This window comes from Cyprinus carpio, chromosome A13 (assembly GCF_018340385.1).
Source record: "Cyprinus carpio isolate SPL01 chromosome A13, ASM1834038v1, whole genome shotgun sequence".
Taxonomy (NCBI): Eukaryota; Metazoa; Chordata; class Actinopteri; order Cypriniformes; family Cyprinidae; genus Cyprinus; species Cyprinus carpio.
Window position 1 is genome coordinate 2,258,587 of NC_056584.1, and position 67,031 is coordinate 2,325,617.

The 67,031-nt window shown below is 38.2% G+C and overlaps 2 protein-coding genes across 8 annotated transcripts; both read right to left on the minus strand.

The window, feature by feature from the left end:
* Positions 1-6,353: 6,353 nt before the first annotated feature.
* LOC122147142 lies at positions 6,354-9,722 on the minus strand. Its single transcript, XM_042768292.1, has 6 exons — positions 9,506-9,722; positions 8,712-8,825; positions 7,371-7,430; positions 7,086-7,244; positions 6,789-6,954; positions 6,354-6,358 (listed from the first exon to the last, which is right to left on the minus strand). The coding sequence occupies exons 1-6, from the start codon at positions 9,614-9,616 to the stop codon at positions 6,354-6,356; spliced, it is 615 nt and encodes a 204-aa protein (XP_042624226.1). The 5' UTR covers positions 9,617-9,722.
* A 7,296-nt stretch (positions 9,723-17,018) lies between these two features.
* LOC109054249 (vitrin-like) lies at positions 17,019-40,246 on the minus strand. Of its 7 annotated transcripts, none has more exons than XM_042768381.1 (21): positions 40,145-40,246; positions 34,844-34,940; positions 34,107-34,166; positions 33,859-34,015; positions 32,805-32,938; positions 32,574-32,651; positions 31,786-31,950; positions 31,532-31,564; positions 31,018-31,056; positions 30,883-30,936; positions 26,216-26,281; positions 26,038-26,100; positions 23,214-23,288; positions 22,937-23,002; positions 22,346-22,396; positions 21,972-22,022; positions 20,541-20,688; positions 19,964-20,067; positions 18,480-18,706; positions 17,853-18,366; positions 17,019-17,539 (listed from the first exon to the last, which is right to left on the minus strand). In XM_042768381.1, exons 2-21 carry the CDS (start codon positions 34,875-34,877, stop codon positions 17,361-17,363), a joined length of 2,298 nt encoding a protein of 765 aa, XP_042624315.1. In that variant the 5' UTR covers positions 34,878-34,940; positions 40,145-40,246; the 3' UTR covers positions 17,019-17,360. The 7 variants fall into 7 exon arrangements, with proteins under 7 accessions (XP_042624315.1, XP_042624317.1, XP_042624320.1 ...); XM_042768383.1 differs by having other exon boundaries at positions 26,216-26,278; positions 40,145-40,219; XM_042768386.1 differs by having other exon boundaries at positions 31,786-31,920; positions 40,145-40,218.
* Positions 40,247-67,031: the final 26,785 nt, after the last annotated feature.

Below are 67,031 nucleotides of genomic sequence, written 5' to 3' on the forward strand. Positions count from 1 at the left end.
GTCAGATAGTATTTAGTGATTTTTTCTGCCAGTATGGTGTTACTATAGCAGAAAGCTAGCTGTTTTGTAATATATATATATATATATATATATATATATATATATATATATATATATATATATATATATATATATATACACACACACAATACAAAACAATACAATTTTACAACATTTCCCCTGAAGATTCTGACTTTCTGTCATCTTTTAAAGCTGTTGTCAAATTCTCCCAGGAACCCTGAAAGTAGATAGTATCAACAATACAAAGTAATCCCTTAATAATAACTAAACATAGAATAAGTAAACTTAATTTTCTACTTCATAATTTTTAGATAATTATCTTCTGATCAGGAAACAATAATTTGCATTCAAGTTGTTGAGTCTCTGGCTTCACCAGATGAATTGTGATTGCAGTGTCACTGTCAGGTACCTCCTGCAGGTGAGAGTGGAAAAACATTTGATCTGCTACTCCAGTGCCTGTCAATGTCTCATTTCCCATTTCAGCTTCAGTGACTCAAGACGACCCTTCTGTAAGTCCTGATTTTGATATTAGTGGTCAGATTGCTTTAGTACCACTTCTTTGGGAAAGTGAAGTTGAACTTATTTTCCTGTTTTCGAGCGAATTGATTTAATGTTGCATAGTTGGTCAAGGTAAAGTTTGGCCATTGGATGCTAAAGTTCAACTCATTAAGGCCTTTCCAGAGCCTAAAACAAAATGCGAACTCTGGCGTTTTCTTGGGATGGCTGGCTATTATAGGAGCTTCTGCAAAAACTTCTCTGATGTTGCAAAACTGTTGACATATCTCCTTCAGAGCAATGTTCCTTTTTCTTGGGGTCCTAAATGTTAATTTGCATTTGAAGCTCTTAAGAGTTTGTTGTGCAGTTCCCCTGTTTTGGCAGCCCCAGACTTCAACAAACCATTCAAACTGTAAGTAAACACAAGCAGCACTGAAGTCAGTGCTGTTTTGCTGCAAGAGGATAACTGTGGAATCGACCACCCACTTTGCTTCTGTTCTTAGTTCAAGTTCAGTCGTCACCAGGTTAACTACAGCACCATAGAAAAGGAGGATCTTGCTCTTTTACTAGCTTTGCAACATTTTAAAGTATATCTTGGTCCTAGCTCACAACCCATCCTTGTTTTTACTGATCATAATCCACTTGTTTACCTTCTCCGTATGTATAACACAAATCATTGTCTTATGCGTTGGTCACTTATTTGTAAAACAAAACAGAACAATATATATCAATATAGTTTTGTGACTGTGTATAATCTTATGGGTGGGGGTGTTACAATGTACAACATTTTTCCTTTTCTTTTTGCTGTTTATATAGGTGTTTTCTTGTTGCAGAGGTGGCCACTCCAGATTGGCTGTTGTCATTATTGGAGACTGCCTCCTATTGGTGCTGCCAACAGTAGGAGTGTTTAAAAGGCTTCTATTCACTTTCTTCCGGGGGCTCTTTGAACGCTCAGTCTTAGACAGTTGGCTTAGTTGCCCTTTTGTTGTGTTTTTTTTTTTTTTTTTTCATTTCAGTTCAGTTTTGTGTCAAATGTTTGTAGTATTTGTTGTTATTTTGTAAATTCTTGTAAATATTGATTCATTGGGTTGAAGGGTTCCGAAGCCATTTATTTCATTTTTTTTCTTTGTTTGAAGATTTAGCTAGTTAGGGAAGCTATTTTGTATTTTCTTTGTCTTTTCTTTTGATGAGGTTAGTTGTTTGGTTATTTAGCCATTTATTTCGTAAAAAAAAAATAATTCTAAGATTACAAGAATTTAAAGTCAAAATGTTTTGACAATTTTAAAGTCGAAATGTTTTGAGAATTTAAATCATAGAAATGAAAGTTATAATATTTTGAGGGTATAGCCTTTATTGTGCATGCAAATGGGATTGAGAGCACCGGGGGAAGTTGCTAGGCCACCGGAATTGATTTGAATATTGATATTGAATATATCAACTGGGATGAGGAAGAGTCAATTTTAAGGACTCGGGGAAGCAGCTTAATATCAAGAATATGATATTTATTAACAGACTGGACAGGAACAACTTTTTATCTAAACATCAGCTCACACACCCAATCGACATTCCTGTGGGGGGGCGCTGTAGCTCTCTTATTTAACCCTTTTTTAATACACTACAAAAATATGTGGGATTATTAGCAGAAATCATACCATGTATCATACTCACGGGGACAGTATGCTTGGAAATAATATTTTATGTCTTCGCTCGGAAATAATATTATATTATACATTTCATGTCTGTCACGATATGATTTGTGCTTTTGGTAGGCCTACTTTTAGTATAAGTCTCAGGTTTCAAAATCAGTTTTATAGTGAAACACAAATTATGTGTCCTACAATGTGTTTTTCAAGCTCTTTAATGATCAGGGCCCGTATTCACAAAACATTTTAACTTAGCACTAAGAGTTCTCCTAAATGGCAGTAAAAGGTTTTAGCTAAGAGTTTTCTTTTAAAACCTATTCAGAAAAGCTGCTGAGACAAACTTTTACTCCGGAATAGACAGAAGTATTAAGCTAAGAGTAAGCGTGGAGTTGACCTTGTTGCTATGGATGATGTCAGCATACTTACTAACTATGCACACAGTGATTGGCTGATAGTCTCTATCAGAGATTTATTCATAGAAATATTGTAGAGCGCAACATTATGTTGCCATATTCAAATAAAGATTTTAATTGTTGCTAAATATAATAATTATGAATGTGTTAGGGAAAAACAGCAAGTACACTGCATTAACATTTTAATAATTTATTGTTACACTAGTGCTTTCTGTTTTCATTTTAAGAGATGAAGTCGGCGACTCTGACTCGTCATCTCCGCACCGCAGTATGCGCCTGTATGCATGTTTCATATGGATTACATAATCTGCGAATATTTGTTTTCTGTTTGAATTGGTTTATTTAAAAGTTTCACTCTCCATAGTTATTTTTCATGTCTGTAATAAGGCAAGCATACACAGAGTTTCGAATCAATGCGCTCAAGTTCACAGAGTCCGAGATGGCAGAAAGCGCATCCTGTTTGCTTTCATTATTTTACAAAAGCGCAACATTTTGTTATCCACCACAAAATCACCTCTATGTACTTTGAATTTGTTCTGAATGAATTCAGTTGTACTTTGAATTGAATTGAATTTATTCAGAACAATCGATACAAATCATTGCAAAGCAACTTTACAGAAAATTAAGTTTCTACAATATTTAGTAGTAGCTTATCAGTGGTGACTGTCAGTTTATGTGCATATGGCATAAATGTCTGGAAAAATCAACAAAAGACATAAACAAACAGACGATTAACACTATTAACAGCAATTATGCAATCAAACTTATAGCAAAATGTGGTAGTTCTGTATGTTGTCTCTGGGTTAGCATCATCTGAGGTCCTCTGAGGGGTTGGCATCATCTCTTCTCAGGTGTTCTGGATCCAGACTGGAGCTTGTGTAAATCCTAGTTACCACGGGATGTAAATCCCGTGGCAAAACAGAAATGCAAATAGAGACATAATTAGCGTAGCTGCTTTTCCAGACAAGTAAAATTAATTAGTTTAACCCAAGCTAAAGAATAATAATGCGCATTTGATCAGATATAACTGCAGTCCAAAATTATGAGATGCATTATTTGAATGCTTGGCCAAAGAGATGTGTTTTTAATATAGATTTAAACAGAGAAAGTGTGTCTGAACCCTGAACATTATCAGGAAGGCTATTCCAGAGTTTGGGCGCCAAATGCGAAAAAGCTCTACCTCCTTTAGTGGACTTTGCTATCCTAGGTACTATCAAAAGGTCCTATCACAGCGTTTTGTGACCTTAGGGAGCGTGATGGATTGTAGCGTGGTAGAAGACTAGTTAGGTACGCAGGAGCTAAACCATTAAGGACCTTATAAGTAAGTAATAATATTTTGTAACTGATACAGAACTTAATAGGTAGCCAGTGCAGAGACTGTAAAATTGGGGTAATATGATCATATTTTCTTGACCTGTAAGGACTCTAGCCGCTGCATTTTGGACTACCTGTAGCTTGTTTATTGAAGATGCAGGACAACCACCTAGCAGTGTATTACAATAGTCCAGTCTAGAGGTCATGAATGCATGAACTAGCTTTTCTGCATCAGAAAAAGGTAACATGTTCTGTAGCTTGGCAATATTTCTAAGATGGAAGAATGCTGTTTTTGTAACATGGGAAATATTATTTTCAAAAGACAAGTTACTGTCTAATATAACACCCAGATTTTTGACAGTAGAGGAAGTAACAGTACATCCATCTAAATGCAAATTGTAATCTATGAGATTCTGTGTAATGTTTTTTTGGTCCAATAAGTAATATCTCTGTCTTATCTGAATTTAATAGGAGAAAATTATTGGTCATTCAATCTTTTACATTTTTAACACACTCTGTTAGCTTAGATAATTTTGAGGTTTCATCTGGTCTTGTTGAGATATATAGTTGAGTATCATCAGCATAAGAGTGGAAACTAATCCCGTATTCTCTAATGATATTACAACATGTATATTGAAAATAGCAGAGGACCTAGGACAGATCCTTGTGGCACTCCATATTTTACTGGTGATAAATGAGATGACTCCCCATTTAAATAAACAAAGTGGTAGCAATCAGACAGGTAGGATCTAAACCATCTTAAAGCCTCCCCTTTGATTACCTGTATAGTTTTGTAATCTATCTATGAGTGTGTCGTGATCTATGGTGTCGAACGCAGCACTAAGATCAAGTAAAACTAGCAAAAATACAGATTTAAAACCATAACCAGACATAGTTTAATAGCTATGATACTGTTTTTGAAATCAAATCTTTGCAGAGCTATAACAGAAAACACATGCATTTAACAGTTGATCTGTTAAAAAGCATATGCATAAACCCAAATAAGACATAAAACAGTTATCAAATAAATGTGTCCTGTTCTGTGACTTAAACTCCTGAAACATCGGTGTCTCATATTTTAGAGCAGTCAAAGCAATTTGGGAAAGAAATCAATTAAAACTGTGTGCGTGTGTGTGCGTGTTCATATTTTAGAGCAGTCAGTGCAATTTGGGAAAGAAATCAATTAAATATGTTTGCGTGTGTGTGCGTGTGATCCAAATGCAGTATGTTTTATTAGGGCAATCCAAAATCATAAACAGTCCAGGCAGGGGTCAAAACCAAACATAAACAGTCCAAAACATGAAACACGAACATCCACCAGGGAACCAGGAAACCGCAGGGTGACATTCAACAAGGACTCCGTAACAATGACAGAAACAACCAGGGTATTTATACACAGGTGCAAACAATGTAAGTGGTGACAGCTGAATACAATGAACAGTGATGAACAGATAAGGCCAGTGGGAAATGTAGTTCTGAAGGGGGTGACAATACGGGAAGTGAGACCTCTAGTGGACACCCAGGGATACACAGACCAGACACTGTGACATTACCCCCCCTCTAAGGAGCAGCTTCCAGATGCTCCTCTGGTACACAAAACAAAAAAAACAAACCAAAAAGACCAGGAGGGAGGTGGACTGGTGGAGGTAGAACAGGGGGAGGGATGGCGGGCCAGGCCCGTGTAGGAGAACGGGGACCGGCAGTAATGGCTCCACCGGCAGCCAAGGTGGATCAGACAGTTCAGGGGGCCAGGGTTGACCCAAAAGTTCAGGGGACCACGAGGGACCAGGCAGTTCAGGTGGCCAGGGTGGACCCGAAAGTTCAGGGGACCACGAGGGACCAGACAGTTCAGGTGGCCAGGGTGGACCCGAAAGTTCAGGGGACCACGAGGGACCAGGCAGTTCAGGTGGCCAGGGTGGACCCGAAAGTTCAGGGGACCACGAGGGACCAGACAGTTCAGGTGGCCAGGGTGGACCCGAAAGTTCAGGGGACCACGAGGGACCAGGCAGTTCAGGTGGCCAGGGTGGATCAGTCCATCTCAGTTGTGCAGACAGCCAGGGAGGAACTCGCCACTTGAGCGACCAGAGCGGAACCTGCCCTTCCGGGGTCCCTGTGGAGACGTGAAGGTGCTCTGGACGTCCTGTGGAGACGTGAAGGTGCTCTGGACGTCCTGTGGAGACGTGAAGGTGCTCTGGACGTCCTGTGGAGACGTGAAGTGCCTCGACCTCGGGAACCATCTCGGGCACTGCATCGGACAGCGCCTCGGGCACCGCATCGGGAATGGCCTCGGGTCCCACAACGGCATCGGGAACCGCTTTCGGCCTCGGGAACCATCTCGGGCACCGCATCGAACACCGCCTCGGGAATGGCCTCGGACCCTGCCTCGGGCACCGCATCGGGAACGGCCTCCGCATCGGGGACCGCCTCGGCCATTGCAACGGGCACCGCCTCGGCATCGGGCACCGCCTCATTCTCGGGCATTACTTCGGGAACCGTCTCTGGCACCGTCTCTGGCACCGCATCGGGCACCGCCTCGGCATCGGGCACCGCCTCGGCCTCGGGCATTACATCGGGAACCGTCTCTGGTACGGCATCGGGCACCGCCTCGGCATCGGGCACCGCCTCGGCATCGGCCATTGCATCGGGCACCGCCTCGGCCTCGGGCACCGCCTCAGCCTCGGTCATTACATCGGGAACCGTCTCTGGCACCGTCTCTGGCACCGCATCGGGCACTGCCTCGGCATCGGGCACCGCCTCGGCATCGGGCGTTGCATCGGGGACCGCCTCACACCGCCTCGGCATCGGGGACCGCCTCGGCATCGGGCACCGCCTCGGGCACCGCCTCGGCATCGGGGGGGACCGCCTCGGGCACCGCCTCGGCATCGAGGACCGCCTCGGGCACCGCCTCGGCAACCAAGAGCCTTTGGTGGTTTCACTGGAGCAAGGCTGTGTGACGTGAGATTACCTGAGTCCTTCTGGATCGCAGCATGGCCCTGGTGAAGAACATCAGGGTTACAAGCAGAAGGCCTCCCTTCAAGCTGTGACAGCAGAACACCAGCTCCATGTCTCTGATGGACATCTGCTTATGTATAATCTCTCATTGGTTGAAAATGCTTCTATTCTTCTATCACCCTCATATCTTAATTTATATCCCTCATAAGCATGTTTTTCATTTAATAATTATAATAAAAACCCTCACATAATGTTGTCTGGCATAAAGTTCCTCCTCCTCGGTCTGATTCTCATTCATTTGATCCCTATATATGTGATAGATTCCAACAATTGCTCTGGAGAATTCCACCAAAGCAGACAGCACTCCAGTGATTGAGATGATACTCAGAGCGAGGCTGGCTGTGATCTGTCAGCAATCAAACCAGAATATTTTGTAGTTTGAGAAGTTTGATCTGGAGACACGGATATAAAAGCAAAATAATTCTCAGAATTATGCATGAGTATCTCACAAACAGTGAGTGGCTAAACAGACACTTATCTTTTTAGAGAGGTTGCGTTCAGACAGTATATAAAGAAGGCCACAGATAAAGAACTGCAAAAGAGGCAAGACATTTAGTATTCAACTACTGCTAAATACTTATTATAACACACATATACACACACTTTATGGGGACATTTCACAGATGTAATGGTTTTAAAATTGTACAAACTGTATTTTCTATCCCCTTACCTTAACCTTATCCCTAAACCTTCCCTTCACACAAAAATACAGGCATTTTTAGAAAGATAATTCAGTAACACTTTAGTATAGGGAACAGTTCTCACTATAAACTAGTTGCTTATTAGCATGCCTATTATTAACATATTGGCTGTTTATTTAGTATTTATAAAGCACATGTTCTGCATGACCATAGTCTACATACTTGATCCTACCCAATACCTACACTTAACAACTACCTTATTAACTATTAAGTCATAGTTAATGGTTTGTTAATAGCAAGGATTGGACCTTAAAATAAAGTGTGACTTATTATTAGTTATTGTTTTGTTAATAGGGTGATCAAAAGGTCCCTTATGGAGACATTTGGTCCCCATAACATAGGGAATACCAGGACCACACACACACACACACACACACACACACACACACTCCTTTCCATAGATGTAATGGTTTTTCAACTGTACAGTATATTTTCTATACCCTTAATAATAATAATTGCAGTAACCATCAGATGAGGCATGTTACAGGATCATTCTACGTATTGTCTTTTACTGTCACTGTCAGGGACTATTTGTTGGTTTATGTTTTTTATGGTTTAATTTGTTTTGAGTTAAATATATTTTTTGTTTGGTTATTTGTTTTTATTGTGGTAATTGGCCCTGTGAAGAAGTGGTTTCCAGTGACAGTGTGCCGAACAACATCCCTTAGCTGTTCTAAATTCACTGTAAACCACAGCTTCATGGGGCTTAGTGCTTTAATTGGACTGAGAGTCTGAACAAGGTTTGAATGTGTCAGATAAAAGAAACAGAATGTGCATAGCCATAGGTCCCAGGGACCAGGAATGAAAACCACCAATCTATAGAATGTGCTGTGCTGAGTGAGATCATTAACTTACTAGGAAAGCAGTTCAGTTTACTGGTATTCAGTGTTAGTTTGTGAGGTGATTTACTTAGTGGGATAGTTGTTTTGTTTGGTGGTATTCAGTGTTAGCTTTTGAATCAAGGCTATTATAGTTATAGTTATTTGTTTAGTGGTGTTTATTTATGGATTGTGGCTTAGAAGTTCTCTTTGAAGTCATTAAAGATCTTAAAGACCTTTCAAGGCAAAACATGCAAATATAGCCAAAAGAGATTTTGACACAAATCAACATACCAAGATCCCAAGCCAGAGTGGGCTGAACTGCTCTGCTGAGGTGGGTGCATATGATTGTGTATTCATAGGAATTCCAAACATGAATAGACCTAAACCCATCATCACCAGCACAACCTTACACCAGACATATGAAATATGGGCAAACATAAAATCAATAATAATCAATATGCAATATCAGTAAAAATGCCTATGTAATCTTAATAACAGGAGGGAAACTCCAAAGGACTAATACTGTTAGGCAGAGAAACCTAGTGAAAACTGGCTATTTTATTACATGCGGAAGTTGTCACAAGGCCTCTCTGATCTCTATAAGGTTTTGAGTCAAGAGTGCAAATACACAAACAAATGCTTGTTTTTCTTACTTTTTATTTTCTACAAATAAGAAACCTTTATTTTCCCTGTATAAGTGTGTTAAAGCGATGTGTGGGGGGATGCATATGCCTATGCAGAAAGTGACTATGTAATGTGTTAAAGCGATGTGTGGGGGGATACATATGCCTATGCGTGAATTTGTTATGTAAACTTTCTCTGAGAATTATTTGATGGAGTTTATGTGGGGTAACTAGAACTAGAACACTGTATCTGTCTGTAATCAGTGTTGTGTTTGAAATTTTGTGTTGTCAAGACTGCATACTGTATCCAATCTCAACGCCTTTTCTTTTTCTGTCTTCCAGTCAATTCCAAGCCATTCTACATTTCAGCAAACTGTAACTGTGACAATTGTGTAATTCATGGGCATTTTGTGATCAAAAAGCAAGTAATCAAACAGATCAGTATGAAAGCTTGTCAAATACCTGTCTGTGTCTGTGACAGAACCACCAAGATGAAAACAACAGTTGTGCAACAGCCCAGAAAAGAGAAACACGAGAAGAAAACAGTGGGAGAGAAGAATATGGGGCGGTCATTACAGGATGTTTGGGAAAAGAGGTCAACTCTGTGCCAAATGCTCAGAAAACAGAAATAATGGGCAACTTCATTAAGAGAAAGAAAGAGCAGAGCCGAACTGTGAAGCACATTCTCAGAAAACAGAAACAGTGGGCAACTTCATAAAAAGATTCAGAATGTTTTGGCAAGAAAGAAACATGAGGATTGGTAGGAGAAAGAAAGGAATGGAATGGGAAAGCAGCTCTTGAGAGCCCCCAAAAGATAACAGCTGGTTCATATGACAAACTAACCGGATCCAGATGTATCTCACTCTGCTTTACTAAGTCCAGTTATCATCACTAGCACCACAGTTGAATGCCTCCCAAGGCCTCTCTTAGTGTGATACTTCCCATGTTTAGTGCAATATCTTATAAACATAATATTGTCTCCGAATACAAACCCATACATTTCGTTTTTTTCCCCAAGAATGAGGGATGGTAATTACACCTGTCAAGCCTTAAAAGCACAAATGTAAGATCTGTGAAAAGATTCCAGATTCTTTAATGTTATTTGATTGATTTTGAAACATGAGTCACTATTTGAATCTATCAGCTGACAGACGTTCTGATGTATGCATCATATAAGCACACTGCAGCAGCAGGAGTGTTAAATTAACTAAACGTGCAGCGCTTTGGGTGTCCAGGACCAGAGAGGATCCATTGATCCTATTCTCCTCCCACTGCAAACGCATAAACAAACAAATGAAATAAAACACACCATAGAGTGCTGCAGGGATGATATATTGGTAACACTTCATTATAACTTTCATTACAATTACAATTTCATTACTTTCATTTCAATAACTAACAAACATTATATAATGCGTAACAGGTAGTTAGTTATTATATATTCACATAGCTAGAAATATGAGATAATGTGCTTGTTAATGTTTACTAATGAAACATCATCATTTTATGTAAAATTGAAATGCTTTATTAAAATTCATTATCATTATACTATCATTAAACTTTCAATTCATATGATTATGTATTCTTTAACAATCTTCAAATGATTTTGACACATGGTTTACAATAATTAAAATTTTCATTAATAAACCATTAACAAACATTATAGAAGCAAAAGTCTTGTGCATTAACAAAAGCTTTTAATGGTTGTACAACATCTTTTAAAATCATTTGTGGATTTTCAAGAAGTGTGTAATCATATAAATTGAAAGTTTAATGACATTTGTAAGCATTTTAATTTCCATGAAATATTAATCTGTTAATCATTAGGTAATGTTTAATAAGTTTATTAGTAAACTTTGACAAGCAAATTATCTCACATTTGAATATAAATGAACTAATGATCTGTTAAGTATTATGTAATGGTTGTTAATGATTTAATAATGAAAGTTATTATAAAGTGTTACTGACATATTTTTCATAGGCCAAAACCTGTTGCATTTCAGCTCTAAAGTCAATGGCTGTGTCCAAAACCACATATTTCTCTACTATTGATAGTTTTCACGTGACGTCATACCCTTACGGGGATGCCCACATGGAGGGGCTTTCCTCCACTGACCGCTAGTTATTTTATGAGGTTTGCATTAAGTAGTAATGTAGTAAGACAGTGATATTCAAAGGCCAAATTCAGTATACACTTTATTGATGATGCAGACTTTGTACAGGCAAGAAGATGAACCCAGAATATAAATGTAATGCACAAAGTTCAATATTAAATGTTTTACATTTACATTACATTTACATTTAGACATTTAGCAGACACTTTTATCCAAAGCAACTTACAAATGAGGGCAAAGGAAGCAATCAAAATCAACAAGAGAGCAATGATATGAAAGTGCTATAACAAGTCTCAGTTAGCTTAACACAGTACACATAGTAATGTTATTTTAAAATCATATAATAAATAAAAAGAAAACAGATAGAATAGAAAAAGAATAGAGCAAGCTAGTGTTAAAGGCCTTTTTTAACTTTTGTTAATTGTATAATAAGAAAGTAAAACAAATAAAATATAAAAAGGTTAGAGAAGCTAGCATTAGTTTTTTTTTTTTTTTTTTTTTAAAGAAAACAAGCAGTTAGTAAATAAATAGAGTGCGAGTCTAAAAGGGGCAAGTTTATATATACAGGTGCATCTCAAAGAATGTCATGGAAAAGTTCATTTATTTTGGTAATTCAACTCAAATTGTGAAACTGTGTAAATAAATTCAATGCACACAGACTGAAGTAGTTTAAGACTTTGGTTCTTTTAATTGTGATGATTTTGACTCATATTTTACAAAAACCCACCAATTCACTCAACAAATTAGAATACTTCATAAAACCAATTACAAAAAAAAAAAAAAAAAAAAAAAAAAAACATTTTTAGTGAATTGTTGGCCTTCTGGAAAGTATGTTAATTTACTGTACATGTACTCAATACTTGGTAGGGGCTTGTTTTGCTTTAATTACTGTCTGAATTCGGCGTGGCATGGAGGTGATCAGTTTGTGGCACTGCTGAGGTTGTAGGAAGCCCAGGTTTCTTTGACAGTGGCCTTCAGCTCATCTGCGTTGTTTGGTCTCTTGTTTCTCATTTTCCTCTTGACAATACCCCATAGATTCTCTCTGGGGTTCAGATCTGGTGAGTTTGCTGGCCAGTCAAGCACACCAACACCATAGTCATTTAACCAACTTTTGGTGCTTTTGGCAGTGTGGGCAGGTGCCAAATCCTGCTGCAAAATGAAATCAGCATCTTCAAAAAGCTGGTCAGCAGAAGGAAGGATGAAGTGCTCCAAATTTCTTGGTAAACGGGTGCAGTGACTTTGGTTTGCAAAAAAAACACAATGGACCAACACCAGCAGATGACATTGCACCCCAAATCATCACAGACTGTGGAAACTTAACACTGGACTTCAAGCAAGTTGGGCTATGAGCTTCTCCACCCTTCCTCCAGACTCTAGGACCTTGGTTTCCAAATGAAATAATTAAAAAAAAAAAGACCTTGGTTTCTCTCATCTGAAAAGAGGACTTTGGACCACTGGGCAACAGTCCAGTTCTTCTTCTCCTTAGCCCAGGTAAGACGCCTCAGGAGTGGCTTAACAAGAAGAATACGACAACTTTAGCCACATTCCTTGACACGTCTGTGTGTGGTGGCTCTTGATGCCTTGACCCAGCCTCAGTCCATTCCTTAAGAAATTCACTCAAATTCTTGAATTGATTTTGCTTGACAATCCTCATAAGGCTGTGGTTCTCTTGGTTGGTTGTGCATCTTTTCCTTCCACACTTTTTCCTTCCACTCAACTTTCTGTTAACATGCTTGGATACAGCACTCTGTGAACAGCCAGCTTCTTTGGCAGTGAATGTTTGTGGCTTACCCTCCTTGTGAAGGTTGTCAATGATTGTCTTCTGGACAACTGTCAGATCAGCAGTCTTCCCCATGATTGTGTAACCTAGTGAACCAAACTGAGAGAGACCATTCTGAAGGCTCAGAAAACCTTTGCAGGTGTTTTGAGTTGATTAGCTGATTGGCATGTCACCATATTCTTATTTGTTGAGATAGTGAATTGGTGGGTTTTTGTTAAATGAGAGCCAAAATAATCACAATTAAAAGAACCAAAGACTTAAAGTACTTCAGTCTGTGTGCATTGAATTTATTTAATACCCGAGTTTTCCACGACATTCTAATTTATTGAGATGCACCTGTATATTTCCTGCCTTATTCTGTAATAGAAATGGGGAAAAGGTGTTTGTAGTAGCCTTTATAAACCAATCAAAAAACTGTAATTAGGAAAATATTATAAAATATTATAGTATAATATTATAGATCATCATCATGTGGATAATTTTATTTACAGCTATATTATTATTCATTCATTTTACTAATAGTTAGATTGGGCAGGCCTTCACAAAATGGCTTTTCATTACAAAAAAATAAATAAAAAAAGGCCTTGACAAAAGGGCACTTTGGGCATCAAGGGGTTAAAGGGGCAGGTGCTCAAGCACCCACCGCACCCCCCTCTGCACATGCCTGATCTGAAGGCCAGACCAAATTACTTGAAAACACTTTGCAATTGCAATGATAAATTATTCACTTCATGTCAAGTTGTTGTGGTTGGAAGAAAACATCCATAATAAAATATAAATAAAATAGTATTAGACACAAATATTTTATATGGTAATACAGACATTGAAAAATGTATTTACACATGAGTGCATGAGTGTAAAGCAGATCATTATTTGATGCGATTATTTGATTTGTGCTTTGTATTGTGCTAGCGCTGCATTCGGGAGATCATGTGTAGCCTATTATTAGCCCATGTGTATTCATTTATTGTGTATATTTAACTTTATTCAGTTGTTGAAGTTATTTTGAATTTTTTTTTAAAAGATGCCTGCGCATTCATGTAAAAAGACAAAATGCAACAGAGAATTAAGTGTTTAATAAGTTAGCCTAAAATAGATTTTTCATGATGAATTTTGGTAAATGTGCTTTAAAATTATTTTCTTAAAGTGAAAAATTATGAAATGAGATATCCAAAATTTTGCTTTAAAATTAATTTCATAATAAAAAGTTTGTTATGTAGTTTTGTAAATTCTTAACAGGGACAGAACATTAATGAAACATGCAAACAAGACATTACAGACAATAGACTGAATGGGCGTTTAGCAGATGAAAGAAAAAAATAAACATTTAAGAGTCTCCTACAAAAAATAAAAATCCCATAGCATTGTTTTAGAAATATTTAATAGATCTCAAAGGAAAGAAGAGATGTCATTCTCAAATGTAAAATATATTACTGTAGCTTAATAGGACTTTAAGAAAATTAATAATTTTGATTCAAAAGCCATGGTTACTGTGGTAAAATCATGGTTTTGCCAATAGTAATCAATACGCTTTCACGTGTCAACGAGGAACGAGGGGCACACAGGAGAATTACCATAAACACGATCTTTATCTGTAACCACAAGGAACATGGAAACCACACTGGGGATCGACGAACAATACTGGACACCAATTTAAAACAGACAACACTATTTAAACACTGAATAGAATAATGGGCAGACGAAACACACCTGGGATCAATCCAAACAAACGGGGAACACCTGGAAGGAAACCAATGCAGGGAGACAGAAGCTGGGTCACAGAGCACATGAGGAGCAAAACATACAAAACATGGAACAGAGTCTGACATACGCCAACAAACCACGGTTACTACACTTTTACTATATATATATATATATATATATATATATATATATATATATAAGGTTAATTTTCATTAATTTTCAAGGGTTGACCAGAACATTTTTTTTTCTTTTAAATTGATCAGTCTTTAAATACCATATGTAACAATTTTTTATATTTATAACTGCATTTATTGCTGACTATTATGGGTGTGGAGCATATAATGCACACTCATCCAGGCCACCAATATTTTTTAATTAATAGATTTGTAACCCTCACATAACACTCTGGTAATGTTTAATTAAACTGACAGTGCATGTTTCATACCGCAGTAAAGATAGTTTGCGGTTCAGATTTCGTTTGACCATAAATCTGCAGTGCACTATCGTAGACATGTAAATAATATCACGTCACTCTTCATTTGTCAATTCATGTGACATGGTCCTCCGGTTTGAAATCAAGAATATATTCTCTGTGATGGATAGGTTCAGGGACAGGTTTCTTTAAGAGGTAGATTTAGTGTAAGTGTACTGAAGAGCCATAATACAGTGAGTTTTAACATTTTATAAAACATTCTTTAGTATCATTTATAAGATGTTGTAATTCAGAAATCTCCATATTTTTCACATACTATAACAACTATAAATTTGCTAACACTATCCACCTCATAACTAATATATTGCATGGCACTGCCATTAGCACAATCATTGTCCTGATTCAACTCATTTACTATCCTTATCCAGTCCTACGCAAAGCATGCTGGGAACTAGAAATCCACTGTCCAGTTTTCAAAGTTATTGATACAATTTAATTAAGTTACAATGTGATGATCACCATTATTATGTAATTAAAAGAAATCAGCAATGTTTGTAAAAGGTTTAATTAAATCAATAAATTATATTTCTAACTTGCCACCCTGCATTTATGTTAGTTGTGGTAATAGGCCTCCTAAACAGCTTTAAAGAGTGTATATATCAAGTCCAAACTGCCTGATCGTTCATATTGTGGTCAGATGTAAAATATTCTATTACCCAGCTTTAAACTGCTATATGTGGACAATTAATGCATTATACTAATTGTCCTCTTCTAATGAGCTTCAGATTTATTTATTTTCACCATCACAACACATTTTATGTTTTTATTAGCCCTTTAAACAGGCCAATTTTAAAAATCCTCTGATACCCTGAGTAAACCTTTTCCACTTTTTTTTTTCATCTTTGAAATAGTGCTTGTGTATCTGTCAGCCAAATTATGTGGAATCAATAATGTTTCTCTTTTGAATGTTTGGGCAGATTAATCTAAAATCACCATTGATTTGATTGCATTTTGCTGCTTTGTATAAAATGCTTCATTAAATTATGTGGACTATCAGGCAGATTGTTTCTCAGCAGTTGTGAACTTGATGTTTCAGCAAAAGCAAATATCTAATGCTACTACATGAATAATACTTGTCCACTGCGGACCCAGAAGCATAACCATGTGCCTAGAATGCACATGCATAAAGTATATCCAGCCCTAAGAGTCTGATCAGAGCAGTAAGAGCAGTTCACCATCAAGCCACAAGAGGACTGTCTTGTTCTCAGATGTCTTGTCTGACCAGTGCTCTGTTTTATTCTCAATAGCATGGCTTATTTAAGGGACTTATTATGGCACTAGCACTCATTACTGTTTTGATTATTTTATTGTAATTTTTTTTAATAACAGCATATAAATTTGCTTATGTGCCTGGAATGTAAAATATAAGTATATAAATAGATTAAGTTGAAAGATAAAAGATATTCTCCTCCAGATAGTCTACATCTCAATCCAAAACAGTGAATTTGCTGGTTTTCAATAATAATTTTATTAAAAACTGCATTAAAATATTTGATCAGTTGACAAAAATACAAGAAATTTTTTATATACATATACAAATACAAAAATTACATGATATGAATTTAAATTGACAAGAAAAAAAGAAACAATCCTGTTAGAATGAGTCATAAAACCACACAACAGGAGCTTCTGGAATACTGCCATTCTTTTTTAAATGTACTTGTATTTTCTGTAGCGTATTGTCAAAACGCTCATAATACTCCACTACTGGTCACCTCTGTGCCTTGAAAAATATCTTGTAAATTAGTAACACCAGTCTGTTTTAGCATGCATTAACAATCCTAGCTTGATGTACACGTCTCCTGAACAAATGCTAAATTTTGTTTGACATCTTCATCTTTATATATATATATATATATATATATATATATATATATATATATATATATATATATATATATATATATATATATATATATATATATGTACATGCACATTTTTCTCTATTATTGTGTATTATTGTCCATCACATGTTAATCCAATATCCCCGAACACACATCCGCTGCCTTCTTTACCGTTTCCACACTGTATTTTGTTTAAATTGCAAAAAAAAAAAAAAAAATCGCATCTGGAAACATACTGGCCTCCTCTGAGCTTTTCATCCAGAAAGTAAGGCTTCTAACTACAGTATGCTAAATTTGTAACACTGTATTTCTAACTGTGTGGTAATGCACTTACTCCTTGGATTTTTGGTGATATTCCACAGTTTTCATCTGTAGGCCTGGTTCAGTTACGTGGTTGGGAGTTGAACTCATTGCAGATGTTGTGAATAATCTTTGGTACATACTTGTAGAGGTTGTCAAACTCATCCACAAAGAAAGAGTGCTCTCTGTCGGGGTCGGTGGCGATGTATTCCAGCTCATCCTGTGCGGCCCAGGCTATACCAATGGAGTACGCAATCACACCTGGTGCATGAGATATGGGAGAGTACAATATTTTAAAAATGTAGGCAGCGCTGGTCTGGAAATCAACTTCCATCACATCTGTAGACGCTACAGACACCGTAAATACATCCTCTAAAAGAGGTACTTTTATCATTCAGCAAAATTTAATTAGGGCTCAGAATTTCTAGCTGCGGTGTATTCTGCCATTTAATGTGATTTACTCATGTTTCTGGATCTACATCCCGGAACAGCATTCCTATAGAGCAGTCACTGACTGTTCCAGAAAGGACCACAGGTGCTGACCTAGGGACCTACTGCATTCCGCCGCACTCACCTTTATGATGTACCGCCAGCGCCGGGGCCCGCACGTCATCGTAGGAGCGTCCATCTGTGATGACAATCATGATCTTGCGCTTGTTGGGTTTGGATTTGCTGAAGAGTTGATCTGCAGCATACGTGATGGCAGCTCCCGTGCTGGTACCTCCGCTCCAGTAGTTTATACGCTTGATGGCGTTCAGCAGATCAGCTTTGTTGTTGTGCTGACCAAAAGCAAACTCAAGCCTCTGCTCATATGTGTACTGTATGATTCCTACGCGCGTATCCGTGTCCGAGATCTCAAATTCCTGTGTCACGTTTGCAACAAACTGGAGCACGGTGCGGAAGTTTCCGGTTCCCACGCTGCTGGAGCCGTCGATGACGAAGGCAATGTCGTTGGCGTTAAGGCAGGTCTTACTGCACACCAGGTGGTCTGTGTCACACACGCGCTTCACCAGAGACTGCACTTCTTTGCGCAAGGCGAACCAGCTTGTGATAGGGAGCGAGAAGAAGCCATTGGTCCTGCACACTGCCTACAGACCAAAACAAGAAATAAAGTTCCCTCTGTGTCCCCAAATTGCTTTCATTTGCCATGAAATTCCATATGTGCAAAACTGTACACCCAACCTTAAATCAATATTGATACCTTTTCAACGAAGTTGGTCTCCACCACGTTCTGTTTTTCATTCTCATCTGGGCCCTCGATGGTGACAAAGAAGATGTTGATACCTGACTCTCTGGCCAGACGCGAGGCCTCCTCCAGTTTGTCAGTGGGCCAGCCGTCCACCAGGACCACAGCCACGTTGGGCGCCCCACCTCTGTTCCCATTAGCATCACTGAAGAAATTCTTGTTGATGTAGGAGAGGGCCTTCCCAAAGGACCACAGAGCCAGAATCAGAACAAAACAGCTACAGTTCCATCAGCCTTCCTCCCAGTAAACACTCTCTGCTGTTTCAATTGCAGCACTGTTTCGGGTCCAGTCTCTGCCCTGAAGTGATTTCCTTAAATGCTTCCAGAAGGCAAAAGTGCAGCATGCCGCTGCTGAAAACTATCAATGCAGCAGTTATTAAAAATGCAAAACGTCTCTTACTCTTTGTTTTCACCACTTTTAAATGATTGTTAAAATGTCCGTAGTTATAGAAATGCCACATGAAATGGACCCAAAAAAGTACAGAGGAATGCAAGGCACACCTAAATCCTTCTGAATGTTGCTGCTTTAAGGTTGTTAAAACTAAATAAAAAAAATTGCCTAAATTTTTGCCCCATTTTACAGTCTGGTTGAGTCAATGCTGGTTTGTGAAATTTTGAGTCAGTCTGCAGAGTTTGGTCAGTCAAAGTTGCCTGTTTACAGGTAAAACTATGTAGTATATGATGGATAAAGATTGTTTAGTGTATGATGTTCGCGTTTTTCCTCTCTAAACATTTACAAAAGCCAGCAAACGTATGATGTCTAGTGTTCTAAAAAGTCACATAGTATCTTCCAGCTTTTAGACCAAGTGTCTGTATCTCTGTGTTTCAAATGCAGCAGCATATTTTCTCTCTACTAACATTCACTTTTCACTATAATTTCTGCTAAATGTATTTTAATCAGCCACTGTTTTGGTTATTTTTAGTGAATGTATCAAGTCAGATATTGTGCATGACTTTAGTGCCCACATAGTTTTTGGGTCACTCCAGCCCTCAGGGATTTCAGAGTCCAAACAAGCAGGTTTGTGTAAATCATATACAGAAGATGAAGGGCTATGGTACTGATTAAACATCATCCAACCAGATTCATCAAAGCAGATAATGTTGTGTCCTCAGGCTATCTTTGACTTTATAGCTCTGCTAGAGAGGGCAGCTGCTGTTTTACAGGATTCTACTGTTATATTAAAGTGAGACACTATCTATAACACAAACCATAGAACCAATGTGAAAAGTAATCTCTAGGTTGGATAAACCTCAGGCATTTGGTCAGCTTAGACAAAAACACCACAGAGTGGCACCAGCCCTGTAATTTAGCCACAGTTCCCAGCTCAGATTTAGATCTAATTTGGAACTGAGATGTGCAAACAGGGTGTAATTCAGTGACACCATGTGATGACTTCTTCTCTTTGGCCTTTAGGGTATGGTCCAGGGTTATTCACTCACCTACATTGGACAGACCGCCCTTCTGGACTATTTTACTGATGGCCGGCTTCAGGTCCTTGGAGCTGGAGAACTGTTTTAGACTGAATTCTGTGACTGGATCATCCCTGCATCAGAAATGAAATGTTGACATATTATATGAGGATGACCTACATGTGTACAGTACATGTATGTTTTGGTACATCGTGCACAAACTAAAATGCATAATATGAATGTAATTAAAACATGGAGCTTAATTTAGAGATGTGCAAATGTGCCACTATAGATGATTGAGTTCATTGAATAATATATCTAAATTAAATCATGCAGTAAGTTCCTTAAATTCAATATTGTGCGACCACCGAAGGATTCATACATACACGTGATGTTCTTGTGTAAATGTGTTTTTATTTTAGACACTGTCAGTATATTGATGCTCTATGTTTCAGTGGATATCCAAATGAGTGAAAATGTATGTTTGCTAAAACCAAATATTACATATGAATATCTACCAAATCTATAATGTTGGTTTTATGTGACTGTCCCTCACTTGTTCTTATTAATACTTCAAGTATTTTCTGGCACTGGGACACATGATTACCCGTATTGAATGATGCCCATCATGGGTCCAGCTACACCCACATTGATGACCTGAGAAACATCCACAAGGAAGTCTTTCTGAATCTTAAAACGGCGTTTCCCAATGCTCCAGCTGCCATCCATGAGAAATGCAATATCAACTTTGCAATCTACAAAGACAAGATGAGAATAAAATGAGAGCCATGAAAGGAATAGTTTTGAAGGAGCATGAAGGACTGTTCAGTCGTGCCCTCGTGTGCTGAAACCTGGGAGATGAGAGGATGTCAGGAAAATACTGTACCTTATCTATATTACTTTAAAGAACTATTTAAAATAATTTGCTTATATAACTGAAAAAAGTGCTTTAATGGGGGAATGGTTATAAGACCCTGGTACTGGATTTTGCTGATCAAGTCACTTTTGATTGCAAACCATGTAATAAATATGTAATAAAGCAGGATTATGATGTGTACATTTTTCTTATTTTGATTAAATGTCTTTTTTTTTCTTTTTTTTTTTCATTTAGTACTGCACCTCAGAAGCTACATAAATACATAAGTTTCCCAGAAGACAAAATAAGGACAATTTACCCTGATCATCCAATTCAAAAAGTTAGAAAAAAAAGTACACCGCTCTTAATGTATCGTGTTTTCTTCTTGAGCATCAGTAAATGATTTGACCTTTTGTAATAGTTATGAACGTGTCCCTCAACTGTCCTCAGTTTGACAAGATGGATCTCAAAATCATACAGTAATGGTTGGAAAGGGTTCAAATATGCAGAAGATGCTGGAAAACCAAAGAATGTGCAGAAGCTGGAGGATTTTTCTGAAGAACATCGGGTAGTTTAACTGTTCAGGACAAACAAGGGACTTATGAACAATTATTACAAAACAAAAAATTGTCCAGGAAATGACACAATATTAAGATTTAAGGGTATGTAAACTTTTGAAAGGGGTCATTTTTATAAACTCAGTTATTATTTTGTCTTGTGGAGTATATATAAACTTCTGTTATGTGAAATAGCTTGTTCAAGACAGTACTAAATAAAAGATAACATGCAATTTTCATGGTAAAAGTGTGTTGAGGTCATAACATAGTATTGTGCAAGGAACCACGTGAAAATAATTTTCTGGCTTCCGTGTTTTTACCGTTTTATGGTAGGAGGTGCTATTACACATTTTCTGAAAGAGTACTAAATCTCTGAATCAAACACGGGCGAAGAAGAAGCAGTAGAAAAGTGTTGGTGTTTTACTACCAATAGTGTTGATTTCAACTGGAAAATGCAGTGAAGTGTATTTATAGGTATGTTTTGGAGTTTTGCAAAGTGTACATAGAGGAACATTTTTCAAATGAACCTATGCTGCAAAAAAGATGCATTGATGTATGATTATATTTATGTTGTATTTATTCTTAAATTGTGTTTGTAGGTTAGTTGTCTCAGCCTTTGGCACACCTTTGGTGTGGCCTGTCTCAGATAGAGGCTTGTGGTCTTCTGGCTCAGGAGCTGAAAACAGAAATCATGTACACACAAATCAGGTCTCCAGTTTCACAAAGACACAGTGACTCACAGTAATGCTGACCCCTCCTCACAACATTTACACATCCAGTAACATACTCACTGGAGGTGTGCCCACAACTACGATTTCACGGCCATAAGGCCTGATGTTTTGAAAAATATACAGTAAAGATGGGGGCATGCCAAATGCTGTTAATTTTCTCATTAATCCAGGCATGATTTGTATTATAGCATGCACTAAATAGAGTACAGATACTCTTTTTGGAATGCCCCATAAATGAATTATTCCAAAATGAAATGAAAATACTTACGATACTGTCCATACTGCTCATACTCTGTGTTATCAGGCCTTGGGTCAAGAACTGCAGAATAGAGGCAGCATTTGCAGCAACAGTTAGATCAGCATAGTGCATTATGGAAAATATACCCATAATGTCTCTGCGTATATGTCTCAGCAAATAAAAAAAAATAAAATAAATAAAAACCCTAAACAATCAAAGGCTGTAAAGAAGAGTACAAAACCTGTAGCTTGCCACCTATTCTCTGACATGGATGAAGAAGTTAGTCATAAAGCTCTAGCTACAGCAGAAACACATGGTGCACTGAATGGTTTTGATATCATATGGGTTGCACATTGGCATGGACTTTTAAAATAACTTGAAAGCTAGTGGGATGGCCTATTTAAACCTCATAAAGGTATAAACACAGTGTGAAAATGAGTAGCAGATATTGTAGGGACCTGTGTACATTGATATGTTGCTCTGGTGATATCAAAAACAGACATGTGCTATGCATATTATGAAGCCATAATTTACTGTAATTTATTGTCAGATTTATGGGTTTGTTTTTATTCTCCTCTGGTACTACGGTGGACATATAACAACAGTACATGAGACTCTTACCTGTGGGATCACCAGTACTCATTCTGTTCCATTTATAGCTTGTGTTTGGCACAGAGTAGCTACTATCTGAACACAGAAAGTAAGGGTATCTCAATTTAGATTATGATTAACATTAATTATTATGGGTTTATGGACACTTGGAAAAGAATAATTAAAATTAAATAATTGTAAAAAATTAAAAGAATATTTAGTCTATGTTTATGTCTTCTTTATTGCTCACTTATGAGAGGTTATGTTATTGAACTGGATGATGAGACCTGCATAATGATTATGATACCTGTTGGTCTTCTGGTGCCAGAGGACCCATCAGGTCGTGAGAATGCGGGGTGTGGCCAATCTCTTCTTGCAAATGCTACATAGGGAGATTGAGAAACTATTCACGATACTTTACATCAAATGGACTTTTAGAACTCAGACTTTAGAACAAAGTAATGTATATATAGCAAGGAAATATTTTATATTAATCTATTAATCATGTTTAGGTTTATATTTTGGTCAATTCCATTGATTCTTCCATGTTCCCATGCTTTTTATGTGTCTGTCATTCAATATATCTGTCACGTGTATATTTAGTTCTGTTTCCCTTTTTCATAGTTTTCTCTCCATAGTTTTGTTTCCTTAGTTACCAGTTGCTCCACACCTGTTTCAAGTCTTTGCAATTACCTTCCCCATGTATTTAAACCCTATGTCTTCCTCAGTTAGTTTTGTACCTGTGTGGTTGTTCTTTTCTCCCAGTGGATTTATTAAAATGACTTTCTTGGACTCCTTCGTTGTGCAATTTTTACTGAATAGCCGTGACAGAATAGCTGACCCTTTTGTTTTTTGTGTTTCTCTTCTCCCCCCGTCGAAATGGATTTACCAGCCGTCCAACTTCTCTGCCTGGAGCAGATGGACTGTTCGCTGGAGGACTACACTACAGACTTTTAGGATCTGGCGTGCCTTACTCACTTCACTGACCACTCACTTTGCGCTTTTTTATTACACCAGTTTGAACAAGGGGTGTAAGGCACACCTGCCAGTGGACGGTCCCAGGGAGAATTTCCCCCACTCCTGATCCAGAGCGAAGCCAGCCGTCACCATCCTTCTTCACGGAGCGTTCGTCTGAGCCCACCGCAGATGGAGAGCCCGCACCCACCTCGATCAACGAGCTTGCGCCTATGTTTGCGACAGAGCTGATCATCGCCCAGGAGCCTGAGCCTCAGTACAGTCTGACCAGGTGTGTGAGCTTGCAACACCGTGTATTGCCGTCTGTGTACTAGTGGAGATTGATGACTTGGAGGGAAGCCCTGCCCACATTCCTGCCACTGAGGATATTACGAGGAACTAACAGACATTTTTAATGTGGATTCTCCTGAGTCTCTGCTGGTTCCGCCCAGCCCTGAATCTCCTACGTCTCAGATGATTCTGCCCAGCTACTTTTCGCCTGTTTCCTCCCAGACTCCCTCTCTCTCCTCCTCTCCTAAAACCAGCCAGTTCCTCAGCCCTGTCTCCAGTCCCTCAGCTCACCCTCAGCCAGCACTATCCGGCTGTTATGGTTATCGTGGGTCATCGCTGTCTGGGGGTCTGCCTAGGTGTGAGGATACCCTGTCTCTACCCTGTGGAGTCTCGGACTCCACCTCTGTCCATTCCACTCCTCCGGCTTCACCTCGTCCATCCATCCATCTGTCTCCATCTGGCTTCTCCTTCCCTCCGGCTCCACCTTTGTCCTCGGTCACTCCGGCTCCACTGTGGTCTTCTGGATCCCCGCCTCGGCCTTGGTTCGCCTGAGCCGTCTGCTCCACCTTGGCCCTCTAGAACCTCATTGTCACCCACGGCTCTGTGGCTCTCCATCTCCATCCTGGGCTCCGTCTCTGTCAGTCAGCCCCCTCTTGTAGTTTGCTTCCTTAGATACCAATTGCTCCGCACCTGTTTCAGTTCTTCCTGACTACCTTCCTCATTAAATCCTGTGTCTTCCTCAGTTCAGGGTCTGATATTGTTTCTTATCTATGTGGTTGTTCTGTTCTCCCTGTGGATTTATTAAAATTACTTTCTTGGACTCTACTCCTTCGTCGTGGCGCTTCATACTGGACAGCCCGTGACAATATCATTCACTCTCAGATTCAAGAAAAACAGTGTGTTCTGTCAGGTCAACTCCAGTCAGACAGTTTTGATAGAATAATCACTTAATGTATCACACAAGCATTAATGGGAGTAGCCATTTTATATTTTTTTCTGATTTTGCTAGCTGCTAATTTCATGTAATTAAAATAAATGTAACATGCACACACACACACACAAAATGTTGAGGTATGGTCTGAAGACTGAAGGTTTTAAAAGTGATAAAATATGGAACTGATATATGTGTTCAGAACAAATTAGACTGGTTTAACACAATTCCAAAAGTACTGCTATTTAGGCCTGCAGCACTGGGACTTTTCACTGTTTGTATCACTCTACTTACTGTCAGTTAGTGCATCAGTCAGGGAATTTTACAGTGATTATTTCTGCAGGTAAGTGAGTCATTGAATCATTCACTTAACTAATGTGTTCAAAAACACGGAATTATTCAGAAATAAACACCACAACTGTGTGTTGCTCAGAGACACAACTGTCGATTCAGCTTTGACTTTGTTTGACAGTATTGCTTTAATTGGCATTGGAGCATAATTAGACAAAGTTAGTGGCAATATTGTGTCTAAAAAATTATTTAAACAACCTGTTTATTGAACTGTTGTATAAAAGCACTGGCTATTTTGTGTCTGAGATGAGTTTCAAGAATCTGTGAGGAGCATAAGAGCCTTGTTCATGCCAAATGACAATATGCTAGTGCATGGTGTAGTCATTCATCTAAGTTACCTTACACTTAATATCTAATTTATTACTAACCTTTTACGTACCTGATGTCACTCTAGTAAGCTGGTAAAGCTGTAAGTAAATATAACCAAGATGTACTCGATATTTATTTACTGTCAAGTATGATTTGGGCATGTTTACTAGAGAGCCTTGCAATGTCTAATGGTGCTTATTTCAGAGAAAGCTTTACCTGATCCCTCTAATCAAAAAGAACATTGGACTTTCACTTCTGCTGTTTGACACATGCAAAGATATCTGCAGTTACTCACTGGGATTAGACTGGGCCGTGTGCTGCTTCCTTTCAGACTGCGGCTGTACCCGACTGAAAACTGCTTAACAATGTTAAACAGATGTAAAAATATCCAAGAGAGAAGAAAGCAAAAGCTCACGCCTGCATTGCAGCTGCTACAGAATGATGTCTGAACTAAATGAATGAGTCATGCAAACCTGAAGCGGAGGAAACATGCGGCTGTCTTCGGATCGGGGTACCCGTCTCTGGCCTGTGCACACCTGCTGTCAAAATGCAAACACATTCAAGACAAGCCACATGGGGCCCGTTCTTCATACATCGCTAACTCAGTTAGCTGGATTCAGTACCGCCGCTCCCTATACGCAGAGTATGCAGTTTGCGTAAGGCACCAACTCCCGGCGGGGGGCACCATCCCAGTTTCTCAAAAAAATAAAAGGGTCGCCAACAGGCCAAGCGCCATTCCTGCATCTGCACTCGCAGCCACTCGCAGCCGCTCGCACCTCATGTTTGCGGCTGAAAGTAATGATCATAATTGATGGATTACTATGCCTATGGAAAGATTGTAACGGATCGCGTGTATTGTTTGAGTATGTTTTTTGTTCAAAAATAAAACTTGTTCTCTGAATGACTAATTTGCTGTTAAACTCTTCATATGAATGTCTGCATGACATGTATAATTCAGTTTAGACAGTTTGCAAGAATGTTTAGCATCCGTGGTATAAAAAGTTCACTGCAAGATGCTGGTGGAGTGAACGAGGGAGAGAGCTGTGAGTGAGGATGCGGGCGCAGCCTCCGTGTTGCCAGATCCAGCTATTTTAACCATTTTGAACTTGTGTTTTCCTTGTAATTTGACACTTTAGAAAGTTAATAAAGTGGGAAGTTTAGGGTCAGCGATAATTTTATGTTATCTTATTTGCAAAAGATTTGATATAATCTTGGTTTATTTTTATTTATTTTTCGGTCTTTGTTTGTTTTAATAGAAATATCTGGCAATACTGCATCGCTGGCACTTAAACTGACAGTATCAAAAAGGCCCATGGATACAACATTCGGTAAGGGAAACAAAAAAATAAAAATAAATACATAAATAACTTGATATTATCTGTCAGAAACGTTATCACCGGTGTCAAAAACAGTAGCATTTAACACTAGTGCACAGATCTGTAGAACAAGTAGGTTACAGAATGAAATGAAATATGCAAACACTAGCCATGAAGAAGTCTATGCTATTTCATTCAGTGTAGTAGTTAAATTTTGCACTAGACAAAGTTATCAGCTATATAGCAATGGTTATTAATAAAAACTATATAAATAGTAAATAGGCTAACTGATCAAATTATTCACTCCTAACAATGGAGCCATGCTTTCAGGTACATTCATAATCCTGTGAAATTTTTTCTGGCTGTTGACGTTAATAACGCGTTTTAATGTCGGTAATAATTTCACCATCAACATCGAATCTAATATTCTCTCTGAGTTTCCATGTTCCCTTACGAAAATTTGCCATTGTTTTAACATGAATAAAACCAAAAATCATGGTTCTTGAAGCCATGGTAGCCGCAAAATAACCATGGTTTTGTTAGCCTACTTCAAATAATAATTTACAAAGAAGTATTAAGATGATTTTTATTTTATTTTTTTGTCGTTATAAAAACACACCTAAGCCAACAATAGCCTTTTAAATGACTTAAAATGCATTATATAAAAACAATGAGGCAATAATGATAATTAATAATTATATGGTTTCATTCAATAACACTGTTAAAAAACATAATGTAACACAAAACAAACACTTTATGTACATTACATGTTATTAAAAATGCCTGCAAAGGAAGCCAAAGACTTGCTGCTGCTACACTTACAGGACAATCAAATCCTTGTAGGCTACATTTAATTCATTTGGCCACCTTTTTGCTATATATAGATGACACAGCCTCTATAATTTCTTCAACAAAAAACATGTGGACATTACAACCCTTACAAAAATTAACCATGTTTTAATAGTAAAACTGCATGATTTCTGAAGGCTTGAGATTATAAAATCAATCAGACAACTGTATAAATTATAGCCATAGGTAACTGTCTAGAGTTGTCATTTGTAAATAATACAATTTATTTATTTACTTTTATATTTTATTAAAGTTCTATTTTGACCCCTAAAGTAGGTGTTTTGTTGTTGTTTTGAGGGAGGGGGGCACAACAATACAATCCTGCTTAGGGCACCCATTTGACCAGCAGCGGCCCTGGCTGGATTTGATTGTTGACGATTTGACATGGTCTTGGATTGTTTGGTTCTTAGAAGCTCATCCAGCTGTCATAGCAACAAGTCCGTAAGCTAAAACCTGCTCGGGAGCCGGCTTGTTTCATGTAAACAGGATTAGATTGCATCATTTTTAGTGGAATCGATACTTAAAACCTGTCCACTACCACCGCTAATTTATTACAAGAGTACCCTACTAATCCAGGGACAATAATTCAAAATAATGATTTAAAAAGTAAATTAAAGATAATATAATAATGTTGTGTAGTTTTAAATGCTATTAACACAGCCAGTTTTACTCACTGAAAGATTTATTTGTCATAAAATTATTACTTCATAATTGTATTAGAGTCTTACACACCTGCTATACAGATAATATAGAGTCGTGCATTAATTTGAGTGGTGACAGATATTATGGGAGTGGCTTGATGGAGCCAGGAGATGCAGATAACATGATCTTGACCCTTAAGAAACTTTCATTAATGCTGTCACGTAACAAATCTGTTCAAATATTAAATTAAATGAACTGCTAATTACTACATTGAAATAAAAATGTGAAGCATGTACAAATATTAGAAGTCGTGAATATAAATAATTGGGAATCATGTAAAAAAATAAAAATAAAAAAATAAAAACAGTGCACATTTAATTGATCTATTATAACATTTACGTAGTTTCGTTCGCTTGGCTGTTTCCTTATAAAAGTCCAAAAAATTGTCTCGTTTTTCATCGGGTGTCTTTTTTATTTATATGATGTCATTAAATTGACGTCTTGCCGCCAGCCAATACCTGCATTGCTGATCGTGGTTTGGAGTATCAATACATAACCCCTTTTAAACCAACCCATGAATGCGCAGTTATCTCAGATAACTCAATCCAGTCATACTAATCATCAACAACAGGTGCGTTCGAAGAACCGAATTAGCCAGATCCTGATTAGTGCGATGATATTATCTTGGATGTAACATTTAATCTCGGATGTAATAAGCAACGAATGAAGAACGGGCCCCTGGAATGTCTGAGCTGACCTACCAACGTGATATACTAAGGACTGTGCCTTTCGTATATGCAAAACAGCATGTTCTGTCTTTGGGGATAGTTGTAAGTGCTCCTTGTCTGTAACTATTTACTGTGGAAAACAGGAATTATATCCTGAGGATACACTGATGTAATTTCACAACAGAGGTTGATTAACAGGTAATGTGTGAATCAAGCGATGTCAACAGGTAAGTCTCTAGCCCCTTTCACACTGAGATTCCGGAAAATACACAGGTAATGTGTCCCGGCAATTGTTCCCGGATCGTTAGATTTTGGTTCATTCACACTGCCAGTGATTTCCTGGAATCTGTGCGTGCGTTCACACACAATCCGTAAAGGTCCCCTAATGACACGTGATAGTTGGAATTTGTTTGTTTCTTATCGAAAATTATGTGATGCAAACTGAAAGTGTTTTCATTGCTTTATAAACATGGCAGCTGATCAGCTACTAGAGACTTTTTTTATGTATAATATGTGTAATGCTCATATTACTACATCGATATATTGACTTCTTTTCGGAGAGTAACGTGTATGCTGGAAGCAAAATTGGCTGAGAGTAGGAAACAATATAAAGCAGCGAGACTTAGAGCACGTAGGCACCATCGGATGTTAAAAGCTACAACTCCGTTTCCACGACTCATGCATGTTGCATTTTGTTTTTAATTGGCTCATACACATCTGCATCATGTCCCGTTCCACTGAGCTGGCGAACAATCTCAGCTTCAGCGCGGATACTGAGGAGCTCCATGGTCTCTGCTTCAGTCCTGTTTGTGCACATTTCTGTTTTTGTATTTTATTTTTTACGCAAACATCACTATATGTGTTTAAAACACCGACTAGCCCCTCTGGCACTGCAGGGTTGTATTATTGAAAACACCCGCTGAAAGAGTCGCACAACAACTACGTCATCACTACGACACATCTGTTACAGCATTGGTTCCAGCTTTTGTCCACACAGAGTGCCTTCTGGGACTGAACTCGGCAATGTTACTAACTTCTGTTTGCGTTCACACAGAAGGCACTCCTGCAGTTTTCCGAGACCAACGTGCAGTGTGAAAGGGGCTAATGAGTTCAGAGAACTTAGCTTAGATGGTAATAGTCTTTCTATCTTGCAGGTGCAGGATAGTGCAACAGGTAACCATGAAGACAGACGAAGACAAAAGACAGGACTACCACAGGTAAGAGTTTCTAGTAAGGAGTCAGGTAAGTAATCACAGGGTAATGAAAATGTCTGATTTAGATGAATGTGGATATTGTGGTTCACAGTCATAGCGCCACCAGCTGGCAGAAGGAAGTGTGACATATACAGATTTTGAAACAGTTTTATATTTGGACTGAAGAAACAAACACATACAAGAGAAGAATAGATAGGTATAATGGAGGAAAACAGAAAGTGAGGTCAACACCACTAATCTAGCTCAGGAGGACACAAAAAAATCACCAGCAAAACCTTAAACAATATACCTGTTCACTTTTAAAAAGTACTAGAGTACAACAAACCTTAAACACAACAGGCAAGCATCACAAGACAGGACACACAGTCAGAGTAATTGGATTGTGGTTTACCTGTGTTTGTGCGAGATGAAAACCTATTGGCATAGACGGAGCTGCCTCTAAATGCTTTAGACAGATGTTATGGTTAGAGTTTAGGGCTTGTGTTACTGACATAGGAACTACAGACAGTGTCAAAGTAGAACATACCTTGTGTAGGACCTTTTCCTTTGGTGCTCTGTGACTGTCCTACATGCGGTATTTAGAAAAAACAAATACTGAAGCACTAGATATAATCTATTTCTTTTTCAGCTGTAACAGCAACCTTAAAGTCAACATAAAATCCTGGTCTTACTATGCAGGTCTCATCAGTGAATGCTATTCTAAAAAAGAAAAAAATTCTTAAACCGTCGTCAAAATATGGTAATCCAACCACTTTACAATTGTCACCATACAATTTTATTTTCATTGAATATCTTTGTCACTTAAAAATACATCATAGTGTGGAAGTAAAATGCTGACTTTAAAGAGGATTAGACTAAAACAAGGGATTCACAGGCCAACACCATCTACAGTACACCCCAAAACACAAACAAAGAACCAAAGGAAAACTGCAAGAGAGCTTTAGTTCTGTAAACCACTAAAAACACACCCAGAGGGCCCTGAATAACAAAAGAACACACATGCCACGTGAGGGAGGCTTTAGCATGCCTGCTTGACTTACGTGCAACAGAGCTGAAATACGGGTGACTTCTGCCTAGATCAGAAAGAAAGAGGTTGCTTCAGAAACAGAGAAAGGAAAGAGGATGGATAGAGAGGGAACCTGATCCATATCGTCCAGACAGGATGCTCATTTCACTAGGATACTGAAAAACTGACCCAAGAACAAATGGATAAAAGCATGCCATTGATTTGACTATTATAAACTATGATTCTTTTAATTAATTAAGGCATCAGATATATAAAAGACTGGCTCACCTGCCTCGCGGACTTTATGAACAGTGACCCGTGGTGTGGCTGATGTGGTAATGGGTGGGGCTGTGGCGATGGGTGTGGTCACATGAGTGGTTGTGGGCGGGGCTGCAGTGGAGCTCGGCTCCGTCGCTGGTGACACTGTGGAGTGAGGCGGGTCTTTATGATCAGCTTAGGAAAACATGAATGGATGATGAGCTGCTACTGGACAGTGACAAACTGGAATATTGTGAACATAGATCCACAGATGAAACCTCCTTAGACATGCTTTCCACTTTTTATTTTTAGAAGATCTAAGATTGAAGTTTGACCTACACTGGATGAATCTAACTGCCAGTGATTTAGTTCTCATATTAGCTAGATCCCTTTGTCTTCTCAGCATTTCATGGACCATTTTACAAAATAAGTAAATAAATAAATAAACTATTATTTAGCTGCTTTAAAGGCAATGGTATTTACTTAAGGAAATGCAAATATTCATTCATTATTTACCAATGGTTCTTTTATTTTAACTCTTTTTTTTTCTTTTTTCATTACACAATATATAGGTATCACCCCATGCCTCACATACTACATTAAACCCAATTTATGAGCGCAACATTTACATTTATGTATTTGGGAGATGGTTTCATCCTTGTATCCTACTACTTGTTTTTAGCTATTGTGCATTCCCTGGGAATCGAACCCATGATCTTGGCATTGCTAGCTCCATGCATTCTGTTTGAGGTAGAGGACAGGCTTAATGACATAAAAAACACTTATATGAGCATTACTAGCTAGCTAAAACTGCTTACCTGTATTCTCTGCGGTGGGTCTTGAGGGTACAAAGATCAGAGTGGATGGGTAGATCACCCCCTTCTTTGGTTTACCCACTGACACATAAATATAAATCCGATATACATCTCAGTATACATCTAAAGTACATCTCATATGAAATTACTGTGTCTTAATGCTATATGGATTCTGTTTGCCAATACATGTAGGTGTTTTCCAACAGTGTTTGTTCAGAGTAAGGTCTACACTACCTGAGACAGAAAACGAATCTCTCCAGTTGGGTAAGGACAGAGAGCGGACACCGTTAGCAAAGCTACCCTTGTAGGTTGCCTGTCCTCCCATCTTCATCACAATTACCTTTCCTCCAGAGTTAGTGATGACTCCGCTGACAACAAAATAACAGCAAAAACATCATGCATGTGAGATTTATTTAGTATTTACCTACGATTTACCTATGAGATCTGTAGTGATTTGGGTAGCTTTAGTAGCTTAGAGTGAATACTGAGTAAAAAATGCTAGAAAACAAGTAAGCCGAGATATGTAACATAACTTTGACCAGATCCAATGGCAAAGAGGGCTTGATCACTTCTGAGCATGGTGTATGATATAAGAAAATAATCCAAAGAAAATGCATGCCATCTGCCTTTTACTGGCTGCATACTGCTGTGTGAAATGTTGGCCAATTCTGACCAAATTATTAGAGGAACAGGGGATCTTAGAGAGAGAAAGAGATCTAGGAAATGATGCAGACCAGAAACCCAGCAGCCCAGGTTTCCCACATGTGCACTGACTGACACACCATAGCAATTGATTAACTAGCACAACCTCCCCAGCCAACATTATTTGTTGAGGAGGTGTGCACATTTTCTGCAGATTTCCCTTTGATCCGCCCGTGTTACTCTGATCATTTATCATGTTTTATAGTGTCAGAATTTGACACTTCATCTAAATTCTCTTACTCTCTAAAGCCTCTCAGCATGGTGTGATTACACTTAACAACCATGAAACAGATGACTGACGATCATACGCTCACAGAGCATGGAAGGCTGTGAAAGATTTCTAAAGACATCTGAGGTAGATCCATAGCCTCATATACAGGTTTCCCACTCTCTTTGACCAATAAAATGTTTTGACAAATCTCTGATAAAGCTGCTTGTTGCACCCCAGCAATTACGAGAGTTTAAGAACTTCCGCAGGTGCAAGAGCTGGATTCATGTGGGGTAACAATTTATGCTTGGTGCACATTTTTGCAAATTTGTTTCAGTGAACACTGGGGTGCACAAAGCATAAAATGTTTGAGCTCACTTGTGAATGGCAGCATTGCAGATACTGGATATGGAGGCAAATACACCCGTCCCATACACCTTCTCCTTGGTCTCCCTGCATTTAGCTGGACACTTAACAATAAACTCTGGGAGATTGATCTTCCCAGCCCGCATATCACATTCTATTGCTGGCACAACTGGAAAAGCAGAGGCAATGTCAGAAGAACATAATGTAGTGGCAAATGTCTCAAACATGCATATTTCTATCAGCATAATTATTGCAGCTACCTTGTTTTGGCTTTTTGTCCTTGGCATTTGGCTTTGCCACACTGGAAGTCAGTAGAAATGCTAGGAACATAGATCATACAGAATATAATGTAAATACAAATTACGAGACAACATAATTATTATTATTATTATTTTTTACATTCTCTACAGGCAAATAAGAGAGTAAATAAGACTATTCCTGGAGTCTAAGAACTCAAAGAAGCAGTAAAACTACTTTAAGTAAAACTCAGTTAAACTCTTTCCCTCCTCCTCTACCTCCCTGATGTTGAACGGGGTAATTTGTGTAATTTCAGCTATTATTTTGTGATGTGCACTATTTATAAACAACTGAGAGGGGCTTTCAATACTTGATGCTTGAGCAGGTACAAATGCAATGAAAACCTTGGTTTAATTCACAATGGTTTGATTCACAATCTCTTAAATCAATACATTTCTTTAAATGTGTTATTTAAACTTAAACGTAGGCTGTCCAATTACTACAGCTGCTGCACACCCCTTGAACTGTTGCTGAACTGAATATATGAAGCAAGCTGCTGTTTACAGATTACAGGTCTACAGGTCCACTGAATTATCACCACCTTGGGTGTGCTATATTTTCCATGTGTTTACCATCCCTAATCCAAAGGTCATAGTTCAATGTGTGTTGATAGTGAGAATTGGACCTTAAAATGTGAATAAAAATGAATAATAAATAAATAAATAAATACAAATATTTATTTACAAACAAACAAACCTACCTACAAAGACAGCAGTGAGAGTTGGTCTACTCATCTCGAGCTCCTCAGCAGGAGTGTAAATCTGGTCAAATGTTCTCTTAAGCCTCTGTATTACCTCCTGTAATCCAACAACAACAAAAAGAGATACATTTACAGATACATACAAATATAAAATGTGTTTGGCAAAAAAACAAACCAAAACAAAAACAACAACAAAAAGCCTTGTGAGGTTAATGAGACTAGTACAATGTTAAGGCCTTCAACTGGCTTTCTCTAAACCAGTAAACCAGTCAGATTAAAGGAAATACAATGAAAAATAACTCATGTTATTTTTAAATTCCCTATTTCAGGGATCCAGATTCTTTGCTCTAATCATTGTGTTTTTTTTTTTTTTTTTTTTGCTCCATTCATGGTGTATTTTTGTAAGCTGGTCCTGGATACAACTGGTTTCTTAATGGCAGCCCTGCCTAAACCCTCTTTTTATGATGCTCTCTGGATATTTTGCAGCTCACAATTGCTCAACACACACTTCAAACCACTTCAGGATTGATTGATTGATTGATTGATTGTACAGCTGTCCCACTGTACATTGCAGATCCCATCCCGATTGCAATGACTGTTAAATGCACTACTAGTAGAGACCTTGGTGCTTGTGTTTCTGTTTACCCTGCTCAAAGACCCTGCTTGAATCAGCATGACCAGCTAAGAACTGACATTGATAAGCTAGTATCCTAATATGTACATCAGTATAAATGAGGCTTCTCATGTATATATCTGTGCTTGAGGCAATCTTTGTAGGAAATCTGCATGGAATGTATCTGGTTGCCATGAAACTTCAGACGCACCCTCCCCACTAACTGCACCACTGTCCCCACCACTTACTTACTGGTCTTTCTGGGCCCCAGAACAGACAGAGTCTGTCTAATTAACCACCATAATGACATATCTCACTGTAAGAGTTGGATTTACAGGTGATTTAGGAAGTTGATGAATTCATGTTTCACTCATGTTTTGTTTTTTGTTTTACGTTTTATATATGGTATTGGGGATTTATAGTTTTTAGTTTTTTTTTTTATTGTAATATTTTAATTTAATGTAAAGACATTGATTACGGAGGAATTCTGAGATCAGTGAGCTTCTACTCTTCTTCTACTCTGACCACATGGAGTCCACACATGAAAGAAAATTTTGAGATCAATGAAGCATCGTTAAAGGAAATGAAACACATTATTCATTCATCCATCCAAAAGTCCATTCTATAAACCGCCTGTCCTCTGTAAGGTCACCGGGATGCTGGAGTCTATCCCAGTGCCTCAGGCCGAAGGACAGACGGCCAGTACACATCATTCACTAAACATCCAAAACTGTACAAATAAAAGAACTCACCAACATGAAAGCTTGTGTAGCTAAATTCCACCACCACAATTACTAACAATAATAATAATAAAAATCTAAATCAAAAGACTGTACACAGCTAATTTTCAGATCAGTGGCAGCCAGTACCTTGAGCTGAAAAATCTCCTGAACAATCGTGTGTTGTTCTAAGAAGCAGTCTAATACCCCATAATCCTCATTTAACTGATTTACTTTCAAGTAAACTCATTCAGCTAAGCGCTACTGCAGCAAATGCAGAAAGGTTCAACTGAAGTGAATTTAAAGTACTGTGTACTAACATTTAAATGAATCATATGATACAATGGAATTATTTTACACATACATTTTTTAGACTGTATTAATATATACACTGAACAAAATTATAAACACAACACTTTTGTTTTTGCCCCCATTTTTCATGAGCTGAACTCAAAGATCTAAGACTTTTTCTATGTACACAAAAGGCCTATTTCTCTCAAATATTGTTCACAAATCTGTCTAAATCTGTGTTAGTGAGCACTTCTCCTTTGCCGAGATAATCCATCCACCTCACAGGTGGGGCATATCAAGATGCGTTTATAATTGTGTTCAGTGTATATATAAAAAAACTGAATGTAATTGCATCTGTAATTAATTTTTGTAATTACATCTATACTATATGTAGTTACACTGTTGACTTTTCCTAAACTTAACTGTATCCCACAAAAGTAGAATTATCAGCTAATAAATTAGTCAAGACAACTGAATAATTTCTAACAGTAGCACAACAAATTGAAAGATAATTTTAAAAGCCACATATATTATTATAGGGCACTTTGAACCGATGAACCGTAGCACACAATCCTCAAGAACAGTGACAATTAACAAATGTAAAAAATAGACAAGCTCTCTAACATCTCAATACAACAAATAACAATAGTAACAAAACCAGCAAAAAAAGTCTCAATAAAAGTGATAATTATAGAATGTAAAAAATAGACAAGCTTTATTATGCAATGCGTCCTGTGAATTCACAAACCCTTAACATTTCAGCAGTGCTGTTAATAACAAAATTCTTTGTTCAAACAACTGTGTTTGACTAGTTAGGACAAGATTTGCAGAAATTCTGTTGGTGTAACGTGTTTCAATGCATTACAACAAATAACAATAGTAACAAAACCAGCAAAACCTGCATTTTCAAGTAATACTTTGAGTGTCGTCAGGCCTCCTCTTGCGACATAGAGTTATATCTTCAGGTCTTTTCAGATTTATTGTGGTTTATTATTTTGACATAGATTTATGTCTTTGGGTGTTTTGTAAGAAATGTAAAAAGACAGAAACCGTGTGAACTGGAGTGATGAAGAGACTGTATAATTCTTACAGTTATGGTCAGAAAAGTCTGTTTAATACAAATTGGAAGACCTAGGTGGCGTCATTTTTATTTTATAACTGGCAAGTTGTGGGAAAAGCCTTGTAAACCGGTTTCCTGCTGTTCGTCCAATCAGTGACAGTGAAACCGCTAATATGCAAAAAAGAACATTAAGCCGGGGTTTAGGAATGTACAGTTTGGCGTACGGTATTTTGTTTGGTGTGTTCCACTCGTCGGCTCTCATCGGGCTTGCGTCGGGCTCACAGTGAATCAGCGTCGGGGCTGTCGGGACCGTCGGCAAGAGTGAGAACTCTGATTGGTTGTTCAGTTTGGCGAATGAGTCAGTGCTGAGAATTAAAGTGAAAGTGATGAAAACAAGCACATAAATGAAGGCAATACAGACAGAAGGCTGTTTAAATGTTAAGTGATATTTCCCAATCATTCTAATATGCGAATGTTTTCATAAAAACATGAGCGGCTTAAAATGATTGAAGTTATCAACGTTACTGATTATCAAAATGGTAAGCAAGCGCTGCTTTGTTTACATTTCATATATCTGCATTTATCTTTGTTTCGGTTTCTCCTTTTGAATGACGAATATATACTGCTGCTATATATGATAGCTGCTGATATAGACAGTTAATTCCTCTCACGCATGCGCAGTACGTACATGTTAGTTTGACGTTGGCTATAGTATGTGCGGTGTGTTCAAGCGTTTTTTTGGTCCGACGCGAGGCGACAACACCGTCGGCTTTCGTCAACGCTAGTTCTTTGAAGTCTGCTTTGTAAGCTATGGTCTTTAGACTCTCTTGAGCCTTCTTGGAACATTGGAACACAGGCTTCCTATCTCCTGCTTAGTCCTCTGTTCTATGCTCCGGTCTATGGTTGCATTGCTGGTGCATCGGTGAGCCTTCTTGGAACATTGGAACACAGGCTTCCTATCTCCTGCTTAGTCCTCTGTCGTATTTTGTAAAAATTTATATGTAATAGTGATTTTGACCACAGGAAGAACAGCACTCATATGTATATGAGATAGCTGATTGTTGGATCAGTAAATAAACAAACAAACTCCTATGCTCCGGTCTATGGTTGCATTGCTGGTGCATCGGTGAGGAAGACCATGGTGGCGTGGGTTTACTGTTTCCCATAGCACCCTCTGGGGGACGCAGAGTAGAGTTCCTATTCGAGAGGGAATGTCTCAGGTTACACATGTAACCATGGTTCTCTGAGAAGGGGAATGAGACGCTGCATCCTTTGCCATGCTTTGGGAATTCCTGCACATCATTGTTCCGTGGTTAGGTGTGTGGGATGATGCGTTCTTCTTACATTGTACGATCGATCTCCTCATTGTGAACAGCTTTGCCTCTTGGACCACTGCTGTCAATTAAATTGTTCTTTAAATATTTTACATTATTTAGAAAACCTTCTTTTGCAAACTACTCCTAGGTTTTACACTCAACCTCAAAATAAGTCTAGGTCAATAATTATCCAAAAAATTTTAACTTTCCCCTTTGGATAACAGGGTCATTTAGAAAATGGGAGTGGACACATATACCCCAAAGCCTATAAATCCTAAACGAAAACTCAAAACTGTCAACTCATGCATCATATGATTCTAAAAAAGCATGCAAAATTTGATGGAGATTAGACAAAAACTGACACTGTAATAGATACAAAGCTTAAAAACTACATTTTCTATGGCAAACTCCCTGAAATTGCCATTATAACCACTTAAAGGCAGCAGAGGACCTCTAATGGGCTCATTCAGCTCACTAAAATAGTGCTTTTCAGTGTTTCACTTTTGGATTTACATTTAGACATTGTTTTTACATTGAAAATGACATTTAGTCAAAGTGTACCACTTTATTTATACAGACATATCAGTTTTTTTTTTAAATATAGCCACATAATTATTACAGTGAAACCTGAAAATTATAAACTCTTATAAATAGAATACTTGCAGTAAGCATTTTGTTACCTACCATTAGCATAAATGTCGTAGAAAGGCCTTAAAGCACTTGAACCCTGGTAACTGCTGCTTGCAGCTATATTTATTATTATTATTATTATATTGTTAAATGCATAAATTTAATTTAGTTAAATTTAAGACTCCCGCACACCACAAAAGAGCAGACATGTCTCTACAGAGCTTCCTTTCACATATCCTCCACATACATCCTTCACTCAATACAAGCCTGATCAAGCTCTTAGCGTTTCCTCACTGCTGTTATAAACACAAGACACATGCGCCGATGTGACAGAATTACTGTAGCAGAGCTGTAAGAACTGGACGCAGAATGGTTCTTCCCAGCGGTGTGAGGCTGCAGGTTCAGCATGACGTATATCTCCCTATGTGAGTGAACTCATACGTGAATACTAGATCTTTGTCTCTCCGAGCATTCCTTACAGCACACATCTGTCAGTGACGCGACACTGTCTCTACAATTACTTAGGGAAACATTTTAGATGAAATCCTGGGTGTAAGGGGAGAAAAGACTGAACCACAAAGCCGCAGGTAATTCAAACTAATCTGTTTTTGCTTTTTTTCTCTGAGAAACCCGAAACCACATGAAAGTTAATGAAAAGAGAGGTGATCTTACCTTTGGAGCTGCTCGGCTGACTTGCAGAGACGCTTTGAAACTCAGCGCATTAAACTTTCACTCGACCTGTCAGAGTGTGTGTGTGCATGCGTGCGTGCGTGTGATGCTGGAGGGGGAAAAGTTTCTGCCTCCTTCAGTCCCACCCTAAACACACGCACAGCTGTGAACAGTCATCAAGGTCACGACCAAAACTCTCCATCTATATACAGTATGAGTCTTTCTTGCTGTACAGAACACTGACATGTCATCTCTGTCATTACGGCCCATAACTTTTTCACTCATCATTCAATCTGCAGGCTATTCAGAGCTTGAGAGAGAGAGTTAGAGCGAGAGAGAGAGAGAGAGAGAGAGAGAGAGAGAAGCTTAGATTTACATTGATTTATTATAAAAGCCTATTATAAATTACTGGAATCTTTTCAGATTTTTGAAAGTCAAGCTTAGTTTGTGGATAGTCTATCATATGAGAGAGTAGAATCCTCCCTGTTGCAGATTCTCTAAGGCTAAAACAGCATTTATTTAGTTAAACTCTAAATATAATTATTGTCTCCTCACTACTGTAATAACCCGCCAAACTGGCCAGTGAGTTCATAATGTTACATGCAGTTGATTTTCACTCGTTCTAAACCTAGAGTTTTTTTCTTCCGGAAAGAGCTTTGTGCAACATCCTAGAGTAGGGCACACATGTGTTTTTTATTATTCTGTCTGGAAATAAAGTTGTGTTTACAATAACATCCTCTTTTTCCCCAACTTGCATCGGGAATCCAGGCATGTTAACCATTGCTGTTATTGTTAAATATGTTATTGTTAAATCACACAGGGAAAACTGATCAAAAGACCAGGCAACGTTGTTGTTTATTTATTTAGATAGAACTTACCTTCCTAAAGCTGCCATGTTGGGTACTTCAGTTTCTCACATTCATTGTAACGCCAGTGGTCCAGCTCATCTCTATATAGGCTCTGGCCTTATTAAGTAGTAGAGTAGGGCTGTTAGATTATGCCCTCGTCCATCGCCGATGGCTGATTGATTTCAAGATGTACAGTGCAACAGCAAAGAGATATTTTACATTTTAGAGAAGACAAGTTGCGATACCGAACAGGACCACATGGAGATGACCAAAAAAAAAAAAAAAAAAAACTAAACCATCCGCCTAGTGTAGACAGATCCATTCATTATCGTGAATTTATGTGGAAACAACGTGAATGTATGGAAATGTCTGTGCTGTGCATAAATACAATGTGCGATCAGTGCGTCAAGAGCACTCATACACACATTATTATAACAGACTCATGCGTGCTTACTGTACGACTCCTTTATGCCACCGCAATCATCTTTACCTTGATTGCAGTCTTCATCCATCAAAACTTTACTAGCGAGACTGGTTATCCAGTCGATAAAACGTAGTTTGCGTCTCATCTGGCCATACAGTGGTGGGATGTTGACAATCTGTTCAGTCTGTACTTCACACAGTGCAATGTTTGAGGGTTCGTGCTCTTCAGAGACAATCACAGAATATGACAGAGCTCTGCAATCTCTGATGTAATCAGCCTGGTTTCCTTTATATTAGCGCTGTTTTGGACAGATTGTTTGAATGCATTCACTTTCTGGATCTTTGGAATACAAACTTTTTAGCATCTTAAAATGATCTTATCACAAGCAGAGAAGCACAATTGGGTTAAAGGGTTAGAATAGAAATTGTGGTTAAATAATTTTGTGTTAACTGCGTTAAATTATTTTAATGCGTTAAGGATTGTAAAATGAATTGCATGCGTTACCGCATTAACGATGACAGCCTAATATTTATATATATATATGTATATGAGGGGTTTTCTAAGGCCCATAAATCATAGTGCAGTCTGTCTATATCTACATGCATGTCCTTAAGAAACTCCTTCAGACTGGAGTTGCTGCTTCATTGATGTAATCACACTGATGTGTAGCTAACCATGGATTAGCGTTGATATGTCTCGAGCTGCTGTAGAAAATGAAGTCTTCAAGTAGTTGACAATGTCCAGGAGATTGCACAGGGGACAATGTAGAGGACACATCTGTTCTGTCGTTGTGCTGGTCACACAGCTGTTTTGGTTCGTCATGACTAGGGTTGGGTATTGTTTGAATTTTATCGATTCCCATTCCGATTCTGCTTATCGATTCCGATTCCTTTCGATTCCCAGTTTCCCTATTATTTTATGATATTATTTATTTATATTGTGTATTTTTTTTTTTTTTTTTTTTTTTTTTATTTGGAGTTTTTTTTGATGAACAAAAATCAATAGGTTACATAAAAACTAGTCTCTTTACGAGCTTATTGTGTGAAAAATAGAACTGCATGATTCTAGATAAATTATTTTTTTTTTCTTGTTAATTTTTTTTTTTTCTTGATTTTTTTCCTTGTTGGAAGTTTTGGTTTTATTCTGATTAAAAAAAAAATTACACAAGTAAACAAACTCATATGTAATTTATAAATTAATGATTAAATGACTCACTCAAGATATACTTGTTTCATAACTGGATGAATCAGGATTCTTTAACAAATCGCTTGTATGATTCAAATACAAATACATTTTAACAGCCCCTTTTCGCCACCTACTGGCATAACAATGTAATGATAAATCTTCATTTGAAGTGTCAGTACTTTCAAAAGGTGATTTACTCTATTTTAATCGCTACCATACACATCGTAAACACAGTTTATATCTGAACTATATCCCAGTACTGCTGTGATTAGAATGTTTGTGATAAGAATGTTTGTGGCTGAAAAGACTATGAAGCTGTTTCATTCATGACAGACAGCTGCTCTCTTTAGGTCAATGGCAGAGCGAACGTAAATTTAAATGTTCAAATCACACTGATGTGATCGTACGCTGCACAGATGAACCAACAAGTGATCACAACATTGTAATCACACACGTAGAAGGCGCAAGTACACATCTTCTGTAAAGAATTTCCACATGTAATCTAACATGATCATTAGACATAAAACAGCGTCAAAACTGTGTAATGTTATGGAATAAAATGTCGACCCATGAAGAGGTAATGACTGTCAAGTTTTGGGGTGTTGATCGACTCCATCTACGTTTTGATTATCATTCTGAATCCAATTCATAGCCTTTTTTCAGATTTTTGTTCAAAATGTTGTTTATTTATTTCATTATTTTGTATTTATGAAACTTACCCACATTCATGTATTTATAAAAAAGAATACATGACGTTAGAGTAAAATGTTTTTGTTTACAAGCAGATACCCTGTTCTTTCTTTTGATGTTTTGTATGTTCAGATATTCATATAATAAAACGCATACAAATTAATACCCAGAAATAGGGACATAGTAGTATATTAAAGTAAGATGTAAAGTTCACTTAAAGAAAACTTATGAGTATAAAATTATTTTACTGAGACTATACATTAAAATGTACTAAAAATGCTAAAAGTATTTAATTAGTAAACTATCAGTACACCTATAAGTTAACTTTTAGTTTAGTTGCAGTACAAACTAAAAACACAGATGTAAATTAGTTGTGTACTCAAAAGTTTACTACTGTTATACTTAAAGTATACTTAAAAGTATACTTTTATACACTAGAAACTGGGCCAATTTAGTCCCAAAGAGTATTGAAATAGTACATTTACAAGTATACTACTAATACACAGATATTTGTATACTTACTACATAAAGTATACATAAAAATATACTTGAACTTTACTTAAGTATACTTAATAAAATAAACCTGAAGTATACTTCTTTTTGGTAAGAGAAAGCCAACTGTGTTGCATTAGTGGCCATGCATTTGGCCCGCATCTGGGCATGAGTTGTAAGCACAATATATTTATGATTAGGAGAATGCTTCTTTGTCAGCTAATGCTCAATCATTGATGTAATGTACAATAAATCTTTCATCTACATACACACATACATGCACTTTGAAATGTCTGAAACACTGAAGAAAGATGGATGTTATTTCTTTAAACATGGTGGTGATGATGATAGATGTTGTAAGGCAGTTGTACAAGCTCGCTGCTCTGGCCGAGGGCCGAGTGAAAATGCTCACGGTGGGTATATGAAAACCACAGGTGGACCACATGGACACCACAGCTTATGGAGGCTAGTCCACAATATGGGCTCTGTAGATGACTATAAAAACCTGGAGTATAGAAGTTGTGTTGAAGACATGGTCAAGCGTACAGGAATGCCTTGCCATTATATATTACCTTCAAATCTCTGACATTGGAGGCTGCTGAGCAAGAACAAAATCACTGGCATGAATGTCCATTTATAGAGCTATTGTGTATTACGTATAGAAATCTGGCCCAGGTTTAATATGTGGTCATCTACAGTTGACCCATCAACAATCAGTTCTTTTGCACCAACTTCAAATCAAAGACTTGACATCAACCCCCTAGATATTTGGTGTAGATTTGAAAGATCCCTCTTTTGGGTTTTTGTTAATGTTCATGCTATGCCAGCTAAATGTATGACTGCAGGATTTACAGTGAGGTTTGTAAATAACACGGTCAGAGTTTGGTTCTGGTAAATAACAGCTTTAACTAAATTCAGCCTGACTGAAGCTGATTACTGTTGTGACCATAAAAAGCAGCAAAAAGTCTGATGCAAATGAACTACCACGTAAGAATGTTTAGAAAAAAGAAAACAAAAATGACTCACTATATGGGCTCTAATTAATGCAATGACAGTACTATCTGTACTATCTTGTCTAATCTGTGTTTAGACAAATTTAGAGCCACAGTTTGGAAAGAACACTAAATTTATTCTTAATATTGTGAATAAACCAAGAGAACAGACATGAAATGTAAATAGTATATATATATATATATATATATAACACTAAATTTATTCTTAATATTGTGAATAAATATATATATATAAAATTTATTTATTTATTTATTTTTTGCTGAAAATATGTCAACCATATAAGTTAAAATCACAATGAAACAGAATAGTAAAAAATATATTTTCTCCAGTTTTCAGATGTACACCTGAGGGACTTGGTTCTGTACATCTGTTGATGAGTGGATGAAGGCAGACCTGAATATGAGGTTTAAGTTTTTAAAATTGATTGGAAAAGGCTGGCATATATCACCAGAGACATTTTTATTTTTTTAAATTTTTTGAAAATGTTTGGAAAATGTTTTCATATATTTCCTTATTTCATTATTTTTCATAGAGTAGTTTTGATATTGTTTGTATAATGCTTGGTATTTTAAAGGTTACAACAGTAACATAAAAACATTAGTCATGTTAAAAATCATTTTCTCCTTTGATTCTGATGCTGATATAATGAAAAAAAATAATTTTTGTGAGTTTTCCTCTTCTTTCACCTTAAACATATTAGCATCCTGCACAATGTATGGGAATATTTATGATAGTTAATTTATAATGCTGGTGCAAATATTGGCAGAACTGCACCCCAGTATACTGTATACAGTGTTTATGTGTTTTTATGTGTGTTCTAAAGAAAACATGGAACCATTACCCCATACACCTAACTCACAAAACTATAACTTGAATGAAATAATCATTGCAACCACAGATACTACAGTATAACTATAGTGAAGACATTACTAGGGTTTGAAAACCATCAAAAACAAACATGGCTACTACATTCATGGATGCTACTATATTACTATTTTTAAATTTCTGTCAGGACTCATCCCTACCCGTTTTGTGATGAAGCCACCACCCTTTGTACAAATGTATATGAGAAGTATGTCGTGTGTAGTGGACAGAGTATATCCAACAGATCCTGTAGCTGCTGCCAGTTTTTCACTACCTTGCTAGTCCATTTTTAAGGGTCTTGGAGTATGACAAATTATTATTATTATTATTTGTATTTAGTTTATAAAAATGCATTCAGAGTAATAATAAAATAATCAGCTTTAAGTTGTTGAAGATTAAAGATTGATGAAGATTACCTCATTTAAAATGTCGCACCAGAGGACATGTCAACTTTGCAATGTATTCATGTGTATTACTCAAGTTGTCAATAGAGCTGTCTGTACCAGAGGAAGGTTTATTTGTTTATTTTTTTTCCTGGTGCAGCTCTGTAAGTAAGTCTCTCCTACTGAGTCTTGTCCCACTGGAGTACATGGACACTCAGGTGCAGGTTTTCAATGTATTTCAGCCCTTGCGTGGCTGGTCGTGTCCCATCATGTTGATAGAGTAACCTGTTAATGCTTCCTACATGCCTGTCTTGCTCATTCTCTGTCTCACATTTAAACACCCACATCTCTCTTCTGCTTCCAAAGGGAAAATGCTCTTATTTAAGATATAGGTTACCTTTTGGTTCTTGAATTTAAATTGTCCAGAATAACCAGAATTTCCCATGCCTTATCTAGAGCAAAGAAATGTTCACTATTTTCATTCTGTCACATAAATAAAGACTCCCATTCTGAAACAGGAAGACATAGTCGTGTTATTATTCCCCACACCCTGTTTTTCTAAGGTTCTCTAAACAGTCCTCGCACACAAGGTGACCGTATCCCACTGCATAACAGGCTTTAAGCAAGAAAATAATCCAAAAGGCAGCCCGCATTCCAAGCTGAGTATGAAGACAATGCTAACAATTTCACTGCCAATTGACAGTGACTACATTTACATGGATGTTAGTAATCAAATTATTTACCTTATTCTGAATAAGACAATATTATGATTAAGGTGTTTACATGAGTTGCTTTTAGAATATTTCTTTAATGTTCCCGTTTTACATTTTATAGTAGATAGATCGATTAATGGCACACGTCAAGGTAGACTCTTAATCAGAGTATTGTGTTAATCGTATTAAAATCAGAGTATTGTTGTCCATGTAAACATACTGACTGATGAACACCATGCACTGAACAATTACGAGTGCACCACCATCAAGAGATGATATAATCAAGAAAACATGGCACCAAAAACATGGGATGTGTTGGTTTTCAAACCTGTATTTATAGATTTTAAAAAGTCTGTTTTGGAGAAGCCATTTTAATTTCACACACAATACTCTCAGGGTGCGGAGGCGTTCACTTTTCTGCCACTGAAAGAAATCAGTCATTGTTCAGAGTAGATAAAAACATGTAATAATAAACAGTGTTGTAGCCAGCCCAAAGATAAAGAGACCATACTACTCCCACCTCAAAGCAACATTGTGCTCATAAACAACTTTTGACCTCAACACTAACTTAGAAACTTTGAAAAAGGAAACGGAAAGGATTGGTTACAGTTCTTCGGCATGGCTTCAATTAGTGGGACTCCTAGATCCACATTTTAAAATGTGTAAGCCTTTTCAAACCAGAGAACTGCACAGTATGATACTAAACATCAGTAATGCAATAGTCAACACTCTGAGACAGGCCAAGGTCCTACTGCTGCTCTCACTACTGCCAGCACTGAGTTGATCCCATACTGTCAGTAATGGAAACTCATTCATAAACTAAACATTAGAAGATTAAAAGAATACAGACTAGTGAAGCCATATACAGAAAGAAATTCTTGGCAGCATTTGTGAAGGCCACCAAGCCACTCTAATATAAATGCCACCCCAGACCTCAGTGTCTAGTTTGGTGGCCAGACTTGCAATCCCAGGATTGACACATCTCAGTAACCCAAAGTGCCCCACTTAATGAATGAATTGTTTTGCTTACTTCAGAGTCAGCATGTCCAAGGCAACTAGAAGACATGATAGAGGTAAAATAAAACATACCCACTCAGTGCAGATGTTTTTCTTGAATTGAGGTGGCGTATCTCAGAGTCTCAGTGACGGCAGTAAAAGAGGCTTTTGTCAGTCACAGCATTCTACAGAGGTCTGTCACAAACTGCAGCCCTGGCAGAGACTTTTAAATATTTTTAAATGACTGTTTTTTTTTTTTTGGTTTTTGTAATTTTTTGTATGTTTGAAAATTTTTTTTGTTTTAAGTCTGCACCAGAAGATTGAGAAGGATTCTGCTCTTCATGCATATAGGGGAAGTTTATCAGTCTACAAGATGAGGGAAGATTGAGGTTTGCAACTGTATACTAAGCAAACTTTTAGCATGAAATGGATCAAAATTTTTTGTCTACAAGATGAGGGAAGATTGAGGTTTGCAACTGTATACTAAGCAAACTTTTAGCATGAAATGTGGGTTAAGGCCAAGCTTTTCAGTCCTGCTCATGGGGACAGACAGCACTCTGCACATTTTGTATGTCTAACGTATTTTACAAACCTGAGTCAGATCAGCAGCTGGTTAGGAGGAGTTCCTGTGGCTCAGTGGTAGAGCATTATGTTCGCAGCGCAAAAAGTCATGGGTTCAATTCCCAGAGAACAGACATACTAATAAAAAACAAACAAACAAATGTATAGTCTGAATGCACCGTAAATTGTTTTTGATAAAAGTGTCTGGTAAATGCATAAATGTAGATGTTATATGTAGGAGAAAGATCAGATATGAGAGGATATGAGATATCTGACACAGAGATATACGTTTCAGATATGAGAGGCATACATAATGTGCTTTATAAACCACTGACTTAAGGGGAAGGCATAGAGTTGACAGTGTAATTATAGATGTAATTACAGAAATAAAATACAGATGTATTGACATGCAGGTTTTTTTTATGTGAGTAGAATGTAAAACATGCATGTGCACAATAAGTGTATGATTGAATACATGAATGATTAATACTGATACGGATAAATGTCAGTACCCACTACTCAAGTGTTAAACTGTATCAGAAGGAATTACTATCAAAAACCTCAAAAGATTTCGAGGACTTCTGTCATTACTAGGGAGTTATGCTGCTCACTTTAGAATACTGTTCCAAATAATTAATAATTTCATTACAAAGTAATACTATCCAAATCCTAACCTCAAAATTACTTATACTGTACATTACGCATTATTTGCAAGGCTTGGCATTAAGTGTTTTGCTCACCAGCCACTGTGGCTAGCGGTTCTCCAAAATTACTAGCCACTCAGCATTTTCAATAGCCACAATTTTTTATTTTTTTTTATTTCATATCAAATTCTTACATTTTATTAATAATTTCAGTTAATATAATAATACACTATTGCGTAGATGTAGTATACGCTCTGATGGGTCGTATTTCAGGGATTTTGACAAACGACCTATGGGGGCGTATTGGTTGGAGGACATGTTGGTTTTAAATCAGTTTTTTTAATATACAAATAAGAAATGTTGGGGAAAATGCAATGATAGGATACTTTTAAATATGAAAATAAAATCTTAATGAGTGAGTCATTGAGTCATTCATTCAAATGATTTGTTCAAACTGCTGATTCATTCAAGAATGAAGCAAGTGCTTGTCTTTATGAATGGCAAACATAAAAACTACCTTTTTGCTGCAGTATATTTCTTCTGTGTGCAGTTGTTTATTTTTTTATTTTTTCTCCACCAGTCTGTCTTTCAAACACCAAATCCAAAATATCCATTTTTAAGAATATCAGGTACAACAGAAGTGTTGGGAGATTTTAAGGCAAATACAGAAAGTATTGCTTTTGCCTTCCCCTTTTTAAATCATTTTACCCCTCTAGGCTTAAAACTCTAAAGGTCTATGATTTCAGGCACCAACACCCACCTGTAACCCGATTCCCTGCGTGGACGACACGCTCACAATATGTCCCTTGTTTTAACACTTGCCTGCAGCCCAACTCCTGCAATTCTCTGGATGTAATGTGCAAAACTCTAGCAGCCTCCTAACAGTTTCCCTTGAGCGCAGACAGCCTGCACTATGGGGATAAACTCTTGACCAATGCTGTCATTTATCTGCTATACAACACTTCTCCGCTTTGCTTATCTCACACTCAACTCCAGGGATTTCTAGAAGCATTCGTCACCTTTGCTGTGAGTTGCAACAAATTAAAGCTCACATGTGAAAATACATTTACTAAAACGTCACAAAAACATAAGAGGCAACAGGTATCCCATGAAGAACAACATAATGCCTCACTGTCATTTTATGTAATACCACTGATGACATCATCTTCATAGACATTCCAGTGGCTGTTGTCACTGCTGTTCATGAAGACATGATACAGTGTCCTCTTTAATCACTGTTCAATTCAGAATATGAGTGTCAAGACCTGCCACTGGCAGGTAACACTTTACAACAATAATAGTACATAAATAATCATGTACTAATACCTGAATTAATACTTGCTTCAACATGAACTCATGATTAGTGAAGACATGAGCTAATTGTGAATCAATCAAGTGCTATGCTTAACTACTACTGGAGTCATAAGGATTCATGCAGGAATAACGCATCCTGAACTACATGTTGGTACATGTTTGATATTTGTTGCATTAATTAACATTTAGGGGTAAATCAAACAGTCTCTATAAGAAGGAATAATAAATATTTTGACTTTCAAAAAAATTTAAATAATTTCATATAGTCATAATTTAAACTGTATACATCTGCAGCTTTGTCATAAACATTACTGGAAAATTATTTTCACACATTTTCAACCAGACTCTTTGAATGATCTCACACATCCAAATCAAATGCTAAAAATGATGTCTTTTCTGAAAGATGACACTTTAGGTCAAGTTAAGGGTGCTTTCAGAGAGAGGGTAATAACAACTGCAATTCTCTGTTTTAGTTCAGAGAGTGCATGACGAAAGTGAAATGACTTCTGTAAACTGTTTTGTATAATGAAAGCCAGAACTTAACATGTATCCAATCAATAATCCAATTATGCTGTAGTGTTTGAAAAAATTATTCCAAAGTGAACTTGGGGAAAAGTGTCCTGGGCTTTGTTTTGACAAGTAGCAAAGTTTTGTGCATCCAACTTAGTTGTTTATTTATTTATTTTTTGTAGTCTGAAAACACCCCCCCCCCCCCCCCTTAATTGTTTATTTATTTTGTTTGTAGTCTGAAAACACCCCCCACCACACACACACACAGTTAATGCACACACGTGATGTTGTTTTTTATGTATTATAGCTAACCCTTCCCCTAAACCTACCCCTCACACAAAACTTTCAGCAGCATTGCGCTGATAATTATATCATTACTATAGCAACAGAGAACATACAGCCAGTTCAGATTTTAAAAACAAATTAGATGTGATTAAATCTGAAATTAGATGTGAATTGTGAACAATTCTTAGTTTGTAAAAAGCCATCATTGTTAATGAGATAAATGTGAGGCTATTGAGGGTGCTCCAGATATGTAACTCACTCTGACATGTTTGGTTAAACCATGAGAGGGTTTAAACCAAATATGGCCTGCTTACAGATATTGATCCTAGAGTTAGTTCATTCAACTCAAAGAGGACAGAATTAAGGGACTGGGGGGTAAAATAAAATGAACTTTGTATCTAGTGTAATCTGTGCTGTCACAGCCACTGATCCCCATCAGAAGTGCTTACATGTGCTGAATACCTCTGAAGAAGTAGTGTTAACTGAGAAACTAGTAACCATGAAACATAACCTGTTCCGGAGCAAGTTAGATTTATGGAGGAAGTTACTGTGATTACTAACAAATTCAGTTCAAATCATACACATTCAAATGGCACTAATCTGTAGATTTTAGGTACTAATATGTAATTTTACAGTACTAAAATGTACTTTTAAGGTACTAATATGTATCATTTAGGAGTAAATAAGGTACAGAGATGTAGCTTTTAGCTTTTGTACCTCTTAGGGCTCCACCCCAGTGACAGATTTGCACTTTCTAAACTAAAGCTTATTCTGATCTTTAAATCAAAAAGTTTAGGTTAACAGCTAACTCTTAGTTAGCTTAAAGTTTATTTGCTAAACCTGCTTTTTGGAAGTGTTAGCTGTTCAACATCATTAGAAATGTATACAGGTAATTAAATACAAATGTAGACATTAAATGCAGTTCAGTAAGAACTATGAGAACAGTCAACATGAAATCAATTTACTTCCATCATCTAACAAGATACTGAAAAAAGAAAATATTTGTGTGGGCATTCATTTGATGGGAATTGATTGGATGGGAAGTATCTCTATGGCAGACGTGTTAAAAGTATGATTAACAGGGTCAGTTTCAGTTTTGTGTTAACTTTAGTGTATCCCAGCATTGTGTTAGATGATGACATGTAGGGCTTCCAGATGTAAACTTGCATATAGACCTTTTTAAAACTTGTTAAAAAGTTGACTTCTTTAAAACATTTCAGACACAGAGGCTTTTCTGTGCATGAACTGTCAAGCACATAATGGTCTGTTTATGGCTATGCTGGCTCAAATTTGTTGGGAAATGACAGATGATGTCAAGGACTGTGTTCAGAGTAAACTCTGTGAGTAACAGTAATAAAGTTATTATTTAATGTTTGCCAGTTAAACTACACTACACACTTTTCCAGTCTTTCATGCCCTTCACTCGCTAACCTCCATCGTGTTGAATCTGATGTTTGTCATTGCTAGCATTGCACAAATGCTCACTACTGGTGGAACCCTTTTTTATTTATTTTTTATTTATTTATTTATTTATCAGGGACAATGCAGCGCACATTGTTACATACATAATTATCATAGACAAAGCCATAACAAAATGTGTAAATGTGTTGCATAAAAGGTTTCTAGCCAGTAGGCTAATTTGCAAACCCAGTCCCTGGTCAGGCCTTTCTAAAAACATAAAAAACTACGTAGTGTAAACTACACAATCATGCAACAAATACCTTATAAACATTAACATTAACATTTTACACAATCCCGACCACATTACACTACACAACACAACACAACACATCATATCCAGCACAGACAATACATTGCAACAAAAAATGAGTCAGTGTCCACATATTTGATTTTTCTTTCAGCCAGTGTTTCACCTTTCTATTAAATGTTTTCAGGTTGGTTTCTGTTTTTATTTCCGTTGGTAAATCATTCCAAAAATGGGTCCCTATCACTGAAAAACTTGAGTGGCCAAAAGTGGTTTTGCGCCCCTCTGCTATGCAGTTACCACCCGCTGCTCTCCTAGTGGCAACTCCCCTTGTGTTTATTTTTGTCACAAAAGGACAAAGTACGGCTGGAGCTTGATTATTTATACATTTAAAAATCAGCTTAAGAAAAGAGAACTTAATAAAACTCTCAAAATTTAAAAGCTTGTATTTCTGTACAATCAAACAGTGATGCCTTGCAGGTCATTGCTAGCATTGCACAAATGCTCACTACTGGTGGAACCCTTGCAGTGGGCTAACCCTTTGAATTTGTTTGATGCACAATTCTACAGTATACTGATATATTCAGCTTAATGTAGGAAGAAGTATTATGTGATTAAATCTCAAAATAATATTTCATAGACTAAAGTTGTGTGGGGTGGAGGCCAGTCATGTTGCATTGTGGTATATTGAGCTGCCTAAAGCATGAGTCGACTTGATCTATCAGAATTGAGGGATTAAGAGTCTGTCCATATAAACTTACTCCATCCACTTGATGAAGTGGAACACCGAAGGCACTTCAGAAAGGTGGAAGAGATTTCCCTAATTGGAAGTGCTTAGGGAAGTTCACAAGTGTCTAAAAACGAAGTGAAAAATATGTCATGTATGTGATGAGTGGGGCGGGGCCGAGAGCCGTGGGAACGGAGCGAGGCTAGTGGAGTAATTGAAAATAAGCAACACCTGCACCACTCACCAGTCTCGAGTCCCACGGAGGAGCTCCGGAAGGATAAAAGGAGGAGTAATGACAGTGAAGGAGGGGGGGGACCAGGCATGGATTTTATTTTGTGTTTTATTTCTGTTTGTGCACGACAGTCGTCCACAAGGGGCTGTCACGCTCTTTTGTGTTTATTTTATTATTAAAGTTTTGTTTAAATGGTCTTCTTCCTGACTTACGAACTGTGTTACATTGGTGCCGAAACCCGGGAGGAAGGAGGGACACGCTCAATCTGCGGTGCCATCAAGCATGGCAGAGCAGTCTGCCGCCATGGATGCTTGAGTCGGTGGGCTGGAGTGAGTTGCTGGGGGGATGGATGAATTCACTGCTGGCCGCCTGGGATGTGGAGGTACGGCTGCCATCTGTGAGGGAGCGGAGGAGTCACCGCCGTTCACCTGAGGCCGGAGCCTGCTGCCATCTGCCATGATGGGGAGGAGCAGGGAACGGGGGACTCCTGCCGGCTGCCCGAATCCGGAGCAGCCGTCACTGTTCACAAGGCGAGGGCTATCCAGTGCCACCGCCAGGCACCGCAGAAGAGTTTACCCAGCTGGTGGAGGGCCGAGCGGCAGTGTGCCCGAGAACCGGAACAAGTATTTTTTATTTATTTTTTTCTCCTCCCTCCCCTCTCTTGTCTCTGTCTCTCCTTATCCTTCCGTGTCCTTTTCTCTCACCTCGTCTGTCTGTCCATACCCCCAGGTACGCCGCGGCCGTATATATATATATATTTCCAACCTGTTTTAACGTACCTGCCTGTGACTTTACAAGTGCTCCAGAAGACCTAACCTAGCTAGCTCAGGTGTATTTGATTAGAGTTGGAGCTAAACTCTGCAGGACTCTGGCCCTCCAGGAGCAGGAAATATACACAATATTAACATTGTTACTTCCCAGAATGTGCATACATATGTATTTAATGTATTTTTTTTTTTTTTTTTTATTTGCTGACATTTATTATTGAGTAGTGCTTTTGTGTTCTCTTTTGTTTTTCTTGTCTCTTGTGCTCTCTCTTTCATTATTTCAGTCAGATTAATGGATACCAGATGTCAATCACGAACATCAAGTTCTGAGCTGTGTGATGACAAGGCTAAGTCAGTTAGATCCATCTGCAGCAGTTTATTGATACACGTAACTAAACAGATAACAGCAGACATAAACTCAGGCAGGCATCAAAAGGGAACTCAGGCAGATTTTCGTAGAGAACTCAGATAAGTATAAACAGAGGGGCAGCAAAGGATAATAGAACAGGATTCAGAGATAATACTACTATGTGCGACATAGACCAGGGGCAAAGCAATACTTCACAAAATAACCAAGAGGGGAGCAGTCCATATAAAGGGGAGAAGACAAGGTGCAGGGGATGATACTAATTGTAATCAAGATAACTAGGCAGGGTTAGACGGGGATGATTGCACAGAGGAGCACTGGGAAATGAAGTCCTAATATTCAGGGGAGAGGGATCTGACGCAGCCAGAGGAGGGCGTAGCAGACCGTCCCATGACAAGCTGCTTGGACTGGTTAATTTTATTGCATGCTGATGTTGTTGTTACTGGATGAGACAGTAGTTAAGACCTCTTGTTAATTTTCTTCCCCAAACCCTAGAAAAGAGGAAATTTAACAGTATTCATAATTGTACAATATTATTTTTGCACAATACTTGAGCTACATTTGAAAGAAATTTACAATTATTTACAAAATATTTTTTTATTACATGATAAGATCATTTTTCATGTGGATTATGTGATGGATAATAATATATTGCTGTACTTGTGCTGTGCTCAAAACTAATGAAGCAGCAAATATTTGCTCAGGAGCTTCAGATTTTTGACCCTGAGACGTGTATAAATATTGTTGTAGGCAGCTCCATTCTGGAGGCAGTTTCATCTGTAGGCCTTTATGGTTTGTTTAACTTGGGAACTTACGTAAGTAATGCTCAAATATTAGAAAAAAATTATGACTATCCCAAAGGACGCCTCATATAAAGCCGGTATGTTGATATGTTATTCAGACAAAAAATAAATAATAAATTATTTGCATGATGAAAGAGAAAAAGTCAATTCTGTAAATTTTTCATTTTCAACATTTTCAAACCTAAAATCATCAAGCTGTTATTTCGACAGGTTGCTGGTGTCAGGATTCTGGACTGTCGGTGTTGTGTTTTTGCTCTGTGACCTAGTTTTCTGTGTGTTTGATTGTTCCTTGTTTCCTGTGCTGTGTCTGAAATCGTTCACTCGTTCACTCATTCACTAATTCCCATATAGTGTATGGCAGTTGAGTGGACTATAATCAGAAAGGAGTGAACGAAATAAGTGAACGGATTTGGACGGTGACGTATACACTGCGCGTGAGACTTGGAGAGGTTGCAAACACATCGTCACATATGCACTTTTATATTACATGTAAATAATATTAATACCAATAACACTCAAAATTACTTTATTGTAATTATACATACCTCCCCGTCAGCTTTGTGTTTTCATTTATGGTATATTATTTATTTGTTTTGTAATGCTTTTATGTTCATAATCATATTATTAAAATACTGAGAACAAAAATAAACACACATTAAAACGTTCAGAATTTTACGCTACCTACAGGTGATTTACGAACATTTTTAAATTAGCCACCAAATTATCACCATTTTTGTAAGTTAACAATGATGCCACCTCAGTAGATTAGTAAAATAATAAACTGAGTTATTAACTAGCCTACATAATATATTTTTAATATGAATAATGTATGAAATAAGCGTTAAAGCAGAAATAATAAAGAAGTAAATGGCATCTCGCTCGCTCCCACTTTCTCCTCCAGCCTGCTGGTTCTCCGCATTGGATTGTGGGAAATAGTGCTTCAGCGAGTGTACATCACTTGTACACTCGAAATCAGAATGCATTGTGGGTAAAAAGTAGTGAACGAATGTAGGGAATGAAGTCGTTCACTCAGAATTCGGACAGCACTACAAAATGGCTGACACCCGATATAGTGCACTATATAGTGGATAGGGAGTGGTTTCGGACACAGTACTGGTGTGGTTCATTATTAGTTCATCCTCCTCACCTGTCTGCCCCTCGTTATCTGCCCTATTTAAAATTCTAGCTTGTGCCATTCTCCCTTGTCGGTATTGAATGTGCTCGTCTTGTGCTACATGTGTTTCTGTTTGCCTTGTATACCCTGTGTTGGAATGATTAAAGACTGTGTTTCCTGTGAATTCTTATGTGTCTCCTTGTTCCTTGCTCCTCAGTGTAGTGCAATCGTGACAGGCGGCAAGTAAGTCTATCTGCTGCTGGTTTTAGCGCTGTCGAGTGGAGTGTGTCACAGTTTTGCATTTTGCTCTGAAACCATCAGCAAGTAACCTAGATTTATGCATACAGTTCAAATGGAAATCTAATATAGTATTAAAGTTAAAACAATCTAAAATGGTGATTCTGCATTAACAGTTATCAACCATATCAGTACACACGAGTGATCTGAACTTATTTACCCATGCGCACCCAGCCCATTTGGTGCCGCTGTTCATTAGAGAGTTACACTATGAATGTATAAGTGGGTATAGCGTGGAACCGCTGCTAGTGTCTGCAAAGTGACCTTTTAAATGTCTGCTCTTCTTCTTCTTCAGATTCAAACAGCCCACACTCTTTATTCACAGCTGAACCACATGAACAAAAAAAGCCTACACTACATGTCTGCAGAAGGATTAAGTCCAAAAGAATCAACAGAATAGGAGTGGGTTCAAGCCACAAGTATGTCTCAAGTCCCTACCATCTAGTCTCAAGCAAGTCTAGTTGAGTCCTGCTCAAGTCAAGTCATATTACCAAACAGAAACATTCTAAACTTACTGGTTAATGATCGACTAATGAGCGGTTGTCGGTCAGGAAATCTATTCTGTTCTCCGCCAGAATTACTACGCTGCACGCAAGTTCAGGCTAACTCAAACTTGCGTTCACAATCCAAACCCTGACATGAGATTTGAACATAGCCACCACTCACGTCCATATTGAAAAACTACAAGTTTTGGGTTGCACTTTATTTATTTATATGTACTTATGGTGTAGTTACAGTGTATTTATCTAAGAAAGTTCTGGTAATACAAGGTAACTACATGGGGTAGGGTTAGGTTTAGGGGTAGGTTCAGGGTTAGTACCTAGTTATTACATAGTTATTGTAATTACTAAAATAAGTACATAGTATGTACATGAGGAACAGGACTGTAAAATAAAGTGCTACCAAGTTTTGCATAGAAACGACTGTACGCCCAGTTTTCTGTTACACGTTCATTTCATAAATGAGGCCCAATGTGTATAACTTTATTAACAAACCAAAACTTAACCATTTAACTCAAGAAAAACTCCAGTATGCCGTACAATAACTAAGTTTATTAACAAACCAAAACTTAACCATTTAACTCTAACTCAAGAAAAACTCCAGCGATGACAGAGAGGCACGGCGAACAAAGGATTAAACCTGAGATTTTACACCACTATCGATGGCAAAAACTATAGTGGAAGATGAACTGTTAAGCTTCCTTTTTGTCAAACTGAAGACTGTGCCTCAGGATGACATTATCCTAATGGCTGTAAATCACTTTGGATCAGAGTGGACTGAAAACTCCAAGAAGGTCCTGTTTGAACTGTGTCCTGGCACAGGGCAGCGTTGTGTAGCTCACAAAGGGCAACTGAAAGATGTCAATAATGTTAAGAGTTGTCTAAAACTACTGAATTAGGGTGGGTGGGAATGTTCCACACTTTGTGTCCTATCACTTGGATGATTTGCCATCACTGACTTTTAATAGCCTTGATGTATCTTGCCTGGTTAGTAAGATTGATCGTCTAAGTGTAGAGTTGGTCTCCATGAAAAATACTGTGAGTAAGCAGTCGACCTGAATGTGAGAACCTTCGTGGAATAACTACTGACATTAGTAAACGACTGTGTGTGTGTTTGAGCAACCCAGTGCTAGCAAGGGGAATGCAGCCACAACCATGTCCAGTGAAGAGGCCCAGCTCCATGGACCAAGTCACAGGGAGCCTGCACCCGGACCCTTGGACTTGCCCGTCATTGGGACAGCTGGCGGGGGGAGTGAGGTAGCGATCTCACCTGCATGGAGCCGTGTAGTAAAGCATGGCAAGCGCAAGCAACGCTATGGAAAACCATCTACTGCTGCAGTACAGATCAAGACTAGTATGAATCCTCCCAGAGAGAAGAAGACCTATGGAATAGTTGGAACTGGTGCAGTGGAGAACATACATGCAGTGACGACTAAGCGGGTGAGTGTGTTCGTGACAAAGCTTGCTCCTGACCTAGACTCAGAGACTCTGGTTAGATATTTAAAAGAACAACTGTCCAGAGATGTGACTTGTCAGAAGATTGGCACTGAGTATACTCGTTACAGCTCCTTCAAAGTTACAGCTGAATGCAAGGAAGTAGCAGAGATGTATGCACCGCAGCTGTGGCCAGAAGGGACCTATGTAAGGCGCTTCTATGAGAATCGTAAGCCTAGGGGCTGCGGTAGGGGCAGGTATTAAAGCACCACTTGATGTAGAGATGAGTGCGCCTGAGTCAAGGGCGGCCCATGCATGTTAAACAATGATAAAACTGCTATGAGAGTTGTGTCTTATAACTCCCGTGGTCTGCAGCTTGGACAGGATGCTGGAGCGAGAGCCCAACGCACGGTTATTGACAAGCTCTCTTTGAGAATGCTGATGTGGTGTGTTTTGCAAGAGACTTTTTTAGCTATTCAAGATCTGGATAAACTTAACTCTGTGCATAATGATTTCCATGGGGCAGGGGAATACACGACAGACCTAAATACCAGAATTCTGTGTGGCAGGATCCCAGGAGGTGTAGCCATATTCTGGCAAAAGAAATTTGACCCTTTTGTCACTGTGATCAGGTTAGATGTGGACTGGGGCATAGGAATTAAGATTGTGCATAATAAGAATGTTTTTATAATCTTAAATATATACACTTCATATGAAAGTCACAAAAATGAAAATGAGTACTTGAATAAGCTTGCTTCTATAGGTTCTTACATAAGGGAAAGTGAATATACATCCATATTTGTCTTGGGGGATCTGAATGCTGATATATCAGATATTAATTCACTTTTTGGTCAACACTTGACACAATTTTGCAAAGATAACAAGGTTATTTTGTCCACTAAGGAATTACTGCCAGCTGATAGCTATACACATGTGAGTGAAGCTTGGCATACTACATCCTGGTTGGACCACTGTATATCTACAGCTGATGCACATGATTGTATAAAGGAGGCTGAGGTCCTATATGGTCTGGCCACGGCAGACCATATTCCTGTCTCTATGTTCATAAATGTTAAGGGTCTACCTGAGCTTGTTTGTAGTGACAGCCATAAACCAGGTGAGATACCCGACTGGGCAAGGCTCACAGAAGACGACCTGCAATATTACAAGTTACTGACTGATGGGTACTTGAGAAATACTGAGTTACCTGTTGATGCAATTATTTGTGTGGATAGCAAATGTAAGAATGTAAGTCACAATAATGACCTATGTGCAATGTATGATAGAATTGTGAACTGTTTAGTTGATGGAAGTGAACCACTAAGAAGTAAAGTGGGGAAACAACATATTGTAAGACCAGGGTGGAATGAATATGTCCATGATGTACATATGGAGGCAAGAGATGCATTTAGAAGATGGGTCTTAGCAGACAAACCTAGACATGGCCCAGTCTGTGAGCACAAGGTACGGTCTAATGCTAGGTTCAAATATGCTGTGCGTTTTTATAAAAAGAAATGAACAGACTATGAGGGCAAACTCCATGGCGAAAAAGCTACAAACTAATGATGTTTATGAGTTCTGGAAGGAGGTGAAAGTGGTTAACAACAGCAAGATGCCACTGCCTTCTAGTATTGATGGTATTACTGAACCTGAAAACATTGCAGAGTGATGGAGGAGACACTATGAGAACTTTTTTAACTGTGTGAAGAGTGATGTATTTAACATAGGTGAGATACCTTACAGTGATGGTGTAGTCATCGGGCCGGAGGAAGTATGGTATGCTATTGACAAACTTAAAATGAAAAAAGCCTGTGGGCTGGATAGAATAACAGCAGAACATCTGAAATACGCTAGTCAAAGTATTTCAGTTTTACTTGCATTATGCTTTTCTGGGTTAATGAAGCATGGCATACTTCCTGGATCCATGTTATCTGTCTTGTTGGTTCCTGTAGTTAAAATAAGACTGGTAAATTAACAAGTATAGATAACTATAGACCTATTTCACTTGCAAGTGTACTATCCAAGGTATTAGAGGGGATCCTTATGGATAGGCTTGCAGAATACATAGTATCAACAGATAATTAGTTTGGTTTTAAGAACAAGCACGGAACTGATCTGGGTATTTATGCACTTAAAGAAATTGTCCATAGGTATAGATCACGCAATAGCACAGTATTTTATGTGTTTCCTGGATGCGTCAAAGGCTTTTGATCGTATCAATCATGGGAAACTGTTTGGTAAACTACATGAGTGTGGTGTCCCCTCTTACCTAATTAGGATACTGCAGTTCTGGTACTCTCACCAAACTATGCAAGTCAGGTGGGGGATGAGTTTGTCATCACCCTTCTATGTCTCCAATGGAGTGCGGCAGGGCGGAACTCTGTCTCCGTTGCTATTCAATCTGTACATGGATAATTTATCTAGGGAGCTAGGTGGTTGTAGAACTGGCTGCCTGGTTGGGGATAGTCTCATTAATCATATGCTTTATGCTGATGATTTGGTGGTAGTGTCTCCCTCCAGTGCTGGCCTGCGGCAACTCCTTAGAATATGCTCTCAATATGGGCAAATGTTTGATATAAAATTTAACTCAATGAAGAGTGTGGTACTGATCGCCAGAACCAAGGAGGATATGAAGGGTGTCTATCCTTCTTTCTCACTGGCAGGTGAAACCACTAGAGGTTGTAAGAAAATTAAATATTTGGGACATGTGATAAGTGATGACCTCTGTGATGATGATGATGTGCAGCGTCAGTGTGGAAAACTGTATGGGCAGGCAAACATGCTGTTCACGTAAATTCCACATGTGCACACTTGATGTTAAAATCTCACTTTTCAAAACCTACTGCACTCCACTGTATACTGCCCACCTGTGGTGTAATTTTAGTCAGTCGAAAATGAAAAAACTTCAAGTGGCTTATAATGATGCACTGAGAATTGTGCTTAAAATTCCTAGGTGGTGTAGTGCCAGTGAAATGTTTGTGTCTAATAATGTGCCCACTTTTAACGCTGTTTTAAGAAATCTTATGTATAGATTCATGTGCAGACTAACAGGGTCTAAGAATATGATCATTGTGTCCATAGCTGATGTTTCTAAGAGTGACACAAGGTATACATCTTGCTTTTGGAAACATTGGACCCGTATAATGTAAAGGCAACAGCCTTTTATTTTATGGATCGTTATTAATTTTTTTTTGTATTGTTTTATATGTATGTATATGTATGTATATATGTATGTTTATGGTGTATGTATATATATCTGTATTTTGTTGTCTCTATGGACCTATGTGTCTTGAATAAAAGTTGATTGATTGATTGATGTCTTGAATTATAGTTGATTGATTGATTGATTTTTTTGTGTTTTTTTTGTTATTATGTAATCTCCAAGTCCGCCAGTTACACACTTAGAACATCTGCTTCCTGGTTCTAGAGAATTTCACCACTGGGATTGTCTTGGTCAAGTGGAGAAGTCTTGAATGTTGAAAAAAAGAGGATTTTTTGGTAAAACTTTATAATAACTTTCATTAATAAATAATTAAGAAACATTATATAATGCTTAACGGATCATTAGTTAATACATATTCAAATAGATAGAAATGTTTACTAATAAACATATTAAACATTACCTACAATAATGATTAAAAGATCATTATTTCAAGTAAATGAAATTGTCATTAAAGTTAGAAATGTCATTAAAGTTTCAATTCATATGATCATGCACTCCTTGAAAATCTACAAATGATTTTCACAGATGTTATACAGTACAATGATTAAAAGCTCTTGTTAATGTACAACATTTATGCTGCTATTGAGGTGTAATAAGGTTAGGAACATGGTGGTATGGGTAGGTTTAACGGTTGGTTAAGGGGTCAACAGTGTACAGGGGTCAGTTTGATTACTATAAGAGAACACGTTTAAACTTTATATTACTTTTTTGATACATGAAATTAAATATTTAAATAAAATATTTTTATAAAAAGTGTTTTTGTTTTCTCCTGCTGATGTATGACTCAAGGAATATCATGATATACAGTAGTCTACTAATATAAGTGTTGAGGCAATAAAAACATGTTTTGCACCCAAATTACAATGTGTGTTACGTCTAAACATTTAGCTAAACGTAACTAACCCCCTTTTACACAAACGTTTTTACAGGTGCTAAAAGTCCAATGCCTGTAAAGGTCCTTAAATGAAAAGTAAATGTTTATAAACATTTACAAATGATGAATGTTTAGCTTTCACCTTCTTCGTCCGAGTTCTTCTACACCGTATAATTACAGAATACCTGACCTAGTAAAATAAAATGTAATGGGCAACCCCATTCATCGCTGTGGCTCAGGAAAGCCACAATTTTTTAAACTTTTATTTTTATTTTTATTTTTAATCTTGCTGCCCAAAGCCCCTTTGACGATGAAACCTTGAAAACACTTTACTGGATTGGGGCAAATTACCATCGCACCCATAGACCTTCCAGACACCACGGGACTGAGCTGGAGAGATGTGATGTTCTGGTCTGTCGAGAGCCTCTGGCCCCGATCCAGCACACAGCAAGCCCCAGAGCTCAGCCAACCATCACCCTGCTTCACGGAGTGTCAGCCCAAGCCCACGGCAGACAGAGAGCCAGAGCCAAACCTGATCTACAAGCCATCACCGGAAGGAGCAAAAGCACTGAGGATCCCCCCGGAGCCAGAGCCTCATATAAAGTCCGACCAGGTGCAAGAGCCAGCTACATCACACGCAACAATGGATGTCACAGTGGAGCATGAGGCCATGGAGGAAAACTGCACCACCGCAGAGGGTGAGCGAGCACTGAGCTCAGAAGAAAATATGGATTTATGTAGTGACATGCCCTGTCTTCTGCCATCCTCTGAACCTCCTGTCTGCCCAGAAACTCCTGTCTACCCTGAACTGTCTGTCTGTCCTGACACGACCACTGAGGTCGTTCCCTTGTCGTTGGTGCTCCCGGTGCTGGCAGCATACACTGTTCCAGAGCCCCTTGGTAATCCTGAGGTCCCACCCAGCCTCCCTCTCCCACCACCTCTTCACCAGTCCTCACCACCACCTCTGCTGTCCCCTGTCAGCCCCTCAGTTCACCCTCAGCCCACCATCTGTGGTGTGGATTCATCGCAGGTCTGCCAGACTCCATCGGCATTGTGGCTGGAGGATGCCTTGTCTCAGTCTCCAGCCTCCGAGTCCCGGACTCAACCTCAGACCATCGACCAGCGGCTCCACAATGGCCCCTAGCTCCCTCCTTTCTGCTGTGGCCCATCTGCCCACCAGCTCCGACCAGGCTCCATCGTCCCTCCGGCTCCGCCTTGGTCCTCTGTCGCTCCGGCTCCACCACATCCTTCCGAATCCCCACTTGCACCTCGGTCACCTGAGCCATCTGCTTCACCTTGGCCCTCCGTATCCTTTGCATCACCCTGGCTAGTCGGCTCTCCCTCTCAGCCTTCTCCTCAGGCTCCTCTCCCACCTGTTCCGCCGCTGTCGGTCGGCCCCATGGAGTCATCAGCCCTTCCTCCACCATGGCTCCTTCCTCCATCAGCTCCACTGTGGGCCGTCATGTTGGCTGCGGTCTGGTCCCGCCTGGCTCCTCCTGCTCCCTACTGTCTGCTCCTTGGCTCCTCCCTCTGTCTGCTCCTTCCTGGCTTCCTAATGTCTACGCCATGGCTCCTCCCTCCGTCGTCACCGCCCTGGTCATCTGCCTGCCTTTCTTCCTGCATGTCGCCACCACCTCATCCTCCTTCCAAACCCCCTCCCTCCCTCCTTTTGTCTGTCCTGGCTTGGCGCAAGGCTGCACCTTTGGGGAGGGGGAAGTTATGTCACACCACATAGACTTTTAGATTGTTTTCTTCTCTCATGTGTTCCTTGACCAAGTTTTCCCTTGTGTCTAATTATGTCATTATGTTTAAGTGTGTCTTGTTTATTATCTTCTTTTGCCTTAGTATTTAAGTTCCTGCCTGTTCTGTTAGTCCTGGTCAGGTACTGAACGTGAATACCAGTGTTTACATTTGTATATGGGTGTACCTGCTATTTTCTTGTGGATTATCCTTTACGTGTGGATTATTAAAAGACTGTTTGACCTTCATCTTCTTCGTCCGAGTTCTTCTATGCCATACTGTTACAATACTATTTGATAATGAGCTAATAAAATGTATTATAAAGTGTTACAGATTTTCTTACTTTGTATAACACATATCTAAATATTCCTGAATCAAGATAAATTTACTTGAAAAGCTAAATGACTAAAGATGTTAAGTCTTGTTTTCTGAAAAATATATATAAAAAATAGTTTTCGTTTAAAACACACATACACAGACACACACACACACACAAAAAAAAATAAAAAATAAAAATAAAAAAATAATCTGTCAATGGCCTAAGAAAAATAATCTTAATTCAGAGGGAAAACAAGATTATTGTTCTTACCCCATTGGCGGATATTTTTTCCTGTTTTAACCGAACACTAACAAAATTGTTATATTTCTTTCAGAAAACAAGACTTAATATCTTAAAGGGATACTCCATCCCAAATGAAAATTTTGTCATTATTCACTTACCTCCATGTCATTCCAAACCTGTAAAAGCTTTTGATGGCAGATGGACTATTCTGATGATGCTTTTCATACTTTCCTGGACCTTGACACTGTTATTTATTTGGCAGTCTGTGGGACAGTCTCATGGCTCCCTGTTTTCATCCAAAATGTATTAAATTGTGTTCCGAAGACGAACAAAGTTTTTACGGTTTGGAACGACATGGGGGTAAGTGATTATTGACAAAATTTTGATTTTGTGGTGGAGTAACCCTTTAAGTCATTTAGCTCCTCAGGTAAATGTATCTTGATTTAAGAATATTTAGATATTTGTAATGGAAGACATGACAAAAATACTAAGTAAGAATAATTTTTTGCATTGAAGTGGGGCAAGGGATTCTGTTCTTCACAACTGCCAAGACCAGCCTCCTCTTCCATTTGTGTGAACTCCATGAACTCCACCTTGATGGAAAACCTTCTAGGGAAACAATCTGTGGATATTCCTACCTGCTATGTGTCACACTATGGTGTAGAAGGAACATGCACAAAGATGAAGATGAAGGTTGAACATTTTTTAATAATCCACACAAAGTAATCCACATGAGGAAGGCTGGCAACACAAGTCCACATTGACGTTTATAATACCTGACCAACTCAGATTGAACAGACAGCACCTAAGCACACAGGCAAATAATGATGATAAACGAGACAGGTGAACAGAATAAGGAAGTCAAATCAAAAACCATGATAACTAACAAGACGGTGACAACAGAACAAACAGAATGTCCGTACTAACAGAGCTTTGGCTCTCTGTCTGCAGTGGGCTCAAGCAAATGCTTCATGTAGCAGAGTGATGGTTGGCTGGGCTCTGGGTCTGCTTGATTTCTGTATTGGGGCCGGATGCTCTCCAGACACAAGAAAATCGCCTGCCTCCAGCTCAGTCCCGTGGTGTCTGGGAGGTCAATGGGGTGATGGAAATTTGCAAAAAAGTACATTTAGAATTATTATTACACAGACTGCAATTAAGATTTGATTAGAGTTTCATCAAGTATCGTTTATATGGAGCACAGTACGTTTTGTTTACAGTTTTGAAATGAATAAGAATGTGCAAGGGGTTTTTAGAGGTAAGACAGTGATTTAACAGAACTGTATTCCAATCAGGACTATAACTCACCAGGAGAGTTCTCTCTCCAACACCGCTAGTATCTTCAAGGACTTATATGAGCATTCAAGTAGTTGCTTATAGATCAGGGAGACTGTGCCCTGACAGTGTCCAGTGTTTTTGATCCACTTTAACAATGGGTGATCATCTAAGCTAGAATTCCAGGGCACCTTAATTTCAGATACATAAAAAGGAGGTACCTGGCAAGGAGTAATCTGCTTGAATATCTTGAACAGTGGGCAGTCCACAGTCAATTAAATATATCACCAAATGTGAGCACACCTTTTAAGGACCAGGGAGGGTAACTGAAAAGTTGATTACCAGATAAC

Coding starts and splice junctions, on each gene's coding strand:
- LOC122147142 (XM_042768292.1), bottom strand. CDS start 9,616: ATGACCGCCCCATATTCTTCTCTCCCACTGTTTTCTTCTCGTGTTTCT. Junction 7,245..7,370: donor ACCTCTCTAAAAAGATAAGT/GTCTGTTTAGCC, acceptor GATTGCTGACAG/ATCACAGCCAGCCTCGCTCT. Junction 6,955..7,085: donor TTTATGCCAGACAACATTAT/GTGAGGGTTTTT, acceptor GATGTCCATCAG/AGACATGGAGCTGGTGTTCT.
- LOC109054249 (XM_042768381.1), bottom strand. CDS start 34,877: ATGAGTAGACCAACTCTCACTGCTGTCTTTGTAG. Junction 34,167..34,843: donor TCTCACTGCTGTCTTTGTAG/GTAGGTTTGTTT, acceptor CTATGTTCCTAG/CATTTCTACTGACTTCCAGT. Junction 26,282..30,882: donor TTCATCTCGCACAAACACAG/GTAAACCACAAT, acceptor GCATTTTGACAG/CAGGTGTGCACAGGCCAGAG.